Here is a 62,872-nt window from a genome sequence, read left to right as displayed (position 1 = left end):
AGGTAGAAGCTTGGCTATATATATTCTTCTTCTTCTTTTAAATTTTACTTATTTCAGTAATCTCTACACCCGACAAGGAGCTTGAACTCACGACCGTAAGATCAAGAGTCTCGTGCTCCAAAAACTGAGCCAGCTGGGCGGCCCAGTCTGTACATATTCTTAGAGCTGGGTGAAGAAGAAATCCGAGGCAAGTCTCAACATTCAGTATGTAAACTTTCATTTAGTTCCCATATTCAGTATCTATCCAACATTCATCTAGCAATCTATCCATCATTCTGTCTTCCTCCCAATCCCTATGTACTTAGAAGTCCAAAGACAAGCTGGGCCATTCTTTTGACACATCCTTCATCATCCAGCTAGAGTAATCTTACTAAAAGGCAGTTTGGCTGAAAGTCCTGTAATGGTTCCCACTTCTCTTAGTAGAAAGTCCAAACTTCTAAATATGTTCCAGCCCCTGCAAGCTTTGGCCCAACCCTTCCGGCCACGTGTTTCCCGTCCATGCTGGTTATAACCATGTTAGTTAGACTCTATACAGTCTAACCTCTGTACCTCAGAGGCACTGTACTCTCCCCTCTGGGCCTTGTGAATATGCCATCCCCCATCAGAAATGCTATTCTCCTTTTTCCCACTCCTGTCCTTTGCCTGAATGAACAATGACTACAGCCGGTGAACAAACGTTAACCCCGAAAGGACTGTTGGTGTCAGAGGCTCGGAAGTTGGTGACGGTGTCACTTCTAAAACAAAATTCAGCTACTGCTATTGCTTAAGAGCCCACATTCAAATTCTTCAGTCTGACGGCCCGTACTCTTTTTTTTAAAAAAATTTATTTTTTTTTAAGGGGGGGGGGAGGGAGAGAGAGCGCGCGCAAGCGAGCACGCACAAGTGGGGGAGGAGTACAGAGAGGGAAACACAGAATCCGAAGCAGGCTCCAGGCTCCCAACCCGGCAGCACAGAGCCCTACCTGGGGCTTGAACTCCTGCACCGCCTAAACCCAACCCGGGGCTCTATCTCGCGAACCGCGAAATCAAGAGTCAGATGCTTAACTGAGCCACCCAGGCGCCCCAAGGTTTATTTTTGTTTTATAGCTTTAACTACGACTCATGTGCTGATGATTCCAACATCCATCTCTCCAGCCGAGAGCTCTCCTGGAGCAAGAACATGTGTGTCCATTGACCTGCAGAGCATTGATCCCTTCATTTCGGTTAATATTTGCCAGGCCAGGAACCGGGCTAGGTACCGGGTATACAATGGTGGGCGCAGACAGACACGGAGCCCAGTCTCTGGCCTCACGGACCTCACAGATGGCAGAAGACAGACGCTGGACAAATTATTAATAGTACAACCACGATGAGCACCCCAAAGGAGTATAGGATGCTTAAGAACCAACCTAGTATAGGCACAGTGGAAGACTAAAAGAAATTATATATGTTGAACGAGACATTTGTTGAAGACAAGAGATGTCCCCCTGAAGGGTGGACCCTCAATCTCATCAACGTGTCTTCCAAAACTTTGCCTCCTGAGTTCGTTCTTCCATGTTTGGCATCACCATTCACTCAGTAACCCTGAGTACTTCTTCAGGGACTCCTGACCCCACCCCACTCCACCCTCATCACCAATTCTTGTTGATCCCGCTGCAAACGGAACAGGCTCAGACCAGCTTGTCTCTCTGTTGCTGGCAGCCCTCATCCAAGTTAGGTCCTCAGCCTCTCTCTTTCCTGCAATCAATAGCTCTTCACGGGGTCCCGCGCCTTGGGACCACCCTTACTCTTTATCCTCCATAGTTGTAGAATGAAAATCTTATCCGATTACACTGCTTAAAATCTTTCAGTGGCTCTTCAGTATTGATAAGGGAAAAGCCACTCTCCTTCATCTGATTTACAAGTCCCTCACAGCCTACCTTCCCGTGGCTCCTCAAGCCAAATGCTACTTGAACTGGTTGTGGTTCCCCAAAGGGCATGCTTTCGGCTTCTCTGCATCACTGTAATTCCTGATATCTCAAGAATCCTTTTACTGAACTTTTCCTCTAGCAAACGCCTACTCAGCCCCCACCTCTCCATTCACTTCCCCTCCTCAGTCTTTCCTGAAGACTTTCCTGAAGGTTACTCTGAAGAACAACTTTTCATTGTCTCATTGGGATTCCCTCTCTACCTAGTCCTTATCTCTATCAAAACGTCAGTGGAACCCGATGCACTTATTTGTTAATTTGTTTAAACTTGCCAGTCCCTTCTCCAATGTATTATAAAATCCTTATGGGGGAGGGGGGGGCACTACTACATCTCGTCTTTGTATCCCTGGCACTTATTAAGGCTGTTGGGACACAGTGAGGTCGATATAAACACTTGCTAACGGATCAAATGCACAACACGTGATCCTAATTTCTGTGCTACTTTATTTATTTCTGCAACTAAATTCCCTATCTCAGTTCAAGAATCCTGAGTTTTCCCTCTACTACCCCTTACTCCGTAACATTTTTTCCTATTTTGAACATCCTCAGCATTCGGATACCAAATCTTGTGCTAATCTAAGTTGCCTTTGCTTTTTGGTACTGCCTTGAAATTAACCTTTCATTATATGCATGATCGGAATCTTCTCCAGGCAAGAACGCGACTCTTCAATCTACAGCACAGAGTCACACATGCTCCCAGGAGTCGATACGTGCTTGTGGACGATTAAGCACAGCGCACGCGCACCAGGCCTTTTTTTTTTTTTTTTCCTTTGACTCCTCTTTTTATTTTTTCCTTTGGAGCGTGCGCACCGAGAAAGACAAAGGTGGGGAAAGTGACCAAGCAGTCATTCAGGCGCATGCCCATCCCTCACTTGCCCCAGCCCCGGGAAGCTCACAGCGGCGAAGTGGGTGTGGCCTGCCCAGGAGCAGCAGAAATCCAATCCGACTGAGTGGGCTCGGCCCCTCCCTCCGCACGATTGGTTAGTTATCAGTGTTGTGGGGCGGGGAAAGGAAGAGATGTGGGCGGTGGAGTGGGGCGGGGGGGGGGGTGGCGAAGAAAGAGAGCCGTCTGGCTCTGCGCAGGCGCAAGGAGGCGACCAGGAGAGGGCGTGAGAGAGCAGAAGGGAGTGTGGAAGCCCTGATGCGCTGGCGAGCGCGAGCTGGGTCGCCAGCTTTGACGCCTGCGCCGTGGCCCTCGGGGCCCCGCGCGCGGCGGGCGGGTGCCCGGTGCGCCTGCGCAGTAGGCGGCGGCGGCAGGGGGAGGTGGAGGCCGTGGAGCGGCAGCGGCAGCAGCGGGTCCCGGGACTGAGGCAGCAGCGGGGGCGGCGGCAGGCGGAAGCTGAGGTGACGAAGGCAGCGGCGGCGGCGGCCGTTTCCCTCACGGTGGCGGAGACCAAGGCGGCGGCGGCGGACGGGGAGCGGCCCGGCCCCGGCCCCCTGCTCGTTGGCTGTGGCAGGGCCGCCGTGGGGCCGGCCCGGCTCCCGCCCCCCGCGGCTCCCCCTCCGGCTCCTCCCCCGGGGAGACGCCGGGGGCCCGGCCCGGCCCGGACTCAGACCGCCGCTGCAGCCGCCGCCGGGGCAGTCGGAGGCGGCGGCGGCGCCATGGGCGGCCTGGCCTCCGGGGGGGACGTGGAGCCGGGACTGCCCGTCGAGGTGCGCGGCTCCAACGGGGCCTTCTACAAGGTGAGGCGGCGCGCCGGCCGGGGACACCGGTCTTCGGCGCCCTCCCCCCCAGCCAGGGAGGGGGAGAGTGGGGCGGGATCGCGCCTCTGGAGCGAAGTCCTGGCCCTTCGAACCTTAGACCCACGCTCCCACCCGCAGCCCTCCCGGGGAGACCTCTGGAAGTTCACCCCCTTCCTCCTATTTTTGGTCTCTCTATTAATTACACCTGCTCTTGACCCCGGTCTGGGAGAGAATGAACATCAGTGTTCATTATTGTGCTTGGATCGGCGTCCGGCCCCCCCCCCCCCCCCCCCCGCAACGGAGACCCCATTTTCCGCGCTTCTCATTGACTTTTCTTGTTTCCTAGTAGGAGAGACCTACCTTAGACCTGAATCACATCCCACCCCCCACCCCCCTCTTCCGCACGGTCCAAGCACATGGAGAATTCTCTTTCTTCTTCTTCCCTATTACCCCCTTGGGAAGGCCGTCCCATATTAGATCCTTTTATCTTGCTCACAGAGGCCTCTGCCTCCTGGCCCTGGAAGACTCCCCCCCACTTTCGTGTTACGTCTCTGCTCCCAACCCAAGGAGAAACGGTCGGAATCCATTTGTGACATTTGCTATCTTTGACCTCGGCAACTCTGGGTTGTGCCGGTCAAGTTCCCTCCTAGCCGTAAGGTGGCATCTTTTCACGAGCCTCTTACCCCACCCCTTTATCCCAGGGCTAGCCGCTCTCCGGTTCTATGGGGTTGGGGTTCTTTTTGTCATCTCATTTTGACCTCAGATGTCTTGAGATCGTTCTTGTAGGTTCTTCGCATCTCGGCGGGTGCAGGCTTCGTGTCCACCATCTGTAACCTCTGAAGGAGGGGGGGGGGGAATGTGTGGGGATTTTCCTTAAGGATCTTAAGGGTTTCCACTTCTGGAAGACTTCTTGGCCGACTCTCTCAATTTGGGAATCGGATCCGCCTTCTTTTGGACAAGGGGGTTGTAAAGGGTCCTTGTTTGGTTCCTTACAACTCCTTTACTACCTAACCTTCTTTATTCCGAATCCATTTTCTAGGACTTTTTTTTTTTTTTTTTTTTTCTCCTTCTTCCCCTCATTTAGATTAAGCCAGAGGGAGACTCCTCTTGCCGCCCAGGAATTTTTCTTTGTGTGACTGTTGTTATTTTGAGCCTCTTTTGGACTTTTGTGCCTGGAGTCGCCGCAGAGACTTTTCTGATTTCCCCGCCTTCTTTCATTTTGCCCTGAGGAGCAACAGCAGAGGTAGCTTCTTGTAACACCACAGGTCTGGAGAAGGGCCCCCTTTCTTTCACTTCTTTTCGTGCCTGCTCTCCCTTAGTAGATCGCTCCACCTTCGTGCCCTTGGACGTGACTTTCTCCGGCTCTTCTCCTGTGAAGGCGTGTAGGTGGAAAGGGTCTCGAATTTGCCCTTGGAGTGGAAGGTTTCTGCCCCAGCTTCAGGTGATCAGTTCAGTGCAGCCTTTGTTACCCACCCTAAATGCCTGTGCATTTCTGCCTGGCCTCCCTCCCCAGATTTCTTTATAGTCAGTGCCTCTGGCTACTCTTATCTGTCTTAACTTATCCTATCAAGTTCAGTCTTTGGCGTTTTATCCACCACTTCTGTGTTCCAGTGTATTCCCCCAGGAACCACCTTATTCCAAGTCTGAAGGAAACTCCCAGAAGATCTCTTCTGTCATCTTTTTGTGCATACTTTTCTAACATGGGACTTTTTCTTCTAGCCTGCCTCCACAGCATTTCTGTTTTCTTTGGCAAAAGTCTCTAATTCCTTTCCGATTCCGATCGAGTACATTTGTCTCTTGTCTCCTTCTTCTTCAAACTTGCGTTACCTTTGTTGAAAGGCCCTGCCTGCTAAGATTTTAGCCCCGTGTTCCCCACTGTTTTGTCCTTCGTCCTGGTCTGTCCCACTCCTAAACTCTGGGTTCCAAGAAGTGATGCTTAGTGTTTGAGATTGAGAGACGACGTTTGCTTTTGTTCTAGGAAGCATAGGAGCTGAGCATCGCTGGGAAAGATTGGTATCTAGTTCAGATTAACTGTGTGAGACGAATGGGAAGGGAGACGTTTCCCTCTCCACGTGTAAGCGTCAGACTGAAATCTCTCTCTGAGTTTTTCCTTTTTTCCGCTGTGGGCTGTGGCAGTGATGGGCTTGGGAGAATCAGGGAGAGGATATTTTGAAATCAGAGAGTAGAGTTTGCAGTTGAGCTGAAAGCCAGGTGATGTGGGTTTTCTGTTCGGGCCACGTTAGCATTTTGTGCCCTGTGGCACAGTTAAAAACAAACAGACCCGTAAATTCAGACTAATCTTTCTTCAACTTTTCAGTGCCATATAGATACTTAGCCATTCTGACCTTGCTACTGATTTAATATTCATGACTCAGCAAACTTTGGTGTGGGTCAAAGAGTGTTTACCATGTTTCTAGAATTCTGAATTTGGGAAGGCCCCTTTCTCCTGTCTTAGAATTGGGTCCTGCTGTTGATCCTCCAAGTTAGGACGGAGGTCGGGTCTGGGCCCTCGCTTCTCCTGTAGCTATCCCGCCAAGTCTTCTCTTCCAGCTCTTAAGTGTATTTTATTTTCTGAGCTGTACTCTCAGACGAAATGCCTGTTCACCTTTCAGGGCACGGTTTGCAAGTTCCCAGGCCTTGCCTGGGTACCCAAATTTCCATTCCTTTCTCAAGAAATTTAGCATCCTCAGCCTCAACCTGTGGTTTTTACCCAGGCCCTGCCTGCTTTTCTCCCAGAAGTCCCTCCTCTCAGAGCCCAGGACTAGGATGGAGGTGAGGGCTAATTGCATACTTTGTAATCTGAGGAAACAAGCATCTAGAAACCTGGGTCACTCTTCTGTCTGGTCCTAGGCCCTATAAGCCAAAGCCACGATACGCCATGGCCGCCGAATTGAGTCATCTTTGCATCTAGTTGGCCTTGTAGAGATTGACTCACCTGCTCCTGCCCTCACCTGCTTATCTTCTTAATGAGCATGGACTGAGCAGAACTGGGAGCTCACCTTCTTCCACTGGTATCTTTGGAGGAAAACAGACCGGTGATGCAGGTGAGAGTAAGGAGCAGAGAGACTGGGTTGGAATATGAAGTCGAGGAGCAAGCTCGTTTGGGAGAATATTTGAAGGAAAAAGGCCCTGGAAGTATAAGAGTGTGTGGCATTTGGTTGAACTGCTGAGTAATGTGGAGAGAAGCTCTACGTTTCTGCCTTGGGGACGATGGTAGCTGAAAACACAGGGATTGCTACTTCTGCCTGAGGGCCAACCCTGACATATTGGGGGAGAACTGGATCAGGGCTGTAGGCATATCTTTTGCGGGTGAGTATATCTAGGAGTGGGAACCTCTTCCCAAGGGAGAAGACAAGTGGTTCTCTTCCTCTGTCTCTTCCACTGCCTTGTATCTCATCCCTAAATGTTTTGAGAATAGATCTCGCTCTCGCACTATTTTTCAAGCTTGGAGATGGACGTTTTGGACAAAGAATTGGATAAAGTCAGCAGAAGAGGCCGGTTGAAATGTCTCTAGAAATCCAGACAGACCCTCATAAAGGGAGAAAAGAAGAGGGAGGCCAGAGATGCAGTGTGAGTGCTGATGGGAGGAGGACCCAAAAGGCAAGAAGGACTTGGGCAAATAACTGAGGGGCAAAACTGTGTCAGAAGACTTGGCATGGAGAATAGTAGGAGTGGGTATTGATGGAGCTGAATGAAGAGTGGAGAAAACCTGTCTGGGGAGGGGAATGACAGAAGAGTAAAGTACAGGTGAGGGAGAGGCCAGGCGGCCCCGGGAGTATGAAGTTCCCTGGACAGTAGGAGGGTGCAGTAAGATCTATGCCGAAAGAAGGGAAGGGTGGACAGTCAGCAGTACAGTAAGATGTGATTGACCAGTTCTTGGAGGTGCGAGGGAGACGGGTCTGCATTTTTGGTATTTTCTCTCCTGAGCTCAGCTTTTGTGCCTAGCTGCAAAGCTCGGGAATAGTTCTTGTGCATTAGCCTTTTGAAACCCCTAATTTTTAAATTTTTATTTAAAAAATTTTTTTGTTAATGTTTTATTTTATTTTTGAGAGACAGAGAGACAGCATGAGTGGGGGAGGAGCAGAGAGAGAGGGAGACACAGAATCCAAAGCAGGCTCCAGGCTCTGAGCTGTCAGCACAGAGCCCGATGCGGGGCTCGAACTTGCGGCCTGTGAGGTCATGACCTGAGCCGAAGTTGGACGCCTAACCGACTGAGCCACCCGGGTGCCCCTGAAACCCCTAATTTTTAAAAACAGCTTTATTGAGGTATAAACAGCGAAGTACCTGTATTCAAAATATAGTTTAAGTTTTGACATACATGTATCTGTCTAAATATCTGTATAGATCTGTGTCAGACTGTGACCACAATCAAGATATTTCCTTCACTGCCAAAAGTTCCCTGTCAATCATGGATCTGCTTTCTGTCATTAATACATTAATTTGCATTTCCTGATTTTTGAACTAAAGTGAAAAGGCAATTCAGTAGCGAAAGGGTAGTCTTTTCAACAAATAGTGTTCAAATAACTGGCTATTCATGGATAAAAAAATGGCTTTTGATCATATCTCGCACCAACAGAATTCAACTCAAAGTGGATCACAAACCTAAATGTAAAATAAAAACTATGAAACTTCATAGGAAGAAATAGAAGAAAACCTTGTCGCCTTAGATTAGGCAAAGGTTTCTTAGGAAACTAAAAGCTCAATTCTAAAAGAACAGATTGATCAGTTAGACTTTCAGAGTTAGTCCCTCATTTTGAGTATGTGAAAAATCGAGAGAGAAGGCAGAAAAATGGGGGAACACGCAGCCTTGGCCTCTTCAGTGAGGACACAGGCAGTAGGAAGTGGACCAGCTAGTCCGTCATCCCTGTGCCTCTCCCACGTCATGATCTCAAGATTGGGGTTTTCTACGAATTTTATCCTTTTCATATTCATAGCAGTGTATCATAGTCTAGGATGCCAGAATCTCATCACTTAAGTCACGATTTTTCCTTCTGTAAATTGTGTTCATCGTTTTGAACACCAGTGTTCTGATTATCCACTCAGGACCCAGCCGTGAAGGCACCAAGTTTGCTCAGGTCTCTTGCTGCATCGGGGCGCTAGACCCTTCTCTCTCTTGGCGGATCCTGATGTCCTCTAGGTGTTCCAGGACAGCCTCACACTGTCTCATGGGATATTCTTAGCCCTGCTGAGTGTTGTTGGTATTTTAATTGAACTCTGGCAAGTTGCTCAGCACAACAGGAGACAGACAGATAGGGAGGCCCCTGTGGGAGCCATGCTAGACCATCGGTTTCCAAACTGTTCTGATGGAGGTGGTTTGTCCCCCTTCTATTTAACTTCTGTCTCATCTTATTTGTGGATTTTGCCACTTTTCTTTCCATGCCGGTACCATGTCCTTTGTCTCTATCTCAACATTTCGTACTTTTTCCCCAGTACAGGTTTTTCCGGCCCTATCTTTAGATTGCTTCTGTCCCCATCTAATACTCTAGGTAACGGCCTCTAAATATCCGTTCCCTTGATGGCCACAGTGGTGGTAAATTGTCATTTTCTTTCTCTCTTTCTCTTTTCTTTCTTTCTTTCTTTCTTTCTTTCTTTCTTTCTTTCTTTCTTTCTTCCTTTCTTTTCTTTCTTTTCTTTTCTTTCTTTTCTTTCTTTTCTTTCTTTTCTTTCTTTCATCTAATTTGTCCTAAAATCCATTCTAGGGCTTTGTGAAGGATGTCCATGAAGACTCTGTCACCATCTTCTTTGAAAACAAGTAAGACCTTGGGAATAGAGAATGCAGCATACTGGGTCCTAGAAGGAGAGTGGAGAAGAAGGGGTGGCTGAGTCCTATGAGGCCTGTAATAGGTGGGAGAGAGCCAGGGCTTTGGGGGAGGGGCGGTCAACTTCTGTGGATCCCAGGTGAGGGTGGGGGACATTTGACCTAGTATTTAGGTGCTAGCGAGCGACAGAAGACACCAGTATGGAGGAGGACCTGGAATTTAGTCTCTGATCACCAGAGAAGGTGGCAATTGCCCAGAAGAGGCCATAACCACCTCCTGAAAAAACGGGCAAGCACATTGGCCCGCATGGCTTTCATGTCACGGTTTCCCTTGCAGCTGGCAGAGTGAGAGACAGATTCCCTTTGGGGACGTCCGGCTACCGCCTCCAGCTGACTATAATAAAGAGATCACAGAAGGGGATGAGGTTGAGGTAAGGGCCACGGGGCCCACCCTTTCTAGATGTCACTTTTCCCAGGATTCTGCCACCTTCCTTGCCCTGATACTAGTACCCTAGGCTCCTCACTGCTTGGTTCACTCTCCTTCCCTCTCCATGCTGAGCCGCTACACCCAGCCCGGTGGCCTGTGAAAAAGTGAAATGCACCGGTTCCCTGTCACTGTGTGTCCAACCAGACTCTCAGGGGCTTCCCAGTTTCGAGGAGTCACTTTTCCTCCATCTATGGTAACGGCACGTAAAATCACAGTCTGATTTTTAGTTTGCTCCTTCCTCTAGTTTCCTTTGTCTTGGCGTAGCGCGCCAGACAGGTGTCTGAATGCTTCTTCAACTCGTGATGTTTGGGGATGGTCCTCAGTAAGTCTTTTATTTTCAACTTTTCTTCAGGTTTATTCTCGAGCCAACGAACAGGAACCTTGCGGCTGGTGGCTGGCCAGGGTGCGGATGATGAAGGGAGATGTGAGTTGACTCGGAGGCCCTTGGAGAGCTGTTGAGGCAAAGACCGTGGTCACAGAAGGGTGGGAGGCAGGTGCTCAGGTCATCCCCAACTTCTCCATTCTTTCTCCCTTTCTGCCAGTTCTATGTCATCGAATATGCTGCCTGTGATGCCACTTACAATGAGATTGTCACCCTGGAGCGGCTCCGGCCAGTCAATCCCAATCCTCTTGCAACCAAAGGCAGCTTCTTCAAAGTGACCATGGCCGTGCCTGAGGATCTGAGAGAGGCGTGAGTTATTGGTGTCGGGAGGGGGCCCCTTGACATTCCTCCTCCGCCCTGATTTCTCCCAGCGCTCTCCATCCTGTCTTCTCCAGAGCCCCTTCTGCTCCCAGTTCCTCTCTTCATCCCTGTTCTCTACTTCAGTCCTTCGTCTTTTCTTGTTTTTGTCATCCCCCCCTCTTCCCTGAGCCTCTGACTGCGCTCTGCTCTGTGCCTCTGAGCGCTCTTCTCTTCCTCTGCAGCTGCTCAAATGAAAACGTCCATAAAGAGTTCAAGAAAGCGCTGGGAGCGAACTGCATCTTTCTCAACATCACAAATAGTGAGCTCTTCATTCTGGTGAGTTACTCCACCTGAATTTCACGTAAGCCCTTTTAGCAATTTTTCCTTCTACCTTTTTAACTCCTTTGCAGAAAGGAAGGGGCTCAGGGGTGCTTATGTTTACTTGTCAAAGGAGACTTTATTGTTCCTGACCCCCGAGGGCCCAGGTTGCCCCCGTTTCCCTAGTTTCCCTCGTGTAGGGACCATCATTTATTTTTCTAACCTATTGTATTGCCATCTGGGCTGGACCCTCCCTTGCATATTTGGACTCAAATAGACTGTACGGTTCTCAGCTCTGCTTGCTCCCTAAAATCACTTCCCCTAGGTCCTCAGATAGTAGGCCCTTGTGAGACGGACAATGATTTTTCTCTTCCTTAGCTTCGTTTCATACCACCTGTCCTTTTCTAGATATTCAGGCATCCAGATATCCCAGCTCTTGGCTCTCCCCCAGTGTGTATTCAGTCTTTTTTTAAATGACTTTTCCATTGGTTTCTTCCAGTCAACCACAGAGGCTCCCGTGAAGCGGGCGTCCCTGTTGGGTGATATGCATTTTCGAAGCCTGCGCACCAAACTGCTACTCATGTCCCGCAACGAAGAAGCTACCAAACACCTAGAGGTGAGTTCTGGCTCCACTTTTTCCTGCTGAATGGTATTGTCCTCCCCCTGTCCCACCTCCATCTTTCACTCATGCTCTTGTGTTTACAGAATAGAAAGACTAAGGTCTTTCTGGGTCATTAAACTTGCGTCTACTGTGTTATCCCAGACTCCTCCAGATGGCAGAGCTCCATCGTGTTATAATAGTACAGTTGTTCTCAAACTTTTTTCTTCACTGTGGGACCTTTTGATCAAGTGAAATTTTACTTGAAAACGCAGTGCATAAAACAGATCAATCAGAGCAGCTCTGTCTAAAAGTAGAAGAAGGGGTGTGGCGTGGACTTCCACCAGCCTCCCCCGTATCCCTTCTGGGAATCAAAATGCTTTGCAGGATATATGTGAGAACCATTTGTACGCTGGAAGGACCACTGGACTTGGAATCCCAAGTCTTGTTTTGTCAAATATTGACCTTTGGCAGATCATTTGATTTCTGTGGGCTTTATCTCCATCTGTGATAATGAGGTAGTTAGACTAGAATATTCCTACAAGGTCTTTTCCAGTTCTGATATCTTATGGTCAGATTCTCTTTCCTTAGGCACTATACTGTCCTAAACAAGCAGGGTGGGTGTGTGTTTCCATTTATCAAGAGAACTGAGCTTTTGGGGAGGCTTTTCTCTGAGCTTGAACAAATTCTGGATCATGCTAACCTTTCACTTTTGCAGGGATGCTACTCAGAGCACTGGCAGTTAAAAATTCACCTTTTCCCCCAGATGATACAAATTCTGTCTGCTCCAGGTCCCAGCGAGCAGATTCTCTGGTGACCGAAAGTAGACTGTTCGACTCTCCTAGGACCTGGGTGTATTGATCAGTGTGGCAAAGTGTGCCGGATACTAAGTTAGCCATATGTGCAAGGTCTTAAGAATGGGAACACGTCAGGGCGCCTGGCTAGCTCAGTAGAGTATCCGACTCGATCTCAGGATTGTGAGTTCAAGCCCCACGTTGGGTGTGGAGCTTACTCAAAAAAAAAAAAAAAAAAAATAGGGGGCACCTGGCTGACTCAGTTGGTTAAGCGTCCGACCTGGGCTCAGGTCATGATCTCATAGCTTGTGGATTTGGGCCCTGCATGGAGCTCTCTGCTGACAGCTCGGAGCCTGGAGCCTGCTTTGGATTCTGTGTCTCCCTCTCTATCTGTCCCTCCCCTGCTCACACTCTGTCTTGCTCTCTCTCAAAAATAAAAACATTAAAAGTTAAATTAAAAAAATAGGGGTGCTTGGGTGACTCGGTTAAGCGTCCGACTTTGGCTCAGGTCATGACCCCGAGGTTCGTGGGTTTGAGCCCCACATCGGGCTCTTTGCTCAGCACGGAGCCTGCTTCGAATCCTCTGTCTCCCTCCTTCTCTCTGCCTGTCCCTCATGTGTGCATGTGTGCTCTTCTCTCTCAAAAATGAACATTTAAAAAAAAGAATAGGAGCATGTCTTTGTTTTTGAGAGAATTGCTCTTATTTTTTGGCCTTTTTTTTTTTTTCTAATTGTTTTGAAACATTGCAAAGGAAAAAAATACAAGTGCCCATGTACTCATCAGGCCGTCTAAGAAATAAAACCCTTGGCAGACTTCTAGAGGACATTTGTAAATCATTGTAAATCCTCTTCTTCCCTCCCTAATTCTTTTGAGTGCCCAACGCAGTCCCTTTTATTCAGCTTTCTCTTTTTGCCTCAGTGTAAGTCGTTGCCGTAGCACAACCTCATCTGTCGTGGAAGTAGGAAGTAGAATGTCCCTTTTCAGAAATCTTTCTTGTTTGGGGCTTCCTACTTAGGACTCCCTCTTCTAGAACCTTCCCTGTCTTCCTGCCCTGGTACCCAGGTGTCTAAGAGCAGGTTGCGAAATGAGGTCGTGTGGTGGTCCACGGCTCCTTTCCTGCTTTTTCAACCCCTGCTTTCTACTCCACTTGTCGGGTTTTATTTTGGGGGTTGATAATAGTTTGGTTAAGGTAACAGTAGTTCCTTAGCCTTGCATTTACCTTGTGAAAGGTCCTTTCTCACTGACTTTACTTAATCCTCTTGCTAGTCTGGGAATGGGGTAAGTCAGGTGTAATCATTTAGCAGATGACAGAATAGAGACGCAGAGAGCGTGTTTTGTTTAGGATCACACAGCCAGATCACGTTAGAGCCAAATCCAGAACTTTGGCGGCTGCCAGCCAAACTCTGCCCTCATTTACCTCCTCTCCCCGCCAGGCCATTGGCGTCTGCAAGGTAGGAGTGGAATGAAAGATTCCCGAATTCTCTGTGCAGGTCCTGGGGTCAGTGGATCTGGGGTAGTTCTGACTTGTTTCCACACGTTTTTCTCTCATCGAAGTCATGCCGGGCGTCAGGTGCCTGGGTCGGGTGTGTGGGGTTCCACCACCAGGGATCCGGCAGCGCCTTCTCCTTTCAGACAAGTAAGCAGCTGGCGGCAGCCTTCCAGGAGGAGTTCACGGTGCGAGAGGACCTGATGGGACTGGCGATTGGGACTCACGGTGCCAACATCCAGCAGGCCCGAAAAGTACCTGGGGTGACCGCCATTGAGTTGGGTGAAGAGACCTGCACTTTCCGCATCTATGGGGAGGTCAGCAAAAGCCAGCTGTTGCTTGGGTGGCTTGGGGGTAGAGAGAAGAAAGGGTGAGGTGGCAAGGAAGCCTGAGTCCTGTCCACCTCCTTCTCTGACTTGGTGGCAGCACGCTTTCCCAAAGGCAGAGGGTGGCAGGAAGACGATTGAGATCCAGGGCCCCTGCGTGAGTAACTGCTCCCCGCTGCTCTCTGTAGACTCCTGAGGCGTGCCGACAGGCCCGAAGCTACCTGGAGTTTTCTGAGGACTCCGTGCAAGTGCCCAGGAACCTTGTTGGTGAGTTGAGGGTGTGTGCAGATAAAAGAATACAGGTGGGGCTCGGTGTGAGATTCCCTAAAGGGGTTCTAGGCTTGGCGCCTCCCTGCGGACTCCCAGTTTCACAAGGACAGAGCCAGCAGTCTTGTAGGATTGAGGGAGATGGAAGAACAGATTTCCAGGGATCGTAAACTTTTGTCCTGTGAAAACTCTGCAGAGACTTAGAAGCAGGAGAATACTTAAACCGAATCCATATATAGAAGCTGGAAAACTGTTGATCTGTTTTTACTTTTTTTCTTTTCTGTTAAAAAAAAAGAAAGGCCTAATTCCTCCTTTACCTACCCATTCAGGCAAAGTGATTGGGAAGAACGGGAAAGTGATCCAGGAGATTGTGGATAAATCTGGTGTGGTGAGGGTTCGCGTAGAAGGTGACAATGACAAGAAGAACCCCAGGGAGGAGGTACGGGGCGTCTGCATCTGGAGATTGGTTTCCAGGAGTAGGTGGGGTTGTTCGCAGAGCCCCTTCTCCGTGGGCCCGGATCTCTAGGGGTGGAGGATGGGGACTTGTGTCCTCCAGAAGATGCAGAGCCCAGAGTGGTCCCACTGGCTGAGCTTCCGGAGGGGCCAGGGTGGACTTACTACTCGCATCGACCCTCCTAACCCTCCCGTCCTCTCTGCCGCGCAGGGCATGGTTCCCTTCATATTTGTTGGCACCCGGGAGAACATCAGTAATGCCCAGGCTCTGCTGGAATATCATCTCTCCTACCTGCAGGTACCCGAGCCGGAAGCCTGGGACGGGAAAGATCTGGGTGTAGGAAGGAGACGAAGGCTACTGGTGGATAAAGTTAACAGTTGTGACGCCCAGTTTGTATCTTGAGTAGAACAGAAAGCACTGAATGGAGATCTGGGGCTGTAGGGTTGGACCGCAGAATCTTCCTTGCTTAGCCAGTGTCTTCCCTCTTGCATTCCCGAGAGAGTTTAGGTGTATGGGGACGGTCAGGGCGCAGAAGCCTGAGTGAGGATTGGTCGTCGCGCTCACGTCTGTTCCCCCTTCGGTATCTTTCTCCATCTCCCACCCAACCAGGAGGTGGAGCAGCTTCGCTTGGAGAGGCTGCAGATTGACGAACAGCTTCGCCAGATAGGGCTGGGCTTCCGCCCTCCCGGGAGCGGGCGCGGCAGTGGTGGCAGTGACAAGGCTGGCTATACCACGGATGAGAGCTCCTCCTCTTCCCTCCACACCACCCGAACCTACGGGGGCAGCTATGGGGGCCGGGGCCGCGGCCGGAGGACGGGCGGTCCCGCCTACGGTAAGACGGCTGCGGGAGGTGAACAGCGGTGGGCCTTGGAGAAGCAGGGGTCTGGGCGGAATCTCCAGGGAAGGGCGATGGACACATTGAAGATGCGGTTGGCTGGGGGACTTGTGAGTGGGAGGGGTGGGGTGAGTGACCCTGACTGAAGCCCGCTGTGTCCTTCAGGCCCCAGCTCAGACCCATCCACAGCTTCTGAGACTGAGTCCGAGAAGAGGGAGGAGCCCAACAGAGCTGGGCCTGGTGACCGGGACCCCCCAACCCGGGGGGAAGAAAGCCGGAGGCGGCCGATTGGGGGCCGGGGTAGGGGCCCCCCACCTGCCCCCCGGCCCACCACAAGATACAACGCTTCGTCTATTAGCTCAGGTACCAGTATCAGACATCTGGGTTCGAGAGCGTAGGCCGAAAGGGAAAATGATGGACACGTGATGACCAGGTCCTCCTCTTCCTGTAACCAGTGCTGAAAGATCCAGACAGTAACCCCTACAGCCTACTGGACACGTCTGAACCAGAGCCCCCGGTTGATTCAGAGCCCGGGGAACCCCCCCCAGCAAGCGCCAGGCGCCGCCGCTCCCGCCGCCGCCGCACGGACGACGACAGGACTGTCATGGACGGAGGCCTGGAATCGGACGGGCCCAGCATGACGGAGAATGGCCTGGGTAAGGGCTCTGCCTGGGGTCTCAAAGAGTTCGAGCTGGGCAGGAACGGAGGTGTGGGAGATGAGGTGCACGGCTTGGTTTTTCTCTGTCCCACAGAAGACGAGTCGAGACCCCAGCGTCGGAACCGGAGCCGCCGTCGCCGTAACCGTGGGAACAGGACCGATGGCTCCATCAGTGGAGACCGGCAGCCAGGTCAGCTCACACTGGGTGCCGGCGTCCTTCCTCGGAGCTGAGAGAACGGGCTGCCCCCCCCCCCCCCGGCCGTATGAAAGCGGGGGGTTGGGGTCTGGTGGGTGTCCGGGAGCTGGACACCTGGTTCCTTCTGAAACTCTTGGTCCTCTGCCTTTCCCAGTGACTGTGGCTGACTACATCTCCCGAGCAGAGTCTCAGAGCCGCCAGCGGCCGCCCCTGGAACGCACTAAACCCTCCGAGGACTCTCTTTCAGGACAGAAGGTAGGCGGGCGAGACGTCATTCAGCCCACCTCCTTTTCTCTGCTGGGCGGGCACAAGGAATTCGCAAAGGAACCTCTTGCTAAATCGCAGAGGAAGCGATGTCCGGAGTCTAGACCGCTGTCTAGAATAGTGGAAAGTTTGAGCAGGACAGAGGGAGGTTTGTTAAGGTGCTTCTGGACTCTTTTAAGAGTTATTAGAGCCTCCGCTCAGGGGACTAGCCGTTGGGGCGCCAGATGCCACAGCACTAGGATGGTGAGGGATGTCTTACCTGAATTTCTACTGACCATCCTCCCTCCTTTCCCACTTCCTCCCCAGGGCGACTCTGTCAGCAAGCTTCCTAAGGGCCCCTCAGAGAACGGGGAGCTCTCCGCCCCCCTGGAGTTGGGTAGTTTGGTGAATGGGGTTTCATAAAACCTCCAGCCCGCATCCCTCCCTTCTCCATCTCGCTTGCTGCCCAACACCATGGCCTCATAGGCCCGACTGACCTGCGCTGGAGCTGCTCTTATCTAGGGGGAGGGGGGTGGCACAGCAGCTTGGGTCCCCCCTCAACCTCCAGGAGCTCGTGGAGGGGTGTGTAACAGGGTCATACCCCCCTCCCTCTTGTCCACCCTTACCCCCAGGGTGAGGGGAGCCTCTCTCCTTCCCCATCAGACTGGATGTGCCTTTATCCTCCAATGCCCCGATCTCTCTGAACACCCCCATTCTCCGCCTGCTGGTGCGGGGTGCTCCTTGATCCACCCAGATTTGACAGTTCAGGGGGGCTCCCCTGCTATCCCTCCTCCCATCCTGTACCCCCCATTTCTGGGGCCTCATCACTGTGGAAGACGGGGATAGTAAGGGTATAAGTGGGTGGGAGGCATGGGGAAGGTTTTGGAGTAGAACCAGGGTGTGTATGAAGGGGGGTGACAAGGTCCCCCAGGGGAGGGGGGACCAACCTTGTCTGGTGGATGAGAAGGCGTATTTATTTTTCACTGTACAGTATTTAAAAAGAGAATAAAAAAATCCAAATGGCTCTGTGGTTCTCGCGCCTTCCTTGTGCCAAGTTTGGCACATCGGTTTCTCTAGGCTTGACTTGCCCGGGCCCTCATTTCCGTTTTCTCCGCACCTGGCCTCTCTAGGGTTCCAAAGATTGTCTACTTCTGGGAATTCCTGACATTCCTAGGTTCTCCAGGCCCTGGTCGCTTTCAAGTCCGGAGGACCGTGGCCTGTGGCTTCTGGCTGCTCCCCTCCCCCAGGGTTGCTGGTAGGAGAGCTGGGCCACTCCTTTACCCTGAGTCACAGCAGGCTAGGTAGGGCTGCTCCGCGCTCGGGCTCCAGCCCGTTTCTGCTGAGAGCCAAGGCTGGCTGTTTAATCCGATTACCTGAGGCCTAGGGCTTGGGCTGGGCCTGGGGCGGGATGGGGAGCAGGGTTCCCTCACGACAGCCTCTGCGACTTAGGTGGCCAGCTCTCTCGCTCCTGCTGGTTCTCTGCTCTGGATGCAGGCTTTTTCTCTGGCATCCACGCTGCTGACTGCTCAGTCCTGGGGGTGGGTTGTCTTGGGGTCCCTGGCTCCCTGCCTTCAGACTCCGGCTTGGAGATACAACAGGCAGTGGAGAAACCACGGTTTGGGGGCTGGAGTTGGGAGGATTGAAGTTTTCTCACCTGGAGAAAGGGGCTGAATCATCACTTGAGCACCTGCTGGGATGACTCAGGAAACAAAAATGGCCTGCCTCCCGACTGCCTTTCTTGCCCCAGGGCCAGGTCAGGGGTTTGGAGGAGCAGTAGGCACTAGAAAAGGGTTTGGGGTAGGGGGTGGGGTGTTCCCAACTTCCTCCAGGCTCAATTGTGACCCTGAGGGCTTTTGATTCTCCTGTGCTTGATCCCATTGTGCCAAAAAATTGACTTTAAATTGCCAAAGCTCAAGAAGGGAGGGGAAGCGGATCAGAGCTACCAGGGGCGGAAGGCTCCACATCTGGGTCTTGGGTGGGGAGGGGGCGTGGTGCCCCAGGGGGAGCGTTGGGGGCTGGGAGGCCCGGGACACCTGGGTTTGCCTAAGGGAGGGGGAACGTTGGCGCCCTTAAGGAGGCGCGGTCTGCTGGGAGGGAGTGGGGAGGAGTCTGGTTAAAAGCTGTTCCCGGCCTGGCCCACCCGCCAGCCACAGACGCTGAGGCCAGGTGAGAGGGGCTGCGGCGATCCGGCCGCGGGACTCCAGGGACCGGGAGCGCGACCGCGGGGCAGCGGGCTGGGTCCGGGACCCCGCGGCTTCAAGGGTCGGAGAGGGCATCCCCTCCCCTGCGGGGTACGGGGCAGCGGATTTAGCGCCTGGCTCTCCAGAGGGTGCCTGATTGGTTGGGAGCAGGCGCTCCATTCTAAAGACTCTGAACTTGGGGACGACGTATACTTCTTAAGGCCGTGAGTTTCTCTGGGACGACTCCAGACTAGGGAGACCCTTCCATCATCCGGACACCGGTCCTGGGCATCAGCGTTTCACTTTGGAGGGGAGGGCGTGTAGGACGCCCTCTAAAGCCTTCCCTGCACCCCACCGGCCCCCATGGCGCTTCCGGGCTCTTCACACGACCAGGCCTGGGGCTTGGAGCCGCCCGCTCCCGCTGCTCCTACCAACTCGTCCTCGGGCTGCCAGGAGCGGGAAGGCGCCGGCAGCCCGGTGGTGTCCGGGGGGCTTCCCTTGGAGAAGGTGAAGCGACCCATGAACGCGTTCATGGTGTGGAGCTCCGCACAGCGCCGCCAGATGGCGCAGCAGAACCCAAAGATGCACAACTCGGAGATCTCCAAGCGCCTGGGCGCGCAGTGGAAGCTGCTGGGCGAGGACGAGAAGCGGCCCTTCGTGGAAGAGGCCAAGCGGCTCCGGGCGCGGCACCTGCGCGACTACCCCGACTACAAGTACCGGCCTCGGCGCAAGACCAAGAGCGCGGCCGCCGGGCCGCCCCACTTTGGCCAGGGAGGCGGCGGCGTGGCTGGCGGCGGGCCGGTCTGGGGTCCCGGGTACGCGACCACGCAGGGGAGCAGAGGCTTTGGGTACCAGCCGCCCAACTACTCCACCGCTTACCTGCCTGCCGGTTACGGGTGAGTGCCTGGGACGCGCGGTGAGGGACGGGCAGGGGCCCCGAGTACGCCCCGTGCTGAGGTCGTTCCCAGGAGAGACCCGGGGCACACCCACCCACCCCACCCCCAGTGCCCCGTGAAGCCTGGGCCGGGAGCGCTCTGGTGGCCCAGGTTTCCCTGAAAGATGCTTCCATCCTGGCCCGATAGGGGCAGCCCCGCAGGACATCCCCCCTCCCCCGGACGTGATCACGTTCTAGTTACCTGAATTTCCCGTTTCCTCCCCGCTTCTGGCCCTCCCGTGACCCGGCTTCCTCTCCCAGCCCGCGGGGCAAGGAGAGGCCAGGCCCAACTCTGCCCCTTCCTGGCCTGCTGCCCCGAAAGAGGAAAACAGGCGCAGCACGCAAGCCGGCTCCGGAGCGTGCCCCGACACGGCCGCTGCACTGCTCTTAAGCCATCCTGGGCTCTGGTTCTGAACCCGCGGTACCCGGTGGGGCCCGGAGAGCCAGGGAGAGGGGTACGTGGGTGACAGGTTCTGCCTCCGTTGGCTACAGCTGAGGCGCCCCGCCCCCAATTGTGAGTTGGGGGGCCCTGCTGGCCCCTCCCAACCCAGGAACGCGCTCTCTAACCCCAGTGTCTCTCTCTTTGCAGCTCTTCCCACTGCAAACCAGAGGCCTCGTCGCCGTGCTCCCTCCCTCAGAGTAACCCGAGGCTCCAGGGTGAGCTGCTCCCCCACTACAGCCCCTACCTACCCCCAGGCTCCCCCACTGCGTACAACCCTCCCCTGTCAGGGACCCCCATGCCCCTGACCCACCTCTAACTCTCATGAACATGGACCTCCCAGGAACGCCTTCACTCTCCTTTTTCACCCAGAACCTCCCACCCCAGGCTGCAAACCCTTCTTTAGAACCGTTGGCCCGCAGTTCAGAAGCCTGTGCTGCGGTTCCCTCACCCTGCCCCCAAAATACAACACATGATTTTTTTTTAGGACAAACACAGTTTTTTATGATTAAACCAGGTCTCTGAGTCTTTATTGCCCCATTTCTGTTCCCCTTCACTGCAGCAGGAACCAGCAGCCTCCACTCCCTTCCGCCTGGACCTGCCAGAGCAGGAACCTCCTCACCCCACCCTGGGGCCCTGCCTGAGTCATTCTCGTCCCCCTTCCCCACCCCCTACCCAGCACTGGGGTCCTGGAGACCGTCCCAACCAGGTTCAGGGAGGGAGGTGGCCGCAAACCCCTAGTTCCTTCCACTGGCCAGACTCTGTCCTCTAGGCCATCAGGGAAGTAGGGAGATGGGGAGGACAGGGCAGACTTTGGCCCCAGAATACCTAAGTAGGAGGAATCTCAGCCAAAATAAATGAACAGGTAGTACATGCACGGGACAGCGGGCAGTAACTGCCAAACATCAGCCTGGAAATCCCTACCCCTTCTAAGGATCTGCAGTTCCACTAAAACTCTGGCTCAGAATTTTACAATTGCAGTGGAATGAATGATTAAAAGTCACACCAGCGGACTGGTTCGGATGAGAATGACCCTGAGGGTGGGTGGGTGGATGGAAACGTGGAGCGGACTCCAGTAGCTGGCTCATCCCTACTGCTTTTTCTTCTTGATGGGGGCCTTGACGTTCCAGTAATAGATGAGCTGGGAAGCAATGAGGCCGTTGCAGAGGGAAGAGACCACGAAGGTTCCAGCCATGAGGGGGTCTCCGGTCTCCTAGGTGAGAGACAGCCGGGGTCACTTGAGCAGTCCTCCCTGGAGAGCCAGGAGACCAGGTTTTAGTGCCCTCTAGAGGGCAGAAGGTGCACTCACCTGAACGGAGGTGAAGATTCTGGCCAAGGAGCCCCCAAAGAGCAGAAAGACCGTGACAGCGGAGAGCTGGCCTGTGTGCCCGTTCCGGTAGTTAGTGGCTGCCTGGAGCAGCTAGGGGGGAAATTGGGACTCGGTTCTGTCATCTGAACTCTTACCATGCTCACCCCATGCGATATCCTCTTGCTCCGGTACTCACCCTCCCCCCTACTACAGCAGGCACGTTGGAGGCCTGGAGCAGGGTGACCACGGACAGGGACGTCAGTGGTGACAGCAGGACCAGCAGGACCAGTGCATAGCACACTAGGAAAGTGACACCTGGGGGTCGGGGAGATAAGGAGTCCCGATCAACCTCTCCAGTGCTCTGGCTTCCTTCCCCAAGCGCGAGTTCCCGGCAGGGCCCCCAAGAGCCACACTCTGCTCTTGGGTAAATCCCCAGCACCTTTCGCAGTCTGTCCTCTGTAGTGCAGGACCAGGAAGCAGATGGTGACTGTCTGGAGCATCAGGAACAGGGCTTCACCCCAAGAGCTGCGGAGTCAAGAGTTGGGAAGAAGAAAGGCGGGCCTGGAAAGAGGCAGGGAGAGCCTCCATGGCCCGTCCATCTGGGGACACACTTCTTTTTTTTTTTTTTTTTTTTTAATTTTTTTTAAACTTTTACTTATTTTTGAGACAGAGCATGAACTGGGGAGGAGCAGAGAGAGAGGGAAACACAGAATCTGAAACAGGCTCCAGGCTCTGAGCTGTCAGCACAGAGCCCGACGCGGGGCTCGAACTCACAGACCGTGAGATCATGACCTGAGCCGAAGTCGGACGCCCAACCGACCGAGCCACCCAGCCGCCCCTGGGGACACACTTCTGATCGCTCCCTGTCCTCCACAGCCCTACTGGTTTCCAAACAGCCCCCACCCGACTGACTCAGTCTAGATCCCGGGCATTCTTGGGAGGCTCACCTCCCTCTCATCACGGCCACAAACAATGGCCAGATTTCCAGGAGGAAATCTTAAGGCTTCCTGCTCCTGCATCTGCCTCTCCCCAACGCCCCGCTAGAGTTGTCAGCATTCAGCCTGGGGGGTAAAGGGCAGCCCCCCTCACCTGAAGGGGAAGTTGTTGGTGATGCTGTAGACCATGGTGCCTGTCAACGCCACCAGTTCTAACATCACGGACTGAAGGCTCAACCCTTCGGCACTCTTGGCTCTCAGGATTTTGAACACCTGGGGCAGTTTTACTAAGAGAAAGGATGAGAAGGGCAGGGATGAGGAGACGACATCCCGTGGGAGTGCAACTCAACAGCTACAGAGCGGCCCGGGAAGCGTGTTAACCCCGGTTCCGGTCAAGGGACCCGCCCAGTTCACAGCCTCTCAGCCCTCCACCCTCATCCCCACAACTGGAAGAGAAGAGAAGATACATACCCAGCAGAGACCCAGCCACAATGCCCAGACCCAGGCCTTTGCTGAGGAGAATCTTGAGACAGGGAACTGAGAAGAGAAAAAGGGGTACATGGAAGGAGGTCCCTGGCACCCAGGCCAGGGGTAAATAAAGGATTTTCATGCTCCTATGCTTGTCGCTGCTCCTTTAGACCCTGACCTACCCACACAAGGAAGCCCTGGGCTGTATGGCCCTTCCTGCTTCAAATCCTATCACTGTCAGGCAGGTGACTTTCCAAAGCAGCTTATACCGTGCAGATTACAGCTAAACTTCTTGGTCTTCTGACTTCCAAGGCTCTCCATTGCTTCACTGGAAAGCTGAGCAATGCCCAAGGGTCCTCCAAGCCTTTATTCTCCTGAGCAACTAGGATCCATTCCAAAGACAGGTCTCCCTGTCCCTCATGCCTGAACCCTCTGTCCCCGGCCCGCATCTTCCCATCCTGGAAGCTCTACCCGCCCAAGGAGCTTGGTTAGCCAAGTGGGAGTCATGACTTCGACCAAATCGTGTCCCAGGAGCGCGGTGGCGGACCAGAAACTGACAAGAACAGACTGGGAAGGCCTCCTAAAGGGTCTGGTGCCTGAGGTGGGCTTTGTGTGCAACTGCCTGACAGACGGAGTAAGAAGGCGGGTTGCTCCAAAAGTAAACCAAGAGCAGAAGCGGAGGGTGGAAGGAGCCTTTGAAACAAGTGTAACTTGGCCCCTGAAAGAATAGTGTGACCTATTAAAGACTGGAACGATTTGGTCAGATTTTAACTTTGTTTTGTAAAATTTGAGTCCCTCGGTCCGGGACCATCGCTAAAGCGCAAGCCTCACAAAGGAGTGGTTCCGCCTTCCTCCCGCCCAAATATGGCGAGCTCCCTCTAAGGAGACCGAGGCACTTCCGGCCCGGTCTGGAGTGACTTCCGCCCAGCGCTGCGGGGCCGCAGTCGCGGCCACCTAACCCGCAGTCACGCCCCGCTTACGGCCGAGGGCGCTCGAGCAGAACTTTGATAGGATGCCGAATTAAACTCACCGTGAAGCAAGTCCCACTGGACGAAAATTTGGTCGTAGCATTTCTCAGGTAAGAGAAGCGGCACCAGCACTCGTTTGAGCGGGCCGTCCGCCTCGGCCGCCATGTTGCAAAACTAGCTTCCGCCAGTCTCTCCTGGCCGCCATTGACGTACGATGCGCATGCGCGCTCTGGACACTCCGCCCCCTACCTCCCCGCGACTCAGCTGTACCGCCCCCTGTTCCCCGCTTTTTCTTACTCCTCCCCACTTTCTGCAGCGTGAAATAGGTCTCGTCCAGAGACCACGTTTTGGACGCGCCCTCCCTGTTCGAGTTTTGCGGCGTGCTAAGGCTGTGCGCCTGCGCAGTTCCATCTTTCGCGCCTTTGTTTACGCTTCCAATTCGGAGGCCACATTTAGCCTCCTCTCGGCGCCTCCAGCGCGGCGCCATCTTGTTTTCGCCCGGCCGACCTCGCCTTGTTCGAAGTTGAGAGAGAAGGAGCAGGAGTCTGCGAAAGGACGTTGGGTGGGGGCGGCGTGGCTGCCCGTCTCCTGTGCTCTCGGCGTCTCCAGAAGGAACGGCGCCTGCGGGAACAGGACGGTCGGCGCCGAAGCTGCGCGCAGGGCCCGTGTCTCTGTCTCCCCTGGTTCGCCCGGGCCTCCGAGGCTGGGTGCTTGGGCAGCTGCCGGGCCGGGACCGCGAAGCAGAAGAGGAGGCGGCGGGGAAGGCGATCCCAGGCCCCGCGAGGCTCGGCACATGCCCGAGGGCTCTCTCCCACCCCGTCGGCCCGCGTGCTGGGCGGGAACAGCAGCGGGGCCGGCAGGCCCAGCAGCCCCTCTTGGGAAAGGGGCCCTCGGACCGCCGGGTGGGAACGATGCCCTCCGCCCCCCAGCGCTGGGACCCCAGCTCTCAGCCCTCCTGGTGGAGGTGGGCCTGGCCGTCACACCCTGGCGGCCGGGCACCGCCGCAGCCACCACGCTGTCGAGCGGCCGTTCTTGGCCATACTCAGCAGGGTCACACGGGACGTCAGGGACGCGGTGGTGGGGCTGCTGGGGAGACGCGCCGCGAGCAGGCCGCCCCCAGCGGGGTGGATGTGGGACCTTATACTAGGCTACGAGACCGGAACGGTCGCGTCCTGACCCCCAGCCATTGCCCCTTGACCCTCAGTCGTGGTGCAGGCTGTGGCTGTACGGGAGGCCCTTTCTCGATTCTGGACACTGGCTGTCCCGGGGTGCCACCCACTCCCACCAGGGAGACCGCCGCTGGGAGGACTTAAGGGTCGGCTTGGTGGGTGGCTCAGGCTGGAGGCATGTTGTTCCTAGGAGCACAGAGGAGAATTGCACGTGCAGGGCAGGTTACCTGCTGCTGCCAGGGCTGATGAAACCCTTTGCAGGTGAGAGAGGAGCACGGGCAAGGCAGAGCATTCCGTTGCTAAGGGGCCTTGGGAAAGGAAATGGCACAGGTGTGATCTATCTGCTTCACCTGTATTTGCCTAACAGGATTGGAGGGGTGGGGGAACCAGAGCAGCCAGCCAGGGGCCCCAGAGGAGGAGGAAGGGGTGGAGGCAGACCCTCCACCAGCCTCTGCCAGGTTGGCGGAGGGGGGGGCGAATCCATGAGGACATGTGGTCATACATAGTGTTTTCGTCCCTCACTAGCTGTCTGGCTCCCTGAGACTCAACCGCGGAAGGTGCAGAAAGGCACGGGACTCTTCAAGAAACTCACGGCTTTTCATCCCAGCCAGAAGGACGGGGGAAAGCAAGGACAGAGGTTGGAGCAAGTTTTATTTTTCTGGGGACGGGGGAGGAGCAACTCATCACATTCAATAAACCTCTTTCCTCTCGTCCCCCCCCCCCCCCGCCAGGTTGCATTATCTGTACTTTTGTTCTCAAAGACTGAGAGGGAAGGAAGGCCGCTTTGTTTCTGAGTCAGCTGAGTGGTGAGGAGTGAAGGCAGCCCCTGGGCCTCGAGCTCAGAGGGGCTGGTAGGTGGGCGGGCGTCTCCGGACGATGCAGAACGTAGCGAGCACCAGGGCGAGGAGGCCCAGGGAGACCAGGCCAATGACGAGGGGCAGCAGGAGGAACTGGTCAGTCGGACAAGGGAAACCTGGCCGAAGGGGAGGGCAGGGAGGCGTGGTGGTGGTGCTGGGGACAGGTGGGAAGAGGGTGGAGGGGAGGTGGCACTCGTAGGGAAGTAGGGGGACTGGGGAGGAGCTCTCCTAGCTGACTCTGAGCAGTAGATAAAAGGGGAGAAGGGGACAGAGTCTTCTGGAGGAAGAACATGTGCTCTATAGTTACGAGCAGCCTGAGAGAGGAAGGAAAGTTCCGGGTGGGAGCAGGGAGGCCTGGGGTGGGGCGGGGCGGACAGGGACACGGGGGGGGGGGGGGGGGGGGCTGGGGGGGTGGGTAAGGCAAGGAGTAGGTCTTACTTGGCCCAAAGGCCCCTGAGGGGGGCAGCTGGGCAGCCTGGAGCCTCAGGTGTAGCAGGTCAAGGCGCAGTGCTGGGGAGAGAGAGAGGCTTGCGTTCCCGCAGCTGAAGCTCTGGCCCAGGGGGGCTTGGAGAGCGTGAAGGGATGAGTTCTCAACGGAGAACATCCACTCTGGAAGAGTGAGGAAGGGTCAGCTCTGTGTCCGCGTCCCCACCCCTCCGCTCAGCCCCCCACCCCCTCGCAGGAGCGCAGGCAGCCAGTGCAAGGGACGACGGGAGGGGAGGTCACTCACGTGCCGCCTGTGGAAGGGACACGTTGTACTCCAGAGCCATGTAGCTCAGGTAGACAGTGCTCTGCTGTGGCTCCTGGGAAGGGGACCGGGAAGGCTCAGGGTGGCTGGGGAGAGTGGCGTCCGTGTCCGTGGGGTCGGGGGCACAGCGAGGGACAGGGAGGGAAAGGGCGCGTGGAGGGTGAGGGCTGAGGGCGAAGTACCTGCTTGAATCCAAAGCTGAGCTGTCCGTAGGGGAACGAGAGAAGCAGGTGGGTGTGGGCACCCTCACAGTCCCCCTGCGCCTTGGTTTTGTTGGGGTTCAGCACAGAGATGCCCCAGGCCTGCAGAAGTTCAGCAGTTTTGTAAGACAACGCAGCCGTGCCATCCAAGGTCTCCTTCATCCCCACCCCGCGCCCTCCTCCACTCTTCCTTCTGAGCCACGGCCTGTGGCCTCACTGGCTTCCCCTCATGTCCACGGTCCCCGAGCTTTACCTTTCCTCCGCCCTGGGTCGGGTACAGAATTCTGATCTGGATCTGGCCTTGGAGCCGGACACAGGGCTGGGAGCCATTAGTCCACGTGTAGTCCCCTACAGCGTCCTTGGAGCCTGGGCTCGGGCTTGGAGGGGGTGGAGGGGGTCCCGGGTGGGGGGCAGTGGTGGGGGCTCTCGGGCTGGTGGCCGTGCTGTTGTTTGTCGTCGGGTGAACCGTGGCGTTCCCGTGACTGGGGGTGGTGACCGTATGGTGGGTGGCCGTTGTGGGCTCGTGGCTGGTGGCGCCCGTGGTGGTGGTGGTTCTGTGGCTGGTGGTCGCGGGCCTTGCTGTGCTTTCTGTAGCTGTGGGTGTCACCGTGAAGGATGGCAGCAGAGTGGCCGATTTTTTGTGAGGACAGCTATTCACTGTCCCTTGGGCTTTGGGCAGAGGAACAGCCTGGTTAGCGGCCCAGGGGTGCGCTCCCCCCAGGGCCCCTCCCCTTTGGGCCTGTCTCCTTACCGACTAGAAGCCCCAACAAGGCCCCCGAGAAAACCACCACCAGCCTCATGGCAGGACAGCCTCACCCAGTCGGTCCAGGTAGGTTCAGTCAGTCCCAGCTGCTTGCTCAACCCTGTTCCCTCCGCTCTTTTGGAAAAGGAGGAATTAAGCTTATGACTTCCTGCAACTGAGACAGTGCCTGTCCCCAACCTGACTCAGGCACCTCAGCCCCAGCCACCGCTTAGTCATTGAACTGTCATCATCAAATGAGGGGATTGGCCTTGGCTGCACGAATGAGCCACAGGGAGTTAGGGGGCAGCTGTCCCATGGGGACTCGCTTGTCTGCTTTAGGAAAGCCCTGAGGGGGAGGGGTTCCAAGCTGTTAGGGAACCAGGGGGGGAGATGGCCTCTTCCCTCCCTGTTCTCTAGGAGGAAGGGGTGGGGGGGGCGGTTTACTCCCTCTTCCCTCCATCTGTTACTTCCTCTTGGAGACACGTGAGGCACTTGTGATGGTGCCCGTGCCCAACCACGTACAGAGGGTCATGTTACCCAGTCATCGTGACCATTTCCCGGTCACATAGTTGGGAAGCAGCGACACAAGGGAAATCTAGAGGGGTAGTAGCTGGGGACCCCAGCCAGAGATGTACCCAGTAACGGGTGGGAGGGAAGGGGAGGCAAGAAATGAGAAGCCCAACAGGCAGTTTCCAAGTCATTTTATTCAGAATTTTGTTGTTTGTTTCCTGAATCAATAAATACTATACAAAACAATGTAAAAATGGCTACCATTTTCTCTCCCCTGCTCCCCCCACCTGGGGACAACCCCATGGGCCACCTAGCTCAAGGGTTCTCCAGATTTGGTCCAGCAAATGAGGTTGGGTGACACTATCGCCCCTTGAATCCTCTTTAGAGGCGGGCAGCTGGGTGGGGGAGAGCCTCTGGGGTTTGGAGGCTGAGTGGGTTACGGACACGGATTAGTGTTTTTGGGAGAAGAGACGGCGCCTGGGGCAGGAATCTGCCCCAAAGAAAAGGGTGTCTAAAATGTTCACGGTTCCTCCTTTTGCCTCAAAAAGTGACATTTATTCAAAGAAAAAAAAAAAAAGAAAAAAAAATGACAAGATGTCCATCCCTTGGCTCCCTTCCCTCCCCCCTCCTGCTCCTCTTCAGCCCCCCAAGGACTGAAGCCTGGGTAGGGCCAGGGCGCAGGACAGCCCCTCAGATGAGGTCAGCAACATTGAGGGGCATCTCCTCAATGGAAGTGTTGTAGAACGTCTCGATGTCTCGAAGTGTCCTCTTGTCTTCTTCTGTCACCATGTTGATAGCCACACCCTTACGGCCAAATCGACCACCGCGACCAATTCTGGCGGAAAACAGGGCGCCTCGGTAGGTAGGATGAAGGGAAGGGGGCCGGGGGAGGGTGGAGCCGCAGCACAGGGAGAGGGGAGGCCACGTTCCAGAGCCACACTTACCTGTGGATGTAGTTTTCCCTGTTGGTGGGAAGGTCGTAGTTGATGACTAAGGAAACCTGCTGGACGTCAATGCCTCTGGCCTGGGGCAAAGGAGAGGACGGGTCAGCGTGTGAACGAGAGGTGAGCAAGGGAAAAGAGAGGAGCACAGTATCGGTGCAGGAGGGGCCGGAGCGCGGTGTAGGCAGCCGAAGGCAGGCAAAGGAAACAAACCTCCCCTCCCCCAACGGCCTGAGGCTTGCCAGGTTCTGTTCCAAGCTGCTACTTTCCTGAAGAGGGGCACGAGCAGGCCCCTTGGAGAGGGAATCACCTTGGATTTTCCCTTCTTCCTTCCCAGTCTTCTCCCGAGCCCGCCCTACTCACCAGCAGGTCAGTGGTGATCAATACTCTGCTAGAGCCAGAGCGGAACTCCCTCATGATGACGTCTCGCTCCTTTTGGTCCATGTCTCCGTGCTGGAACAGGAAATGGAGGGTGCGTCCTGAGGACCGGCGGTGAGCAGGGCGCGGAGGCACGCGCTGCCGGTAGCCAGGTGGAGAGAACTCACCATGGCGGACACGGTGAAGTCTCGGGCGTGCATCTTCTCGGTGAGCCAATCGACCTTCCTTCGGGTGTTGATGAAGATGACTGCCTGCGTGATGGTCAGGGTCTCGTACAAGTCGCACAGTGTGTCCAGCTTCCACTCCTGGAGGGGGGCGGGGCAGGGGCGGGGAGATCAGTCAGGGGCTGTACCAACGAGGCACCACCAGGCCCGCCCCCTGCCCCGGGGCCCCACCTCTCGTTCCACATTGATGTAGAACTGGCGGATACCCTCCAGGGTCAACTCCTCCTTCTTGACCAGAATTCGAATGGGGTCCCTCATGAACTTCTTGGTCACCTCGAGCACATCGGAAGGCATCGTAGCAGACAGCAAGACCACCTAAGGGAAGAAAGAGGGAAGCCTCGGGGTAGGGGCTCCTCCACGATGCCTGCCCCCTCAAACAGAAGCCGGCGTGTAAAGAGGCCCGAGACGAGACACGCGGAATTCCTGTGGTTTCTCTGGCACTTGCCATCGCTGTCCTATCCCCCCCCCCCCCAACCACACCAGTCTCTAACGGCTTGCTCACCTGGGTGTTACTGTTGAGCTTCTGGAATATGTCATAGATCTGGTCCTTGAACCCGCGGCTTAACATTTCGTCAGCTTCATCCAGCACAAACATCTTGATGTATTTGGGAGCTACGACAGGAAAAACAACAGGTAACAAAACTAGAGAACTATGAAGTCAGGCTTCAACCTCCAGAGAAAGAACGGACGAGAGGTCTGCTCTCAGAATACAAAGGCTGATCCTTTGCCTGGGACCCCCGTGCCAGGCCAGGCGACAGGCCTGGGAAGTAGAACACTCCCCGGGCTGAGAAGACAGGGGAGCCAAGCCAGGCTCAGATGACACGCATGGGTTCATCACAGAGCAACTCTTCCACTGGCGAAAACAGACGGCCTAGGGGACGAGGTTGTAGTCAGGGGAGGACAGGGAAGACGGGGAAGCAGAAGGCTGACACTCACATAGGTATCTCCGGTTAAGCATGTCGAACACACGTCCTGGGGTCCCCACAATGATATGGGGTGCTTCCATCTGAAGCTTCTGCACCTCGGCACGTACATTGGTCCCTCCGATGCAGGCATGGCAGGAGGCACCCATGTAATCTCCCAACGCCATGACCACCTTCTGTATCTGAACCCAGAGAAACAGAAGGACCCGTAGATTAGCTACAACCGTGTCAGACCCCACCGGAAAGGCTTCTCGTGTCATTCTCCAGATCACACAGGTGCCGTTAAACTCACTTCCCGGACAAGAAACAAGCAGACGACTTCATTTAAGACCACGCTGCCAAGGGGCAGGCACAGGATCTGAACTCGGTCTGGTCCCGAAGAATACAAGGATTCACAGTAACAGCCCTTTCTAAAAGCCAAGAGCGACCCATTCATTAGATCTCAAGGCGACCAGTTTAGTGGACAGAATGACCTCTACCTGCGTCCTTCTGCCACTGAACCGATCGATGCTAGATGCCATGTTCGCTCTTGAAAAAGGTGTGTTCTGCCCATTAATGCCCTAAGGAATCCTTCCCGAACTTCTTTACTCACTTCACCTGTATCTACAAGTTAGCAGAGAATCGGAACTTCCCCACCGAGGGTTTAAAAAGAACTAGGAAACGAACGTTTCTCATTCTCTCTCCTCCGAGACCCAAGAAAAGTCTATCATTAGGATTTCATGTGCCCCAGGCATGAAACAGCTCTGGCCACCAACCCAGGCATCAAGCTAGGATGAACAAAGGACTGCGTCTGCTCTGCCCCAGGCTGATATAAGAGCAGCACCATCACCGAGGTGTCTCTTTGCCCATCACCAGGGGGTTTGTTCACACAACAGCCACCAAACTTGCTCAGCCAGCCGGACTCCACCTAGCTGCCTTTTCCCTGGACTCAGGAAATGGGCGGAGGAAACGATGCTTATTGTTCGGTAGGAAAGGGCATATAATTAACCCCAGCCAGCCTTCAGAGACCCAGCAGGCCTTGGCTCATTTTCTTTAGATCTCTTCCCCAACGCTTCAGATCTTGAGGTGGTGGCCCTTAGGGAGCACACCTCGGACTTTTTGATTATGCTCCTTCCCAGAGCACCCTCCTGGGGAGGGAAGCCACACGCTCACCTGCTGAGCCAGCTCTCTAGTGGGCGCCAGGACCAAGGCCTGTGTGGCCTTGAGATCCAATTCAATCTGTTGCAGAATCGATATGGCAAAAGTGGCTGTTTTCCCAGTCCCAGACTGGGCTTGAGCGATCACATCATAACCTAAACAGAGTAGAAGAAACTTGACGTGAGAGTACGTACACGTTGCTATCAGGAGACAGACGTTCAAGGCTCTGCTCAGTCAACAAGCAATTGATAAGAGCTAAGTGCCAAGCATTTAGTGCCTCCCAGACTTTACCGCGCCACAACCTACTGCCCAAATGGGAACATCTGGAAACCAAGTTAGATTATTCATTCATTTAGGACTGCCCAGAATTGACCTTTGACCTAAAATACCAATAGCAGTGAGAAACTGGCTAAAATACCACCTTACTGAAATCCACCAGCCATCCATGTGTCCAGGGCATGAACCAGGCACCGGCACAAACCAAAAGCCAAGCTGGGATAAACAAGGAATTGCTTTGCCCCAGACTGATATGAGGCTGGCACCACTGACCAGGTGCCACTCCACCCAGGTCAGGGACCATGCAGAACTCATTCTGGGGCAGAGGGATCTTGTCTTACCCTTGATACAAGGAAGAATGGCTCGCTGCTGGATGGCAGAAGGCTTCTCGAAACCATAGGCATAGATGCCCCGGAGAAGGGACTCGGAGAGGTTCATGTCGTCAAAGCTGTCAACGATCTCGTTCCAGTTACTCTGTGGGGCACAAAACAATTCAAATGGTAAAAGAGGCGACGCGGTGTCCCAGAAGCGGAGCAAACAGGACCAAAGCTCCAGAGCCCACAGCCTCTCCTCCCACCTGGGAAGCTGGTTGGCTCTACGCGGTCTGGGAAGTCACTCTAAGGGGCCGGTCCGCTTGTAAAAGGAGAGGCTGGACAGTATAGGAGAGAGGAGACTCAACACCCAGGACGTGCTTCACACACACTCAGGGACCTACCGATTTGGAACAGACCACTGGAAAGGACTTAGGATGGGTAGGAGAAGTCACCTACTTGGGAGTTAGGCAAGCAGCTCTCCGGAAACCAGGAGACACTGCCTTTCCCAGGGACTAAAGACAGTGGCTCAGGAGTGCAATCTCACCTCGATGACGCCTTCGGGCTCCATCCCATCGGGGCCATTGTCTCTGGATCTGTTGGTTGAAAGTAGAAGTAGGCCGACTGAGACGCCAGAAATCCCGACGGCCAGGCTCTTCCTACCAGCAACCGGCCTCGCACGATGCCATCAGCCCACGCTCCCCGACCCGACCCCATCCTGGTCCCCACGAGACACAGTGCTCAATTTACAACCGAGTCAGGCCTCTGGCCCCCGCCACCGAGGGGACGACCCAACCCCCGAAGGCCCGGAGGCTGGAAGGAACGGCGTCGGCGCTTCCGGGGGACCGGAGGTGGTCCCCGCGGCCGGGCCCACGTGTCCGGGGCCGGGCCGCTCCGAGTCCGAGCGCGTGCACCTCCCACCGCGGCCCCGGCGCGCCGGAAGTCCCGCCCCGCACCTCCCCGATGCGAGGGTAGGACATCCCCTTCCCCCCACGTCACTCCGCCCGCGCCCTCCCCCACCCCCTCCAGCCCGTCTCCCCCCCTCGCGGTGCCCGGATGTGGGAGGCCGCGGGCGGTGGCGGCCTCGCGCACAATGAGCCCCAGCCGAGCTAGCGAAGGGGCAGATTGCACAACACTGAGAAGCGAAGCGGGCTGGGGGAGGGGAGCCCCTCGGGCCGCCATGTGCTCGCTCCCTCGACCACCCAGCGGCGTCTCCCCCCGCCCCCCGCCACGGCACAATCCACATCCCGCCCGCCCCCGTCGCGAAATGGCGTCGCCCTCCCATACCTCAGGCCGCTCACCCCCGAAGGAAAGTGGACCTGCCCATCCGCAGTTTGCCAATTGCCCGGCTCGTGCGGCAAAATGGACCCGCCCGCCCGGCGCCGGGTGGGCTCCCGGTGCCTCACGCGGCCGCTCCTCGGGGTCAGGCTCGGTCCTGGCCGTCAAGAAAACCAGCACACTGAACGGCCGGCTTCTTCCGCCCCGACCCATCGCTCCGCGCGACGACGCGCCCGGCTCGCAGGACCCGGGCGTCCCCGCTCCGGCGAGTGGTCCCGTCGGAACCCTCCGGAATCCCGAGCGCGCGCGAGCCCTCCCTCAGGCAGAGAGGCGCCCGGACCCGCCGGCTCGGGCCACACGCGGCGGCGGCCGCCTCCGCCTCCCACGCCCGGCCGCGGCCTCGCCTGGCGCTCGGCGCCGGCCTCCCGGCGGGCCGCGCCTACTCGCTCCCCAGGACCGGGCCTCCCGGCGTGGCTGCCCCGCAACCCCGGGTTGGGGGGAGGGGTGCCCAGGGCGGTGGGCCTCAGCTCCCCCCGCGGGGCCCTCGGGAGGGAGCGGCTGGGTAAGTAGCCTCGACCTCTTGCAAAAGGGTTTCTTACCGGGAATCCTGACTCGCAGACATGATCCTTAGAAACTAGGGCGGAGTGCCCGCCTATCGACAACTTATAGAGCGCCCGACCCCGCCCCAGCCATCGCATTGGCTTGGCCACCTCGGCCCCGCCTGCCGGCGTTCAGCGACTCGGCGTGACGTCAGCTCGCAGGAGCTCCGGCACGCGGCCACCATTGGACCGCCTGGACATCTGTCAAGCGGAAGACCCGCCCCGCGGCCCCATTGGCTCTGGGGCCCGCCTTTCTCGCCGGTACGGAAGTGACATATGGGAGTCGGGCCTCGAGGCCTGGCAGCCATCTTGGGGCCCAGCGCCCCTACACGTGCGGAGGCGAGAGCGCCTTGGTCATGTGGCCCAGCGCGCCCTATCACGCGAGAGGGGCGAGGTTTCAGCCTCCAGGGACTTCCGGGCTCCAGAGACCGCCGCTTCCCTTCGCCTCTGCTCTGAGTCTGCCCTGGACCTACATTCTGTTCCGTTCTCTCCTGGAGCAAAGGTAGATCGGACACCGTCCCGCCCCGTTCCGGGGGTGCCGGGGATGATGGGATCAGGCGGTACGCCCCCGCGACAGGGCTCCCCCCCTCCCCACCCCCCGGCCACAGGGAGGGACAGGGATGGAACAGCCGACTTCCTGGCTTCCCCAGCATTTGGGGTCGCTGTCATGAACTTTGGCTGGCTCTCTGAAGTGTCCTGTTGCCCAGCTCCAGCACCTCTCAAGCTCCCTTACGGGACTCTTTAGGGATGATGAAGACAGGGTGCTGGCCAGCGAGCCAGGGGTGGAAGGCTGAGGTCTCCATGCCCACGAAAAGGGGAGCTAACAGGGGCTGCCGAATCAAAGCCTGAGAGCAAGCATATCCACTAGTTTGATGCCCCTTAAGGACGACCACCACTGTGTATCTCCAAAGGATCCTTTATTGACCAGAGCAGGACCGTGGCATTTATATATATATATAAAAAAAAGTTTGAAGATCTGGCAGGCCGGAATCCCCTTGCCCGCCCTCCACCCCCAGCACAGATTTTCCTGCCCCCGCCCCTGCACACAGAAGGGGGATGGATGGCTGCCCCACCCAGGCCGCAAGGCCACGCTCCCCCAGGGCACAGAGGAAAAAGGCTTTTTCATGGCCACCCCCTGAACATCAGAAATCAACAAGTATTCTCTCAAAAGGAAAAAAAAAATACAGAAATCAATTAAAACATTTAAATATGAAAAACCAAAAGGGAACTGGGTGCGGAGAGGCAAGAGAGGAAAGGAATGGGAGTTTCTTGGGAAGGAAGGGTCCCCCATGTCCCCACGCCCATTCATAAACGGGCTTGAGGCCTGGGATCCGAGGCTCACACAGTGAGTTTGCAGTGACACAGCTCCTTGTAGATCTGCCGACGAAGTTTGGGCATGTCCTGCTGGGTGAAGCTGAACGGCTGGGCCAGCGCCAGGTGCTTGCAGTACTGGGTGTTAACAAAGCAGGCCGTGAGCACCCCCCACCCCCACCCCCAAGTCAGGACCTGTGCTACCCCCTTCGCGTGAGTGAGATCCACCTCCCTGGAACTTTCAGAGAACATCCACATTTCACAAAGGGAGCCAAGGTGCCCCAGCCTGGGGCTCAAAGTCTAAAATCACTGCTCTTAGTACCTGAAATACCCGGTGTTAAAATACTGTGCATTGGCGGTTAGGAGGCCACTCTTCTTAGGGCCAGAGACCAAGGAGCAAGAGACCCAGTCCCCATGTGGGACGGGGAAGCCAGGAGAGCCGACGAAATCCATGTTTGCGCTTTCTGACACCTAAGGTTACTCTCTGCTCCACAAGGGGCTGGGAGCAACGGGGCGGGGGCGGGTTGCAGAACAGCCTCCCTCCTCTTGCCCAGCCCTTTAACCCAACTGCCATCTGCTTACCTGTAACACAAAGGCACCGCAGTCACTGTCATTATTCTGCCTGGCCACATTCTAGAAAAGGAGAAGAAGGCAGGCCCTTCGTTTGGAGGCTCCTAGGGGTGTGGCCTCAACTTCTGCCTCCTGCCTTACCTCTGTCACCACCCCGTACTCCTCCCTCTAGAAACTTACCATTTTGAAGTAACCTTTCCAGCCCTGGTGGAAATCCAGCCGGTCTTTCTTCACGGCCTCTGCCTGTAGGTACTTGGCAATATGCTGTGCAGACGGAGAAAAGGAGGGAGCGATGCCCGGTGTCTCCCACAGGAGCCCGGGGTATGGTGGTCACAGGCACCAAGCCCAGGTCTGCTCCTCAGAGGCCCCAGGCCCACCCTTCCGCCGCCAGTGCCGCCACTGGATTTCCTCCCCACTCTTCCCGCCTCCCTCCTTCCCACTCAGACCTTAGGGCAGCGGCGGTTCAGGGTGCGCTGCGAGTCAAAGTAGGTGATGGTGCGTCGCCTCACGTCAACCGAGATGAGGGACCAATGCACCTCCAGGTGGATGGGGATCAGCAGTAGCTCCTTATTGAAGATGTCCACCTAAGGGGGGCAGTGCCAGGGGTCTGGTCAGAGGGCACGGGAGTCCTGCCTACCGTCATGAGGGGTCTAGAGACCAGTGGAGGCGCTGGCAGGAAGCCGCATGGGAGGGCACAAGGCCCAGCCCTCCACCGGAAGGGGCGGTGTCAGAGCACACACCTGAGAGCCCAGGATGGCCCGGGTACTTCCCACACATTAAAGTTACCAGCGCTCAGGAGCGAAGAACCGAGGCTCGGCACTCTGGAGCCAGACTGCGGGGGTTTAGATCTAGCTCCTGCCTTTCCTAGCTCGTGGCCATGGGCGAGCCACTCTATACGCCTCCGTTCTCTTCACTGTAAAAGGCTGGAAACGACAGCCGCTACCTCCTCTGTTTGTTCTGAGAATTAAGTCACACCGAGGACAACGCTGGGTCCCCGGCAAGTGGTCGGTCAGTTACCACGACAATCCTCCGAGGAAGTTCTCTCCCTCGATCTAACGGAGGAAACGGCAGCTGAGACGACTAGGCAACTCGCTGAAGGTCACGGAAGGGGCAGAGGTGGGACTCAGATGCAGTATGCAGAGGCCAAGTTCTTTCACTGTAGGTCCCCCCACCTCTATCGGGAGCAGTAGGCCTGCCAGGTCGGGGAGGGTGTGAGCTCCTGAGCCTGGGGACAGAAACTAAGAAATGCTGCAGCCCACGGTCCTACCTCACTGTAGAAATTTCCTGGCCTTGGAATTGCAGGGCAGGGAAACTAACGAGAGCTATCTTTTCCCCCTCGCCAAACGTGCTCTCTCCTGTCCTCCCCAGTAACGCCTGCTACAAACCCAGGCATCACCCTGATTCCGAGCTTTTCTTCGTTCCCTCGTCCGACCCGCCAGAAAGTACTTCGGTTCTACCTGCAAAGCCCATCCTAGAGAGCGCTCCTGCTCCTCCCTCAGCATCCTGGTCGAGCGTCTGTCTCGCCTTCTTTGCTCGCCTCCTAGTTAGTCCGCCTGCTCCCACTCTTGCCCCACTTCCAATCTCCGTCAAAACAGGAGGCTCTTCCCAGCCCGCTTAAGGCTCGTCAACGGCGCCTCAGCGCACACGGTGACAGCGGCCTCCACGCCCCACGCGATCAGCCCTGGCCAAGCTTCTGATCATATTCCCCCCGCTCACCCTGCCCCAACCACACCAGACACTCCTGTGGGCCTTCTGGGCCCCCCACAGTCTCACCTTGTGTCCCACGTACTCGCCGTCCCCTTCGCCTAAACCACTCTTGCCCCCGAGCCACACGTGACCGGGCCCTCGTCATTCCGGGCTCAGAGAAGAGTGGCCTTCCCGGAGCCACCCACATTCCACGCTACTACATCTCCCTTTTAATTTGTTCACGGCGCCTAACACTAGCTGAAATTTAACTTACTTATTCACACTCCACGAAGGCGAGAAGTCTTCCTTACTTAACACCGAGTCCTTGCTGCCCACGACAGTACCGAACACACAGAAGACCCGTGTTACTTGAAAGACTGAGTGAGCAGCCTCGGGGAAGGGACTCCTAGAAAGCGGAACTCTAATCCTTTACAGGCAAGGCGTTACCCACATACACGTGAACTGGCAACTCACGTTTTTGGTCCACCTTTTCACCCCATCATAACCCTTGGTACGGAGTTTATCGTAGAAGAAACTGTTGAAGAAATGCACCTGTGCCAATGACACAAAAGAGCTGGATGGAGTTAAAAGAGCTTCAGGCCTCCCTGCCAAGTCTCCTCCGCCCCGTCCGCTCCATGTCACTGGGGCTCCGAGGGCCAGTTTCAACAACCTCCACTGCAATCCACTGGGGGCAGAAACCCAATTCTCTTCCTGCTGCCCCTCCCAACTGGTGGGGTGAGCCACAGGGAGAACCACTGCCGACTGGGGGGAAAGGAACAGAGAAGTTCAGGACCTAGGTTACAGGTTTGAATTTAACAGACCGCCTTTTACCACCTCTCCCCCAAACAAAGATCCTCCCTCCGTGAAAAGGGAAGAGATCAAAGGGAGTGCAAAAGCTGCTGGGATCTGCAGAGGTTCTCCTGGGGACTGAAGTACCCTGTCAGGCCTACCTTTTCAGGGACCGTGTCCATGACCAGATCTCCATACATGTTCATCACCTGGGGAGAAGACGGGCGGCAACTTGCCATGGAGGGTGCAGCATGGGCACAGGGCTCCCCCGAGCAGAGGGCCCCAGACACCCTGCTCCCCAAATCCCCTTCGGGGCCCGTTTCTCCCTCCTCCTCACCTGGTCATTGAGCCAGTTCTGTCCGTACAGAGTCCCCAGGTCGTCCATCGTCAGCACGTGCCGCTTATAGGCCACTCGGAAGCCCCTCACCATGGCGTTGCCTGGCATGCGCTGGTACGACTGGATGAGCTGCAGCACCAGGCCCTTCCTGAGTAGGCCAAGGGTGGAGTCACACAAGAGACGAGGGGGCTAGGGCATACAGAAGGACCTTCTACTGCCCAGAATCAGGATCTGTCTCAACTAGTCCCCGTCGGGGCTCGCGTAGCCTTCCGAGGGCCTGCTGAAGGGCCCGCTCCTCGGAAGGAGGCACGTAAGCACGGCGCATGTTTCAGGGGCCCGGGGAAGGACCGCCCCCATCTGCTTACAGGGGGCTTCGCGCTTCACCTGCAGATTCCTCCCCCTCGGTCCCTGCTCCCTCCTCCTCCCCTGAGTCGGTCCCTCTGGGCAGCATTCTCTCCCGACCCCTGACCCCTAGGGCCCCTCAGGCCCCGGCCCTCTTCTGAGGACCCCCCTGTCCTGCCTCACCTGGAAGGTGTAGAGAACTCCTGCTGAAAGATGTCCTCCAGTTTCTCCACCACCTCATCAGTGCTGAGGGGAATGAGGCTGCCGTAAGTCTGAAGGAATTCATCCAAGATGCCTGAGCGGAGAGGAAGAGGAGCGTGTGAGGCCTCCACACTCCAACTTAGGAGCTGGCTGAGAGAAGAGAAGGCCCGGCCGTCTGGGCTCCCTTACTCTGCACGCAGGTCACATGCTCCTCTCGCAGGGGGCTGTGCTGGCCGGCCTTCTCCCCGGGCCGCTCCGCCTCTTCTGCGGCGCCCAGGTCTGAGCCCTGAAAAAGCTCCTGGGCCACGTGGTCCCCGATGCTGCACACATTGCTGATGAGGATGCTGGCGTCAGGGGGTGCCAGGCCTCGCTCCCCTTCTGGCCCAGGCGGTCCCCCAAAGCCATTGGGAAGAGTACAGGAGAGGAGGCCTACAGCGCAGGGGAAACAGGATGGGGATGAGAAATTGGCTAAGATCAAGGAACAATGGTGAGATCAAACGATACAAATTCTAAGACCACGGGGAGGAACCGAAACGGAATCTGCCGATAGGAACTCTAGGGGATGGAAACCGTAAAGCGTGAGAGAAGCATGTCTAACAGGTTACAGAGGAACTGAAGAGAAGAGGTGCTCGTCACAGAAGCAAAAAAAGACTAAGACTCGGAGAGAGGCACACGTCCGAGACATTTACCACCACCATATATACCTGGCACCGAGTACGGCACCCGGTGCACACCGAAGGCTCGATAAATACTCCAGGGACTGATAAAAACACAGCCCGACATGGTCTGCTTGCGTCCCCGAAAGAAACATTCCGAGTGCGAATGCCACACACGGCTATACAGGTGGTAACTGCAGAGAAATCCCATCCCAGCACCAGAGCGGCACCCTTTGCAGATGCACAGAAAAGGGCCCCTTTATTCGGAGAGGCCAAACGAAAAGGGAGCTTGCGTGGATAATAAGACTGACTTTTCTAAACCTCATCTCCCGTTCTCGTCTGTACACAGGACGCCTACTCGGCTCGGGGACTCTGTCACCCGGCCTTGACCGTCTCCCCAGACTTAGATCTTGCTCAAAGTGGGGCTTAAGACATTTCACAGCTATTCTGGACCCCCTCCCTCGCTCTGCCGTCCCACCTGCCTTAGGCCCGGCTCTCACCACAGCAAGAGGCTCCCAATCCTCCTGGATCTGAACCCTGCCCCCACCCTTCCCACACCCCATTCCCACCTTACCGGAGTCAGGGTCCAGAGGAGACTTTGGAGTCCACCTTAATCCATCTTCCTCCACTGGGGGCCCAGAGGACATTGGTGGAGACCCTCTCACCCCGTCCTCAGCCATGAGAGCACCTAGCAGACCGAGCCGGGGCGGAGGTGGCCCCCGAGGGGAGTCAAAACGACAGCAGGGGGATGGCAGCTGTGGTGTCGCACCCCCTTCCTGGGGTGAAAGATGGTTCTTGGGGTGTGCGAGGCTCCGCCGCCGGCCCCGGTGGCGCCCCCAAAGCTTCCAGTGGAATGTCAACGAGGTGCTTTTTGAGTACAGCAGCATCCGGAAGGCTCGCATGGCTCTGCGGCGGCGCTGGGAGCAGGTTTTCCGATGAGTGGGGCGAGGAGGGCGAGGCCGCTGGGAGGTTCCCAGCTGACCCCATCTGGGGGGCAGCCTCCAAGCTGCCCCTTCCTCTTCCTCATCTTCATCCTCATCGTCCTCTTCTTCCTCCTCCTCTTCACTAGCTGACGCATCAAAAGAGGGCCGAGGGACAGGGAGGCGTCTGGCTGGCACTGTGGTCCCTGACCCAGGATCTGGCCCAAACCCTCCACCCGATTTAAGTCGGGGTTTAGGGGGTGGGGGCCAACGAAGACGCTCCCGCCTGGGACTTGAGTAAGCCGGGGCCACGCCAGGTCCAGGAGGCTCAGGCCCCCAAGACCCGGTCCCTTGTATAGTCTCTTTCATCTTCCGGTAGCCTGTAAAACAACGGTTAGAGTGTCAGAATGCAAACACCCCGCACCCCAGATCCTGCCTCTCTTCCTCAGCACGCCGCCTCTGGAATCAGATACAAATAACCTAAGAAAAGAGGAAAAAGCGCAAAACCCCTACGAATTTCCGATCTTTTCGGTTAACAAGATCCACAGGGGCCCTTCGGAGTCCATGCCCCCATCTCTCCCCCGATCGCAGAGGAGCAAGGGAGAATGGCTAAGCAGCAGGATCTTATTTCTCGGACCCCCAGGTTAAAGCCACTGTTGTCAGTATTTAATGCCACCAGGAGTTTCCTAATTGGGAACCTAGTAAGGGCAATGGCTCAGCAGGAGACTCCTGACAGGATACAGAGATACCTGAGGACACAGCTTCCACCGGGAAACCGGGGTCTAGAGTGGGGAGAGAGTGAGTGCTCTACCACCTCGGAATGAATGGGGTGGGGTGGGGAGGGTACGGGCATGCTCAGGTCGTCTCAGGAGGGAATGGGGATCCCAGGGCTACGGTTCAGGTAGTAAAATCTAACGAAAACGGAAGAATGTTAAGGGAAACTGAAAGAGAACCCAACCGGTGCTCAGGCAGCCGGATCAAGCCGCTGGGACAGAACTGAGCCGCGTGAGCCAGGTTGGCCCAGCCCCCTCTCCTGCTCCGCTCCCGGGGGCCAGAATGCGTCCCACACCGGTTTGGTCCTGGACAGTTCGGCGCCCGAGGGCCTGAAGAAGCCCCTTCGAGGGCCTCCTGGGCCCCGGTTTGGTGGGAATGAGATCCAGGAATGGGAGAGGCCGCGGCAGGGCTGGGGGAAGGGTAGGGGGCGTCCTCACCGGGAGCGGGGAAGCCGGGCGGACGGGCCCGAGGGCGGGCGTCTCCGGCCTCAAGCTTCCCGGCTCATCTCTCCGGCGACGGCGGCGGCCCCGCCACTCCTGCTGTCTTCAGGCGCAGCCCTCTCAATTCAGGATTCCAACGCTTCTGGGCCGCGCGCCGCGCCGCCGAGCCGCCCCGCCGCGGCCGCCGCTTGCTCTGCTCCAGCCTCCACCTCCACCACCTCCCCCTCCTCCTCCTCCTTCTCCTCCTTCCCCTCCCGCGAGCCCCAGGCCCACCGGCGCTGGCGGCGCACGATTAGTACGTCACAGCCGGCGAACAGCGCCGGCGCGGCCAGCGCGCGCCTAGTCCCGCCTACCCCCGAACGTAGACGCCACGGGACCGTCCCGCCCCCGAGCCCCGTGCAGGGCTGCGCCTGCGCACGCTGGCTGCTCCCGGCCGCGCGCGACTAGCCCATCGCGTTCCCTTTTGCGCCTGCGCGTCCCCCACCGCTGCGTGTCCCGCTGCGTAGCGCTTCTCGGCGCTGGCGGGGCCCGAACCCCGGGGCCTTGGTACCTCGGTCCCCGGCGGCGCGCCGGAGGACAGCCGGGAGGGCCGGGAGATCCCGGTACAGGGACGGGGCTGAGGCAAGGCAGCGGGGGAAGTGGAAGTCGTTTACTCTCCTATTTAAGTTTAAGCGGGTCTTGAGCAGAAAGAAAGCTCGAGGAGTGAAGGAAGACCAGCATTCGGGCCAAGATTTACCCGAGGCTGCCCGGCGACCCGTCCCAGCCCCGAGAGGCTTGGAGGGCCCGTCACGCTAGGGGAGCGGAGGGCAGGAAAGGCGGAACTTGGCACCCGTAGGGTGGTGTGTCTGCAAAGGGACTGTCGTCGTCGTCGTCGGGCACCCCTTCCCCCCCCCCCCCAGACGGACGCACAAGAAACACACCCCTGGAGATAGTGATGGGAGCCGAGTCAGGGCCCCGTTGGTGGAGAGGGAGGTGAGGGCGGGGCTTCTTGTGGAGGGAGGAGGCAGCGGGTACCTGGAGAGAGGTGTGGCGTGGGGAACCAGGAGTTTCCCGAGTGGAGGGAGGCTTCGTGGACTTCTGCCAACAGGCAGGCTGCTTCTCTCAAGCTGCCGCTAGATGGTGGTGCTGTTCTGGAAGCAATCCAGTGGGACTTAAAGTAGGTCTCCACCAAGGCCTGGCACTGCCCCCCTTTTCTCCCCCCCACCCCCCAAGAATGTGGGGCTGGATGGGGGACGAGAGCAAGAGATTACACTTCTTTAATATCCGTGAAGTCGAAGTCCAGGGGATGGGGGCGGAAAGGGAAAAGGGAGGCACGGAGATTCGTGAGTCGTCAAACCCAGGGTTGCAGTCAACCCTAGAAGAGGCCTCTGTTCCTGTTAGCTCTTGGCTGCCTCCACTATGTCCCCACCCCAGTCTTCCGAGCTTGAGACCACCTCAAAATCACAGTTTCACAAAGCCCAGGAAGGTTCCAGATGGCGAGAGGCTAAGCTTCGCCCTTCCCCGGGGGATTGTGACACTCAGAATATCCCCTTGGTGTAGGTGGAAGACACCTGAGAGGAGAGAAGAGATGCTCAGTGAGGTCACGGTCACGCAGACTGACGTCGCCCCTCCCTTCTCCAGCTCAACCTCTTTTGCGCTTTCTGTCCTTCATTCCAGAGCCACCTCTCCACCCAGGCTTCCAACCCCCTGCCGGAGCTTCCTCGTCACCACCCCCCCCCCCCCGGGGTCAGAGAGACCCTGCTCTTCTCACGACCCCCACCCCCTCCACCGCCCACAGGGCTCCCACCTGCACTGTAGCAACTATTGTAGGCCCAGTCCGGATTGGAAGGCATACTTCGTATACAACGGAATAGCGTCTCCTGCCTTCCCCGGCCCTCCCGGGACACCACCTGACCCATGGTGAAAGTCACATCGTGGAACAGGACCTGGCAGGGAACGGAGGAGAAACGAGATGGCTCAGTGCTGGGAGGCCTCGGGAGCCTGGACAAGAGAGCCAAGGAAGGAAGGAGGGTCTTCTAAGTTTGGTATGAACAGAAGGGTCAGGAATTCTCAGTAGCAGGACTTACGGGCCCTGGGAGAACGGACCTCCGGCCCCCCACATGAGGCGTAGGGTATGTTTGGGATTACCTGGCTATACAGCAGATAAACTCCAGTGTCCCAGACTCGAACAACGTATCCTTGAGCCTCCAGGCTTCTCCCACGCTTAAGAGCTGGTTGCCAGATCACCTCTGTCACATCAGAGTCCTCTGGGGGTGAGGGGTGGGGCAGTCAGGATCTCCCTGCATTCTCAGACACTCTTCGCCCCCAGGAGTCTCTTGGGCCCAGGTGCCAGCCCCCCAGTTCCCCAATCCGGCCCTTCCCCAAAAGCCGTTATCGAAGAAAACTGCTCACCCTTAGAGGTGATGTTGATGGGGACAAGGTGCAGAACGGAGTGCTTCTCTGAGGAGAGAGGGGAATCTGAGCAGTGCCCACCTGCCCCGGCCGCCCTGTGCTCAGCCCCTCCGCCCTCACCCTGGCTGCGGATAACCGTCCCCAGATCCCCATGCGGCTGGATCACCTCCCACCCCGGCTGCACCCCGGAGGCCTCACTCTTCTGTTTATGGGTGAGCACTGCTCTCTTTCTCCGGGACCTCTCCCCATTCTCCCAGGCTTCCAGGGCGTCAGGGCTCTGCTCACGGAAAGAGGGTCGGGGTTAGGCTGAGATGCAAGGGTCCCAGGCAGCCTCTCTTCCCAGCCCGCCCCCTCCCTCCGCCCCAGGAGTGCCTCACATCTCTCATGCACTTTTCCCCAGCAACCTGAGTCTCGGTGCTGGCTCTCCTCCAGGATCTGTTAGGTACGAGAAGCATTAATCTTTAACAATTTCCTTTCCCGGAATGGCTGCTCCCTTGACCTCCAAACCTGGGACCCTCTCTCGCACCTACTCAAAACTTTACAGACCGAGAGGCTAGAACCAAGAGGTCTGGAGATGGCCCCGCCATCCATCCCTTTCTCCCCCACGCCCTTCTCCCCTCACTCACCTGCTCCCGGAGGCTCGGCCACGGATGCCCTTCTTCCTCCTTGCAGGGCCCTCCAGTCCTCTGCAGCCGAGTCACCTCTCTCCTTAGATTTTGCAGCTCTGTTTGCTGGGTCAGCAGGGCCATGGCACACGCCACAGCCCCTAGAGCCGCCCCCCAACTCAACCAGAGGGCGACTGAGAGCGCCGGCTCTCGGGCCGGGCCCCCCATGTCTCCCGGTGGCCCTCTGGGGGCTGGCAAGGAAGGAGACGAGGCTGGCATGAGCCGGGGACCCTGCAGAGAGCAGTGGCCTCAGGAGTGGGGTGGCGAGGAGGTGGTGGGGAGGGTGGGGGTGCAGAAGGGAAGAAGAAGAGTGTTACGCAAGGGAGAAATAAAAAGGAACTTGAGAATAAAAAGGAAGGAGGAGGAAAACTGGCTAGGGGCACTGCTGGAGCTCCTGGCACCCCACTGCGGGGCCGGTGGCGCCTTGAGACACGCTCCCCCGCCCCCCTCCCCCCCACACCCTTCTCCAGCCTCAGGAGAATTTGGTGACAATCTGTCTAGGAAGGACGGGACTGCCAGTGACACCCAGGAAGCAGCCTGAGCACGGGAACCCTGGGAGGGCCCCAGGAGTGGGGGAGGGAAGGTCGGCTGCCCCGGGGCACAGTGCCAAGAGCAGGGATGGAGGGACAAGCTGGGCAGCTTGGGGGTCAAGGGGTGAGGGTGGGAGACCCTCTGGCTGAGCCTCGGGAGAGGTCTCTGGGCAAGTTGGCTGGGAATGACTGAACGTGCAAAAGGAGGGGAGGGGGCGGATGGGGAGGAGAGCCAGGGTCGCGGAAGCCAGAAACTGGCCGAGTTCTGGGGTTAGGGCCAGGCCGGGTGTGTTGGAATAAGGCCTGCGCTACTCCCTGTGCTGAACTTGGCAAGCAGGACTTCCTGTTTCCCGAGAAAAGCTCTTACATAAGGCTCTGGTCAAAGAGAGAAAGAGACAGCCCCAAGCACCCTACCGCTGGAAGGTTCCTCCCCTGGACCCAGGCGCCCCCTCTCCCCCCCGGGGCCGCGTCCTGCTTCCTGACCCCGAGCTCCCCTGCGAGCCTGCTCCCACCCCACATCCAGGCCAGGGCTTGGGCCCGCACCTGCTGAATGTCCAGAGGCTCCCGCTCCTCCCAGCCAGGGATCACCCTCGGGAGGAAGCCCGCCTCCTAGGTAAATGAGGCGGCTTCTGCTGGACCTTGGGCAGAGGATTGATTTTTTTTTCCTGGCAGTTTGCCTTTTGACTCTCTGCTCATGCCTCAGGGGTCAGAAGCATGTGGGTCCCCATTCCCGAGCCTGTACATTGCCCTGGAGTCCCAGCCGTCCCGCACCCCACCCTTCGATGCCCAGCCCCCCTTGCCATGGCCCTCGGCTACCCTGAGAACTGTTCCCTAAGTCCCAATAGAGAGACCGTGGGGGCGCCTGGGGGGCTCAGTCAGTTAAGCTTCCGACTTCGGCTCAGGTCACGATCTCACGGTTCATGGGTTCGGGCCCCGCGTGCGGCTCCGTGCTGACAGCTCGGAGCCTGCAGCCTGCTTCACATTCTGTGTCTCTCTCTCTCTCTCTCTGCCCCTCCCCTACTCGTGCATTGTCTCTCTCTCTCTCCCTCTCTCTCAAAAACATTAAAAAAAAAAAAAGAGAGAGAGAGACCGTGGCTTATTCTCTTTAATATTCACTTATCAACATTTTGTCACAATAATAATAAAAATAATATCTGTTTTAAAAATCCACAGGGAATTATCGGGAAGGATCTCGTCTTGCTCTTAGCCCTCACGTTTGGGAACTCCTGGCCCCATCTCAGTCTCCCTGGCGTCCAGCCCCTCTTAGTGCCTGAACAGGCGGTGGGGACCCACCCTCACCCAGAGTAGAGTAGACACAGTGTCCGGGGGCAGGGTGGGGAGGTTGTGGCCAGGGCGGGGAGTCAGGAGATAAATGGGGGGGGGGGGGGGCGTCGAAAGACCAGGGGTTCAGGAGCTAGTGAGGTGCAGGGGGGAGTGGGTGTCAGAGGAGAAGGGGGTTATCTATGTGGCGTGGCAACACGTGAACAGCCCAAGCAGCCTGCAGAGGGGGGGCAGGTCTGGGGCGAGGAGCAGCGGAGGGTGGGGCCCGGGGCGCCACCGGGGCCCCTCAGTGAACCTGGAAGAGTCCGAAGTAGGTGAGGAAGGGGGCGGCCTTGAGATGGGCCCAGGGGAGGGTGCGGATCCGCAGGGAGGACCCTGGCCGGAGGGGCAACAGCCCAGACACGTGGCAGAGGCGGACCTGGGACCCCGGGGAGCTGGCGGCCGTGGCGGAGAATTCTTCCAGGCAGCGCAGGGCCAGCGCGTCGTCCACCAGCAAATCGAGCTTCAGGTAGACGGCCTTCCCCTCGTCAAAGTGCACCTACGGGGAGGCGGGAGGCGACACGGTCTCCGTGTCCCCTGTCCTCGGTGACCCAGGGATCCACCCCCCCCCAACCCCAGCCCAAAGCCCGAGCTCCCCGCCCACCTGGAGCTGCCCCCGCCCCGTGCCCCGGACCCTTGTCCCCCGGTTCCCGCTTCCCCCCCGGAGCCAGGTGGGGTTACCTGACTGTACAGGTAGTAGAGCCCAGCCCGAGTGACTGTAAATTCCCCGCTCTGGCGGTCATAGCGCAGTGGGTTGGAGCTGTTGATCTTGGCCTCCTCCCAGCCACTCACCGTCCCGTCCACACCTGAATGTGGGTGTTCAGAGATCGGGGAGAGTCCCTTCCCAGGACTTCCTCACACTCCCCAAAGACCCATCGGGTACAGAAGACTCGGGGGCCCGCTGGGCCCGGAAGACAGACACGTGGCCCCGGGCCCCGGGTGGAGTCACGGCCCACGGAGCCTGTAGTGTAATAGGAAGTTCCGTGCAGAAATGCAACGTATGTGTGACCAGAGGGGTCGGGAGCAACCCGTCACCAGCCACTTCTGGGGAGAAGAGCCAGATGGAAGGAGAGGTGGGGGGGGGGGGTTTGATATTTTGTGTCTCTAGTTTTTTAAATACTTATTTGGGGGGGGGAGTGACCATGAGTGGGGGGAAAGCAGAGGGGGAGAGAGAGAGAGAGAGAGAGAGAGAGAGAATCCCAAGCAAGCTCCATGTTCAGCACAGTCTGTCGAGGGGCTTGATCCCACGAACCCTGAGATCATGACCTGAGCTGAAAGCAAGGGTCAGATGCTTGACCAACTGAGCCACCCGGAAGCCCCTGTCTCTACTGTTTGTCTGTTTTACTTTGAGACCATATATGGTACTTGAATCGTATACTACTGGGGTTATTAAAATTGAAAATAACAAGGGGCGCCTGGGTGGCTCAGACGGTTGGGCATCCGGCTTCAGCTCAGGTCACGATCTCGCGGTCCGTGAGTTCGAGCCCCGCGTCGGGCTCTGGGCTGATGGCTCGGAGCCTGGAGCCTGCTTCGGATTCTGGGTCTCCCTCTCTCTCTGCCCCTCCCCTGCTTGTGCTCTCTCTCTCTCTCAAAAATAAACATTAAAAAAAAAAGTGGTACCCAAGTGTCCATCAGACGATGAATGGGTAAGGAAAATTGTGGTACAGCCATACAATGAGAAATTATTCAACCACAAAAAGAAATGCTATGGGGGCGCCTGGCTGGCTCAGCCAATTGAGCGTCCAACTCTTGATTTTGCCTCAGGTCGTGATCCCAGGGTCGTGGGATTGAGCCCTTTGTCGGGCTCCTCTGGGATCGTGGAGCCTGCTTGGGATTCTCTCTCTTGCCCTCTCTCTCTGCCCCCCCCACCCCAAAATAAGTAAATAAACTTTTAAAAATAGAGTTTAAATGGGCGAATTGTATGGACCCTGAAGCACAGCTCCATAAAGATGTACCGGAAAAACAAAACAAACAAACAAACAAAAAAACACCACTCTAGAGCTGGACCAGTTACAAATTGCAAAGAAGGTGAATACTAAAATGACAGCGCACAACTCAAGTGGCTTCCCGGGTCCTCCCAGGCCCGCCCCAGTCCACCTCTCCAATGTCACCTCTCTCTCGCTGCGCCAGCTCACAGGACTCCCGCCTCCTTCCTGTTCCCGCCGCACACCTGGCACCTTCCCTAGGCCAGATCCCGACTCCGCTGGGAACCCTTCCCCGGCCACCCTGGCGTGGCCAGTCCGGCCTGTCTTTCACCTGCTCGCCACGGCCCCCCGCCTTCGGAGCAGCCGCCGTCGCAGGAAGTCATCCGGTTTAGTTACACAGGAGGAAGTGTGGGGTCCCACCCGGCCTTACTGTCTACTGTGCCGTGGCCCCCGGGGCTGGGCCTGCTCGGAGTGGGCGCCCAGGGGACACTGGTGGGAGGAAGGAGGGGGGTGGCCCACGTGGCCCCCCGGCTGTGGCTTCGTGTGGCTCTGGCGGCTGCTGTCCCGGGCCTCGCTGGCGGCCTTCCCCCTCTGCCAGCCCCGGGGCGCTGTCCTTGCTACTTTCGCAAGGACGTGGTAACGCTTGGCGGGCGTTCTCCTGCCCACCTCCGAGATACCCGTCACCCTGCAGACTCCCATGTGGGCCCCCAGCCCCGCTCTTTCCTGCGTCCTCCCCACCCCGCTCACTGTGCCGTCACCATCATCCGGACCCAAACTGAGCGCGGCCCCTCCACCCCGGCCTCGCCTTCTGTCTCTGTTCCCGCATCTGGCTCCGGGTTCTTGCCCCCACGGGGTACCCAGGCCCCTCTCGGCCCCCCCCAGTGTGGTCTCCGCCACTCTCACCGGGATTCTTCCCAGCCTCCTTCCTCCTCGGGCCCCCCCTCAGTCTCCCCGGTCCCCGGCTCCAGTATATTCCCTACACACAGCCACGGGGAGTGAGGTTTCAAAAACGCAGATGTGAGCCTGCCTCTACTTGCTTTGACCTTGGAATGACTTCCAGAACGCCTGTGTGGCCCGGCTCCATATTCTTGTCCAACCTCGAGTCTCATGCTGTTCCGCCAGCAATTCCCTCCGACCACGCTAGGCTTCTCCTGGTCGCCCGGCCTCATCATCCCCTTGCCAGACTCGGGGCTTTGGCACAAGCGGCTCCTTCCACCTGGCACGCCCTTGACCCCTGGTCCATCTTACATTCGCGCTTCAGGGTCCACGCCTTTCTGAGACAGGAATCCCGACTCCACTGTAAAGTTGGGTGTCTTCCTCTTCGCCACCGCCTACCTCTGGCTACTTTCATTCTTGTTCCTGTCCCAGCCTACCGTAACTTGCAAATCCCTATGCCTGTCTCCTCTCCTAGGCAGTGACTTTTTCTCGCGAACAGGTCTGGGTATCATCCCCCGTGGGCGCCCGGCCCGGTCCTTACCAACAGCAGGCGCTCAGTGCGTGTGTGTTCCGTCAGGGGACGAATGAATGTCTGGGTAGCTGCTAAAATAAATGGCCCATCTGGAGGGGAGGAAGGCCGGCCTGGGGCCTGAAGAGGAGGGGGAGAGAAGGAGGGAGGGCGCGCCCCGCTATGGGACCAGCCTGGGCGAAGGCTGGTTGTGGCCAGGGGGCACGGGGTCCCTGGGACCACGATGTCCGCCAATGTCACCACCACAAACCTCAAATGGACATTCTTTATAGCCTGGCAGCCTTCCTGCTCCTCCCCACGAAGCTCGCTCTTGTAGTCCTCAAGATAAGCGTTTTGTACCACCGCTGCTCACCCCCCGCCCACCCTCCTCACTCTCCCGAGGACCTAGAAGTCATCACGCAAGGGCTCCCTCACGTCCCCCCACCAGCACTAAAAACTGACCTGTCGTCACATTCTCCAGGGGATGATGTGTTCCTCTCTCGGTTCTGGAACCCACCCCTGGCCCCCTTCCTGGACGCTGCCCTGCAGGCTCCCCCCCACCCCCGCACCAGGCATGTCTGGGACACAAGCCCGCGCTGGCTGGGTTCAAACCCGGGCTCCACCCCTGGGTATCCTCGAGGCCTCACACAGGTTAAGTGGCCTCTATCTACCGGGCCGCCTGGGTGGCTCAGTCGGTTAAGCGCCCACCTCTCGGTTTTGGCTTAGGTCATGATCTCGCAGTTCGTGAGATCGAGCCCCGCATCGGGCTCCGTGCTGACAGCTTCCTTTTAGGGCTATTGCAGAGACTGGATGAATGTTCCATTCAGTAGCCGTTGGCTAAGACCCCTGTGGGGTTGCTCATCACCAGAAGGACTGCACCCTTCCTCCATACACAGCTCCCTCCAGCTACTGGCCTGTTGCTCCGCTCGTCACAGAGAAACTTCTAGAAAGGGTTGTCACCGTCTCCAATTCCTAGTTCCCATTTTCTTTTAACCCAATCCACACTGGCGTCCCTCCTAACGGGGCCACTGAAACCGCCCACGTCCAGGTCACCAGCTGACTTTTAAGGTTACCAAACCCAGCAGTCATCTCATGTGACCACTCAGCTGCATGGGGCACAGATGGCCACACCCTCCTGGGTGAGACCGAGGCTTCTCCCAGATCACAGGACACTCCCCTCCCCGGTTTCTTCCCTTCTGTCCGGCTGCTTTTCTCAGCGTCCATTGGGCTGTCTTTGGCCTCCCCTCTGGATGTCCCGAGAGCCTCAGGAACTCACTCTGGGGGTGCTTCTTCCTCGCGGTGTTTCATCCAATCCTACAGCTCTCAATACCACGTCTGTGGCTGTGACGCCTGACTATGCACGTCCTGACCTAGCCTGAGCCGGCCCACGATGTCCGGCCAGCTATTTGTGGAAGCCGCTGGCTGATTATTAAACACTTAATGATTACTTTACGTATCTCCCAACCCATTTCTCCCCTGGTTAACGCCACCTCAATAAATGGCATCATTAGGGGCGCCTGGGTGGCTCCGTCGGTGAAGCGTCCGACTTCAGCTCGGGTCATGATCTCGCGGTTCGTGGGTTCGAGCCCCGCGTCGGGCCCTGCGCTGACAGCTCGGAGCCTGGAGCCTGCTTCGGATTCTGTGTCTCCCTCTCTCTCTGCCTCTCCCCTGCTCATGCTCTCTCTCTCTCTCTCAATAATAAATAAACGTTAAAAAAAAACAAATGGCATCACGATTCCCAAAGATGCCCAAGTTCAAAACCTAGAAGTCATTTGTGATTCCTTCCTTCCCCTTCCCCCGCACAGCCGACTCATAAGCAAGCCGCTAGCTTCAAGCCGCATACCGAATCTATCTACTTCACTTAGAGGCCTTGGCAACGCAGGTGGGATGGAGTAGTTGGGGGGGGGGGGGAGGAGAGTCTGGGAGGGGAAGGGGCCAGAGACCGGGTTTGAGGTTCTGAGGTCATAGTGCTGAGTTGGAAGGTCGGGTAAAGGTGGAAAAGAAGAGCCCAGTAGAAACATCTTGAGAAAAGTGATCAGAGTGGTGAAGATTCATAGAATACGGGAGGGGGGTGGCGGGGGGAGAGGAGGGAAGAATCCAATGTGCTTGCACAAGAGCGAGGCCTAATGCTTGGGTGGGGGCAGACTGCCTGGGTTCCCACGCCTGGGTCACAGACAAAGTCCACGTGTGGGGGGCTGAGAGAACCGAGCCCCTGAAGATTTTCTTGAACTGGCTTCTGGGGTTCCCCAGCTGAAGGCAGGGAGGATGGTGGGAAGGGAAAGGTTTTGAGGGGCTCCTTCTCCAGGAGGTCAGTGCTGTGGGGGGCAGGGGAGAGCAGGGGCAGGTGGGAATGGGGTCTCACCGGCCTGCGCTCCGTCCTGTCCCGGTCGTGGGTGAACTGTAAGACACAGGAAAGGGTGGGTGAGACCTGGCCTGCCCCTCCACCACCCGCCCTCCCTGGGCATAGCTCCCCCATCACCCACCTTCATAGTGAGCTGCGATCACTCTGCGAGCCCTTGCTTTCCGGCCTTTGGGTGCTGAGAATCAAGGAAAGACAGATGGGCAAAATAGTGCCCAGAAGCCACTCTCCAGCCCCTTCTCCCTCTCAGAAGCCCAGCATCCCCCTTCTGGTCCAGGCTCCTGTCCTCAGAACCTCGGGCCTTATCTCCCTCCACAGGTAGAATGACTATATCATTTCTCATCCAAACTGGGTTGTTTCTGAGAGCAAAAGTCTTGCTATTAATAATCGCACTGACAAAACACTTGTCAGCTGGGACAGTCCTGTGCAAACCTGGGCCTGTAGTCATACGATCATCCCATTCAGAAGTTTCTTAGCTTATTTGGGCCCGGGGCCCCTGACTCCCCAACGCCGCTCTGTGTCTCCATCAGGACCCCAGGGGCTGTCCTAACCCCAGACCATCCCTCCTTCCCATTTGGCTTAGGGTTTGAAATGAGAAGCAGGTCCAAGTGATGGAACAGGCTTCAGAGAGAGGGCCAGAATTCTAGGTTTGAGCGTGCCTCAACTGCTTAGTTGCATGACTGTGAACCGCCCCCCCCCCGCCCCGCCCCAACACTGTCTGTGCCTCAGTTTCTCCATCCCGCCTGTCAGTGAGGTTCGTGGTTTCGGCTCTGCCCGCTTTGTGGGGCTATTAGGGCAAACAAACGCAATAATGACTGCAGAAGCCACGGCAGCCCCGTCCATGTTCCTGTTCCCGAAGGTGGGATAAGGGGTGCTCACCGCTCCTGCGAGGCCGCGCCAGCCGCTTCAGGAAAGGCCCGGCATCTCGGCTTTCCTCTAGCTGGAGATTCAGTTCCTAAGGGAATTAAGGGCAGGGCTAAACCAGGGTCTTGCCTGGGGACCAGCAGAGACGTAAACTGAGACCGACAGGGGGCCCCGTCAGGAGAGGCACCAGCCAGCAGCAGGCACAGAAGCCTTAGGGGGGGTCCAAGGGGAGGCAAGGTCCCCCCCCCCCCGTCTCATACCCCCCCTTCACCCGCGGCCAATAAACACTCCGTACTCAGGTGACCCAGACCCCTCGCACGCAGCCGTCACCCTCTCTCCCCGTCGCTTACCCGTGCACGGCGGTGCACACCCCCGCGCACACGCGCGGCCGGCGCCGCCAGGGCACACCCCGCACCCTCCGCTCGCACACGCTCCCCACGCCCAGGCGCGCGCGCCCGCCGCCCACGGCCACTCACCGGCGGGTCCGGGTCCTCCTCTGCCACCAGCTCCCCCTGGGAAGGCTCCTGCTGGGAAGGACGCAGCGTCACCCAGCCCTCCTCCACCTGACATCTCACCCTCCACCCATCTTCCTGGCCCCGAGCCCTCGGCCCACCCGGCCGCGCCCGCCGCTCCGCAGACGCGGCTCCGGGCCGGCCCCGGGAGGGCTGCGCCGCGGGGGCCTCACCTGGGCGGGCGGCGGGGGCCGGCGCCCCAGGCTGACCGCGGCCAGCAGGAGGCCGAGGCAGGCGAGCGCCAGGCCCAGGCCCAGCGCGAGCGGGGCCAGCAGGGCGGTGCCCGGCTCCCCCAGGAGCCCCCTCCGCCTCTGGCTCCGACGGCCGGCCATGGGGGCGGGGGGCTGTGCCTGCCGCGCCGCCCCCCCCTCCCGGGACCCGCGGGGGCGAGGGAGGGGGAGCGGGCGGAGCGGGCGGCGGAGAGGGAGGGGCGACGGACGCGCCCGGGGAGGGGAGCGCTCAGGAAGCCGGACGCTGCTCGTGCGCCGGGGCGCGGGCGGCCGGGCGCGTGCACCGCGCAGACCCCGGGAGGAGGCCCGCGCCGTCGGCCCCGTGCGCCCGCGGGGCCGGGGTTGGCGGGAGGGGCCCCGGCCTGGGGGGGGGGAGGGGGGGCGGCGCGGGCGGCGGGGGCGCGGCGCGCGGGGCCTCCACCCGGCCCGGGGGCGGCGGCGGCGGCGGCGCTGGCGGCGGCGGCGGGACTCCCGCGCCTCCGACGGGTCTAGTTGATTTCAGGCTCCTGCCCGAGGTCACCGCGCGGTGTGGTTGGGGCCAGAGCAAGTTTGGACTTTATCGGCTGCACCGCAGGCCGGTACTTCCGTGCAAGTGATGAGAGAGCCTAAGGCCCATTGAGGGCCAAGCGCAAGCCAGCACCATCCCCCCCCCTCCCCGCCCTCCCCTGCCCCCACCCCCGAGATGGGATGTGTGTGCTATTCCTCAGGCACTCCCGGCCGCCCGAGAACAAAGGAGAGGAAAGAAAAACGAATGGTTAACTGATAGAGATCACAGTCGTGCAGGACCTGAGTCTCCCATCAGCCTGTAAATATTTTAGTAAAATACAAGAAAAAGGCAATCTTATCGATAGCCTCATCTCCAGACACCTGTAGACTCAGTTTCCTGGAGCCCCAGCATCACCCTCCCCTCCCTAGTGATGTGGGGAACACAGGCGAGAAGGAAATAGGTATGGGGCGCCTGGGTGGCTCCGTGGATTAAGCCTCCGACTTGGGGTCAGGTCATGAACTCACTGTGAGTTCAAGCCTTGCTTGGAACTCTGTGCTGACAGCTCCGAGCCTTGGAGCCTGCTTCAGATTCTGTCTGCGTCTCTCTGCCCCTCCCCTCCCCTGCTCTCTCTCTCTCTGTCTCAAGTGTAAAATAAAACATTAAAAATTAAAAAAAAAAAAAAATGGCAGGTGACATTAAATGTCCTGATAATCGGCAGCCCATTAAGGCAAATCCAGAGAACATTTCTCCAGGAGGCCCCTACCGTCCTCCTGTCGATGCCTCACTGGAGGGGAAAACAGCCTTAGCCTGACAATGGCTGGGCCTTGGGTATCTTAGGAGTCCTCTTTGGCGTATCAAAGTCCTTCTGGAAACCTCCCTTTGGTCTTCACCTCCCCAACGCCTTAGTATATAAGCAGCCTTCACAACCCCCGGGGCAGCTCTTTCTTTTTAAAAAAATTTTTTTTTCAACGTTTATTTATTTTTGGGACAGAGAGAGACAGAGCATGAACGGGGGAGGGGCAGAGAGAGAGGGAAACACAGAATCGGAAACAGGCTCCAGGCTCCGAGCCATCAGCCCAGAGCCTGACGCGGGGCTCGAACTCACGGACCGCGAGATCGTGACCTGGCTGAAGTCGGACGCTTAACCGACTGCGCCACCCAGGCACCCCTCGGGGCAGCTCTTTCTACCCAGGGGTCCTGTCCCCGTGCTTTAATAAAATCATCTTGTTTTGCACCAATGATGTCTCAAGAATTCTTTCTTGGCTGTCAGCTCAGCTCTGAACCCCCTTCCCTCTTCAAAACCCCATCATGAGGAACTGGAAAAGAACCCGAGGACATGGTTAACGTGGGTCCTGTTTTCGCTACTCTGGGCAGATCAGTTGGTGGTCAGTTAAAAAACGTGAGCATCTGGCGGTGGGTTGCGTCATCCTCCGCCCCGTTAGTGTTCCCCAAATGCATGTGTCTGGAAACACAAGGGCTGCTTCCGGTAATCACAGGGCCTAGATGAGCTCAAGGAGAGCTATGAGAGCCCCATAAATGAATTTGGTAAAAGCCGGACCCTCAAGAATGCATTTAACACATGGGGCGCCTGGGTGGCTCCTCGGATTCTTGGTTTCAGCTCCTGTCATGATCTCACGGTTTCCTGCGTTCGAGCCCCTCGCCGGGCTCCTCGGTGAGCGTGCAAAGCCTGCTTGGGATTCTCTCTCTTCCTCTCTCTGCCCTCCCCTCACTAGGACTGTCTCTCTCCCTCGCTCTCAAAAAAAAAAAAAAAAAAAAACAAAGAAAACACTAAAAAGAATGCATTTCACCTGTTAACATTCACTTGAGCACATTTGCAGTGAAAAGGGATTAGCAAACAATTCTGTTGCAAGAGGAATAATTAAATAGGGTAAAGCAGTGATTCTAAGGGAAGTGTATGGAGAACCTTCTGCCTTGAGGCTCTGTGTCGTCCTGCCCTTTTGTTCTGGAACCTGCTGACCTACCTTCCTCCTTCAGGGTCTCATCACTTTTATTCCCCATACTTGGGACACTCAGACCACCCCAGCTCCAAGTCATTTTGGAGGGTTTTCCAGATCATCTTTTCTAAACAGGATCCAAACTTCCCTCATTCTCTGTTCTGGTACCCCTTATCGGTTTCTCAGCTCTCACAATTTATAATGATAGATTGGCTACTATCTCCCCATCTACATTGTAAAGTATAAAATTATATATTTTCTGGCTTCTGCTTCTAGAAGAAGCGTCTATTTCTAGAAGGTAAATTCTATGAGGACTTTATTCACTATGTTCCCAGCACCTCGTCAAATGCTGGTTCCCCAAACGTCACTAGAACAAACTGTTGAGAAGACAAATTAGACTTTATTGCTTGCCCCTCAAAGGTCTGACACCTCATAGGGAAATGGGCAAGCCCATGACATTTATTGAGACCTTGAAGTCTGGTTTCAAGCAGGTGTTCCCATGCAGGGGCAGGAACAGGGGTTGTTGATAAAGGTAGGTAAGGGTTAGGGTGGAATCATGGAGAATTTACACAACAAGGTGAGAGGCTCAGTCTTAAAGTGTAAACGGTCAGTTGATATTTCTATTGATAATCAGCTGATTTGTTTTAGCCTTTTTTTTTTTTTTTAAGGTAATCTCTACACCCAAAACGGGGCTCAAACTCATGTCCTTAAGGTCAGGAGTTACATGCTCTACCCGACGAGCCAGCCAGGTGCCCCTGATTGTTTTTTGTTGTTGTTTTTAATGTTTTTATTATTTTTTTTTTAAATTTATTTTTGAGAGAGAGAGAGAGACAGAGCACGAGCAGGGGAGGGGCAGAGAGAGAGAGAGCCAGAGCGGAAGTTAGATGCTTAACCGACTGAGCCCCCCAGGCGTCCCTTAAAGAGATTGAAGAAGACAAAACATTCATAACATCAGAGGTAGATACTACATGAAAAAGGAACAATCAGAAAGCAATATTTCCCAGTGGCTAAAAATATGGTTGCAAAATAAAATAAAATAATTTTAAGTAGGTTTCATGCCAGTGCAGAGCCCAATGCAGGGCTTGAACTCACAACCCTGAAATCAAGACCTGAGCTGAGCCCAAGAGTTGGACTCAACCGACTGAGCCACCAGGTGCCTCTTTTTAATTGTTTACAATTTTTATTTTTTTTTAGTAATCTCTACACTCAACCTGGGGCTCAAACCCACACCCCAAGATCAAGAGTTGCACACTCTTCCAACTAAGCGAGCCAGGCGGCACCATAAAAATAAAATGTTTCACAGAAAGATTAAAAACAGAGATCTGGCTGGCTCAGTTAGTGGAGCACGTGACTCTTGATCTCGTGGTTGTAAGGGTTTGTTTTTTGTTTTTTGTTTTGTTTTTGCTGTTGTAAGTTTGAGCCCCACATTGGGCATAGAGATCACTTAAAATTAAAATCTTAAAAAAGCAAAAAAGATGAAAAGCGGGAAATCAGGGAGAGAAAAAAACACAGACGACCAATCCAGGAGGACTATACGGTTATTAGGAATCCTAGAAAATGAATTTGAATAAAAGGGAGGGAAGAAAAATATCTTAGGAAACGATCAGAGATAATTTCCAGAACTGAAAGGCTTGTCTTCATTCTGGACGGGTCTGTTGGGTGCTCAAGCTAATGAATGAAAAATTATCCATGTGTAGATACTTCCTCGTGAAATTTCACAACATCAGGAATAAAGGGAAGATGTTAAAAGTTTCTCTTTTTTTTTAATGTTTATTTATTTTTGAGACAGAGAGAGACAGAGCATGAACGGGGGAGGGTCAGAGAGAGAGGGAGACACAGAATCAGAAGCAGGCTCCAGGCTCTGAGCCGTCAGCACAGAGCCCGACGCGGGGCTCAAACTCACGGACCGTGAGATCATGACCTGAGCCGAAGTCGGACGCTTAACCGACTGTGCCACCCAGGCGCCCCGCTTTATTTATTTTTTAAAAATGTTTATTTTTATTTAGAGAGAGAGCATGCACACATGTGCAGGGGAGGGACAGAGAAAGAGGGAGAGAGAGAATCTCAAACAGCTCAGCACTGTCAGTGCAAAGCCCAGTGTGGGGCTCGAACTCATGAACTGTGAGATCATGACCTGAGCCGAGATCAAGAGTTCCATGCCCAACCAACTGGTCACCCAGGTGCCCTGAGGTTTTAAATAAACTTTATCTTTATTTTGTTTTAATTTTTTAAAAATATTTATTCATTTTTGAGAGACAGAGCATGAGTGGTGGAGGGGCAGAGAGAGGGAGACACAGAATCCGAAGCAGGCTTCGGGCTTCGAGCTGTCAGCACAGAGCCCGACACGGGGCTTGAACCCACAAACTGTGAGATCACGACCCAAGCCAAAGTCAGACACTTAACCAACTGAGCCACCCAGGCACCCCATAAACTTTAAAAAAACAAACAAAAAAAGATATTATATAGGTAAAGAGTACAAGAAGAAAGAAAACAATTAGAATCTCTACTAGAAAAATTCCAAAACTGAAGAAGAAACTCTTTCTTAATTTATTTTTTTAGTAATCTCCACACCCAGCATGGGACTCGAACTCAACGACTCCAAGATCAAGAATTGTTCTTCTGACTGAGCCAGCTGAGTGCTGCTAAGATTTTATTTTTAAGTAATCTCTACTCCCAATGTGAGGTTTGAACTCACCACCCAGAGATCAAGAGTCACATGCTCCATTGACTGAGCCAGCTGGGTGCCCCAAGAAACTCTTCATTTAAATGAAAAATAAGATAGGGATCCACGTGGGGTGTGGAGCCAACCTGAAAAGAAAAGAAAAGAAAAGAAAATCCTTACGTAATATTGACATGCTTTTTTTTTTTTTTAAAGTAGGCTTTATGCCCAGCACAGAGCCGAATGCAGGGCCTGAACTCAGGATGCTGGGATCAAGAGTTAGGAGCTTAACTGACTGAGCCACTCAGGTGCCCCTAACTGATACACTTTTAATGAATGACCTTGAATGCTTGAAACGTTCTCCTGGACTGTAGGATTGCATGCAGGAAGTAGGACACGCACGGCTTGTGTTTTAGAGTCAACCTGTAGAAAATTCCAGAACACTTGGTTATGGTTGCAGGAAAGACTGTTGATACTCAAAATCTTAACTTTGTTGTTTTTTTTTTTTTTAATTTTTTTTTCAACGTTTATTTATTTTTGGGACAGAGAGAGACAGAGCATGAACGGGGGAGGGGCAGAGAGAGAGGGAGACACAGAATCGGAAACAGGCTCCAGGCTCCGAGCCATCAGCCCAGAGCCCGACGCGGGGCTCGAACTCTCGCACCGCCAGATCGTGACCTGGCTGAAGTCGGACGCTTAACTGACTGCGCCACCCAGGCGCCCCTCAAAATCTTAACTTTGTGACTGTGAGGCAAGAAAAGGTTGCCTGTGGAAGTGGAGAAAGAGGAGTTACGAGCTGGCTTCTCTCGCCAAAGACACTGAGAAAATTAGAACAGAGGCTCACCTCTTTAAGAGAAATGAGTAATACAAAAACAAAAATATTTATACAAGTAGTGATCACTGGAAAAAGGGGACAAAGAAGTAGGGGTGAGTTAAAGGCCTCACGTTGTGTGTCGGAAAGTCAATATTCGCTAAAGGCAGTATAGAAAACAAATCCAAGTACGCTCGTTTTAGCTAGGGTTTCGGAAATAACTTCCAGAAGAAGCAGGAACAGGAACCTTTAACGGTGCTTGTGTCTAGGTCGGAGGGGTGGGGCGGGGTGAGACTGGATGGGAAGGCGTGAGGCAGTGTTGTTTTCCATGGAAATCTCTGTTCTGCTGGATTTGCTATCAAGTGAACGCAGCATTTCAGTTTGTAGAAAGAAAAAAAAAATCGCAAAAGAAAGCAGGAATCTTGCTGAGCGGGGGAGAGCCATGTGGCCTCCACCAGGCCTGGGGTCACACCTGCTAATGGAAAAAACCAGGGATTGGACCCTTGGAGACCGCACATCACCCTCTGAGCCTTTAACTTTGGCTTGAAAAATTCATTCAGTACGTTTAACCTTTTTGCTCTTGGGTTGTGGCCAATGCGAGAATTAACTTGCATTTTTTTGGACACCAAGTGGAAACGACTGGGGAAAAGAGGGAATCGTAGGAAAAATACCGAAAGGAAGTCCGTCACTGTGATTTGTTTTCCTCTGGCTTTTTACGCTTTTCTTCTCAAATTTTCTACCATTATCACGAGGGAAAATAAGGCTTTGGGGGTTTTTGTTGTTGCTGTTTGTTTTGCTTTTTTGTTTTGTTTTGTTTTGTTTTGTTTTTAGAGGCCCAGTTTGATTGATATCGCTTATGTGCAGAGAAGGAATTTCCCACGGTCTGTAAGGGTGGGGGCTGGGAACGTTCCGCTGGCCTCGTATTTTCCGTGCCAGCAAAAGTTTGTTGAACCTGTTGAAAAAGACATCGCAGGCCCCAAATGGTATCACTCAGAGTCCCCAAAGCAGGGTTCTGTACGCCATTTCTTTTAAGCTCCCCCAGAAATGTAGTCCTAACGTCATCCAGGGATTTGGGGTGTGGCGGGAGAGGGCCACCACCCCCCTTCCTCATCCCTGTCGTTCAGGGAAGGATGAGGCCCTGTGCACAGTGAGACACCTTGCTCCCCACTCCCCCGCCATCCGAGAAAGCAGGCCTGCCTGGAACAATCCCTTCTTTTGCCAATAACTTTCTGGCCCCACCCTCCTCCTATAAAAGCCTCCTATTTTGTACTACCCTTCCCCGTGTCTCTCTCCTTGCTGGATCCCGTCCTGCTGCCCCATTCGTGAATGGTTTCTCTTTAATGAAACCAGTGAGAGGGACCCCTGGCTGTGACTCTTGATCTCTGAGTCCTGGGTTCGAGCCCCACGTGGAGCTAAGAGATTACATAAAAAGAAAAAAAAAAGTGGGGGTGCCTGGTTGGCTCAGTCGGTTAAGCATCTGACTTTGGCTCAGGTCACGATCTCATAGTTTGCAGGTTCGAGCCCTGCATCAGGCTCTGTGCTGATGGCTCCGAGCCTGGAGCCTGCTTCAGATTCTGTGTCCCTCGCTCTCTGCCCCTCCCCCGCTTGCACTCTGTCTCTGTCTCTCTCTCTCTCTCAAAAATAAATAAAACATTATTTAAATAAATAGATAAATAAATAAAAAGTAATAATGCCAACGAGCTCTTCAAATTTACTTGGTTGAAATTTGTTTTTTAACAACAGTTTACATACACATTCCATAATTGATCGCTGAATTCACCCTAGAGTATTTTACACTGGCAATGCTTTAAAAGAAAAAATTTTTAATTTATTTATTTTAAGAGAGAGAGGGAGGGAGTGCTCGCAGGCACACAAGTAGGGGAGGGGCAGAGAGAGAGAGAGAGAGAGGGAGGGAGCACAAGCAGGGGAGGGGCAAAGAGAGTGAGAGAGAGAATCCCAAGCAGGCTCACGCTCTCAGCCCAGAGCCTGACGTGCGCCTCGATCTCACGAACCGCGAGATCATGTCCTGAACTGAAACCGAGAGTTGGATGCTTAACCGACTGAGTCAGCCGGCCCCTGTGACATTGACACTTTTGAATACAGGTCTGTTGTTTTCTAGACTGTGTAAAGGACCCACTCACTTCTGCGTGTGTCTCCTCTACTCTCCGTGCTACACGGCTTTACTTCCGACGGCAGGTACGTGGGTTTCCCACCCAGCGACCAATTCTGCGACACCGACTGAGCGACTCATGTGATGTGTTTTTGGAGAGATGGGGGTTCCGAGCTGAGCTGACCCAAGGAAGAATTCTTGAGACGTCTTTGGTGCAAAAACGGTGATTTTATTAAAGCACCCCCGGGGAGAAAGAGCTGCCCTGGGGCTGTGAAGGCTGCTTATATACTAAGGAGTCGGGGAGGTTTCCAGAAGGACTTTGATACGC

At 56.1% G+C, this 62,872-nt stretch overlaps 9 protein-coding genes, 1 long non-coding RNA gene and 4 other non-coding genes across 21 annotated transcripts; 3 read left to right on the top strand and 11 right to left on the bottom strand.

The window, feature by feature from the left end:
- The first annotated feature begins 3,447 nt into the window (after positions 1–3,447).
- FXR2 (FMR1 autosomal homolog 2) lies at positions 3,448–17,754 on the top strand. Of its 2 annotated transcripts, XM_043582951.1 has the most exons (17): positions 3,448–3,628; positions 9,328–9,380; positions 9,724–9,817; positions 10,226–10,297; positions 10,416–10,564; positions 10,798–10,891; positions 11,373–11,489; positions 13,898–14,068; positions 14,266–14,344; positions 14,674–14,783; positions 15,009–15,095; positions 15,408–15,630; positions 15,799–15,996; positions 16,089–16,289; positions 16,386–16,481; positions 16,642–16,742; positions 17,058–17,754. In XM_043582951.1, the coding sequence occupies exons 1-17, from the start codon at positions 3,548–3,550 to the stop codon at positions 17,151–17,153; spliced, it is 2,022 nt and encodes a 673-aa protein (XP_043438886.1). In that variant the 5' UTR covers positions 3,448–3,547; the 3' UTR covers positions 17,154–17,754. The 2 variants fall into 2 exon arrangements, with proteins under 2 accessions (XP_043438886.1, XP_043438887.1); XM_043582952.1 differs by lacking the exons at positions 3,448–3,628; positions 9,328–9,380; positions 9,724–9,817 and adding an exon at positions 9,850–10,066.
- LOC122484897 lies at positions 17,682–20,294 on the bottom strand. Its single transcript, XR_006297735.1, has 2 exons — positions 20,047–20,294; positions 17,682–18,384 (listed from the first exon to the last, which is right to left on the bottom strand). It is a non-coding gene; the product is annotated as an uncharacterized LOC122484897 (long non-coding RNA).
- On the top strand, positions 18,816–20,796 carry SOX15 (SRY-box transcription factor 15). The gene is made up of 2 exons (XM_043582965.1): positions 18,816–19,806; positions 20,434–20,796. Exons 1-2 carry the CDS (start codon positions 19,274–19,276, stop codon positions 20,600–20,602), a joined length of 702 nt encoding a protein of 233 aa, XP_043438900.1. The 5' UTR covers positions 18,816–19,273; the 3' UTR covers positions 20,603–20,796.
- Positions 20,782–24,209, bottom strand: MPDU1 (mannose-P-dolichol utilization defect 1). Its single transcript, XM_043582964.1, has 7 exons — positions 24,026–24,209; positions 22,999–23,064; positions 22,682–22,814; positions 22,032–22,117; positions 21,789–21,907; positions 21,593–21,703; positions 20,782–21,496 (listed from the first exon to the last, which is right to left on the bottom strand). Exons 1-7 carry the CDS (start codon positions 24,126–24,128, stop codon positions 21,374–21,376), a joined length of 741 nt encoding a protein of 246 aa, XP_043438899.1. The 5' UTR covers positions 24,129–24,209; the 3' UTR covers positions 20,782–21,373.
- LOC122484891 (collagen alpha-2(I) chain-like) lies at positions 24,174–30,145 on the top strand. 3 transcript variants are annotated; one of them, XM_043582960.1, is made up of 3 exons: positions 24,174–25,462; positions 25,658–25,769; positions 29,593–30,145. In XM_043582960.1, exon 1 carries the CDS (start codon positions 24,178–24,180, stop codon positions 25,108–25,110), a length of 933 nt encoding a protein of 310 aa, XP_043438895.1. In that variant the 5' UTR covers positions 24,174–24,177; the 3' UTR covers positions 25,111–25,462; positions 25,658–25,769; positions 29,593–30,145. The 3 variants fall into 3 exon arrangements, with proteins under 3 accessions (XP_043438895.1, XP_043438894.1, XP_043438893.1); XM_043582959.1 differs by lacking the exon at positions 29,593–30,145 and having other exon boundaries at positions 24,174–25,393; positions 25,658–25,852; XM_043582958.1 differs by lacking the exon at positions 29,593–30,145 and having other exon boundaries at positions 25,658–25,852.
- CD68 (CD68 molecule) lies at positions 25,767–28,372 on the bottom strand. The gene is made up of 7 exons (XM_043582957.1): positions 28,006–28,372; positions 27,689–27,814; positions 27,191–27,606; positions 26,920–27,039; positions 26,720–26,792; positions 26,428–26,598; positions 25,767–26,105 (listed from the first exon to the last, which is right to left on the bottom strand). Exons 2-7 carry the CDS (start codon positions 27,735–27,737, stop codon positions 25,972–25,974), a joined length of 963 nt encoding a protein of 320 aa, XP_043438892.1. The 5' UTR covers positions 27,738–27,814; positions 28,006–28,372; the 3' UTR covers positions 25,767–25,971.
- On the bottom strand, positions 28,709–34,356 carry EIF4A1 (eukaryotic translation initiation factor 4A1). The gene is made up of 11 exons (XM_043582956.1): positions 34,257–34,356; positions 32,927–32,975; positions 32,410–32,542; positions 31,808–31,947; positions 30,669–30,837; positions 30,235–30,344; positions 29,904–30,047; positions 29,676–29,813; positions 29,494–29,583; positions 29,134–29,213; positions 28,709–29,024 (listed from the first exon to the last, which is right to left on the bottom strand). Exons 1-11 carry the CDS (start codon positions 34,277–34,279, stop codon positions 28,880–28,882), a joined length of 1,221 nt encoding a protein of 406 aa, XP_043438891.1. The 5' UTR covers positions 34,280–34,356; the 3' UTR covers positions 28,709–28,879.
- LOC122486219 lies at positions 29,307–29,447 on the bottom strand. Its single transcript, XR_006298069.1, has one exon. It is a non-coding gene; the product is annotated as a small nucleolar RNA SNORA67 (small nucleolar RNA).
- LOC122486248 lies at positions 30,431–30,575 on the bottom strand. The gene has a single exon (XR_006298097.1). It is a non-coding gene; the product is annotated as a small nucleolar RNA SNORD10 (small nucleolar RNA).
- Positions 31,373–31,514, bottom strand: LOC122486240. Its single transcript, XR_006298089.1, has one exon. It is a non-coding gene; the product is annotated as a small nucleolar RNA SNORA48 (small nucleolar RNA).
- LOC122486239 lies at positions 32,236–32,370 on the bottom strand. The gene has a single exon (XR_006298088.1). It is a non-coding gene; the product is annotated as a small nucleolar RNA SNORA48 (small nucleolar RNA).
- Positions 34,357–35,156: 800 nt separating the features above from the next.
- Positions 35,157–42,392, bottom strand: SENP3 (SUMO specific peptidase 3). 2 transcript variants are annotated; one of them, XM_043582954.1, is made up of 11 exons: positions 42,280–42,392; positions 40,723–41,448; positions 39,682–39,921; positions 39,475–39,586; positions 38,950–39,097; positions 38,774–38,821; positions 38,298–38,375; positions 36,584–36,721; positions 36,318–36,401; positions 36,150–36,200; positions 35,157–35,705 (listed from the first exon to the last, which is right to left on the bottom strand). In XM_043582954.1, the coding sequence occupies exons 2-11, from the start codon at positions 41,435–41,437 to the stop codon at positions 35,595–35,597; spliced, it is 1,725 nt and encodes a 574-aa protein (XP_043438889.1). In that variant the 5' UTR covers positions 41,438–41,448; positions 42,280–42,392; the 3' UTR covers positions 35,157–35,594. The 2 variants fall into 2 exon arrangements, with proteins under 2 accessions (XP_043438889.1, XP_043438890.1); XM_043582955.1 differs by lacking the exon at positions 42,280–42,392 and having other exon boundaries at positions 40,723–41,462.
- A 1,128-nt stretch (positions 42,393–43,520) lies between these two features.
- TNFSF13 (TNF superfamily member 13) lies at positions 43,521–46,513 on the bottom strand. Of its 3 annotated transcripts, none has more exons than XM_043582963.1 (7): positions 46,412–46,513; positions 45,300–45,529; positions 44,872–44,950; positions 44,674–44,721; positions 44,410–44,528; positions 44,069–44,207; positions 43,521–43,832 (listed from the first exon to the last, which is right to left on the bottom strand). In XM_043582963.1, exons 2-7 carry the CDS (start codon positions 45,504–45,506, stop codon positions 43,723–43,725), a joined length of 702 nt encoding a protein of 233 aa, XP_043438898.1. In that variant the 5' UTR covers positions 45,507–45,529; positions 46,412–46,513; the 3' UTR covers positions 43,521–43,722. The 3 variants fall into 3 exon arrangements, with proteins under 3 accessions (XP_043438898.1, XP_043438897.1, XP_043438896.1); XM_043582962.1 differs by having other exon boundaries at positions 45,300–45,569; positions 46,412–46,506; XM_043582961.1 differs by lacking the exon at positions 46,412–46,513 and having other exon boundaries at positions 45,300–46,361.
- A 442-nt stretch (positions 46,514–46,955) lies between these two features.
- On the bottom strand, positions 46,956–54,805 carry LOC122484896 (tumor necrosis factor ligand superfamily member 12-like). Of its 2 annotated transcripts, none has more exons than XM_043582966.1 (7): positions 54,466–54,805; positions 54,257–54,307; positions 53,796–53,871; positions 53,041–53,094; positions 52,920–52,955; positions 47,870–47,994; positions 46,956–47,687 (listed from the first exon to the last, which is right to left on the bottom strand). In XM_043582966.1, the coding sequence occupies exons 1-7, from the start codon at positions 54,622–54,624 to the stop codon at positions 47,436–47,438; spliced, it is 753 nt and encodes a 250-aa protein (XP_043438901.1). In that variant the 5' UTR covers positions 54,625–54,805; the 3' UTR covers positions 46,956–47,435. The 2 variants fall into 2 exon arrangements, with proteins under 2 accessions (XP_043438901.1, XP_043438902.1); XM_043582967.1 differs by having other exon boundaries at positions 54,257–54,304; positions 54,466–54,804.
- Positions 54,806–62,872: the final 8,067 nt, after the last annotated feature.

Source organism: Prionailurus bengalensis, chromosome E1, assembly GCF_016509475.1.
Source record: "Prionailurus bengalensis isolate Pbe53 chromosome E1, Fcat_Pben_1.1_paternal_pri, whole genome shotgun sequence".
NCBI classification, from domain to species: domain Eukaryota; kingdom Metazoa; phylum Chordata; class Mammalia; order Carnivora; family Felidae; genus Prionailurus; species Prionailurus bengalensis.
This window is presented reverse-complemented; position numbering and strand designations above follow the sequence as displayed.

Bases quoted from the DNA above. Each gene is read 5' to 3' on its own strand.
- SOX15 (XM_043582965.1), top strand. From the start codon at position 19,274: ATGGCGCTTCCGGGCTCTTCACACGACCAGGCCTGGGGCTTGGAGCCG. The intron at 19,807-20,433 runs GTGAGTGCCTGG...CTCTCTTTGCAG, and splicing joins TACCTGCCTGCCGGTTACGG to CTCTTCCCACTGCAAACCAG.
- SENP3 (XM_043582954.1), bottom strand. From the start codon at position 41,437: ATGAAAGAGACTATACAAGGGACCGGGTCTTGGGGGCCTGAGCCTCCT. The intron at 39,098-39,474 runs GTGAGGCAGGAC...TGGCCTACTCAG, and splicing joins GAGTTCTCTACACCTTCCAG to GAAGGGCCTGGTGCTGCAGC. The intron at 36,402-36,583 runs GTCTGAGTGGGA...CCGTCTGCACAG, and splicing joins TGAACCGCCGCTGCCCTAAG to CATATTGCCAAGTACCTACA.
- EIF4A1 (XM_043582956.1), bottom strand. From the start codon at position 34,279: ATGTCTGCGAGTCAGGATTCCCG. The intron at 29,214-29,493 runs GTGAGTAGGGCG...CCTTTGCCCCAG, and splicing joins TGATCACCACTGACCTGCTG to GCCAGAGGCATTGACGTCCA. The intron at 29,025-29,133 runs GTAAGTGTGGCT...GTTTTCCGCCAG, and splicing joins AGGGAAAACTACATCCACAG to AATTGGTCGCGGTGGTCGAT.
- LOC122484891 (XM_043582960.1), top strand. From the start codon at position 24,178: ATGCGCATGCGCGCTCTGGACACTCCGCCCCCTACCTCCCCGCGACTC.
- MPDU1 (XM_043582964.1), bottom strand. From the start codon at position 24,128: ATGGCGGCCGAGGCGGACGGCCCGCTCAAACGAGTGCTGGTGCCGCTT. The intron at 21,908-22,031 runs GTGCTGGGGATT...CCCGACCCCCAG, and splicing joins CAGAGGACAGACTGCGAAAG to GTGTCACTTTCCTAGTGTGC. The intron at 21,704-21,788 runs GTGAGTACCGGA...TTTCCCCCCTAG, and splicing joins CTGCTGTAGTAGGGGGGAGG to CTGCTCCAGGCAGCCACTAA.
- FXR2 (XM_043582951.1), top strand. From the start codon at position 3,548: ATGGGCGGCCTGGCCTCCGGGGGGGACGTGGAGCCGGGACTGCCCGTC. The intron at 9,381-9,723 runs GTAAGACCTTGG...TTTCCCTTGCAG, and splicing joins ACCATCTTCTTTGAAAACAA to CTGGCAGAGTGAGAGACAGA. The intron at 11,490-13,897 runs GTGAGTTCTGGC...TTCTCCTTTCAG, and splicing joins AAGCTACCAAACACCTAGAG to ACAAGTAAGCAGCTGGCGGC.
- CD68 (XM_043582957.1), bottom strand. From the start codon at position 27,737: ATGAGGCTGGTGGTGGTTTTCTCGGGGGCCTTGTTGGGGCTTCTAGTC. The intron at 26,599-26,719 runs GTGAGTGACCTC...TCACTCTTCCAG, and splicing joins GTCCCTTCCACAGGCGGCAC to AGTGGATGTTCTCCGTTGAG. The intron at 26,106-26,427 runs GTAAGACCTACT...CCCTTCGGCCAG, and splicing joins CTCAGGGGCCTTTGGGCCAA to GTTTCCCTTGTCCGACTGAC.
- LOC122484896 (XM_043582966.1), bottom strand. From the start codon at position 54,624: ATGGCCGGCCGTCGGAGCCAGAGGCGGAGGGGGCTCCTGGGGGAGCCG. The intron at 53,872-54,256 runs GTGAGTGGCCGT...TAATTCCCTTAG, and splicing joins AGGAGGACCCGGACCCGCCG to GAACTGAATCTCCAGCTAGA. The intron at 52,956-53,040 runs GTGGGTGATGGG...TGTGTCTTACAG, and splicing joins GATCGCAGCTCACTATGAAG to TTCACCCACGACCGGGACAG.
- TNFSF13 (XM_043582962.1), bottom strand. From the start codon at position 45,557: ATGCCAGCCTCGTCTCCTTCCTTGCCAGCCCCCAGAGGGCCACCGGGA. The intron at 44,722-44,871 runs GTGAGGCCTCCG...CTCTCTCCTCAG, and splicing joins GCTCACCCATAAACAGAAGA to AGAAGCACTCCGTTCTGCAC. The intron at 44,529-44,673 runs GTGAGCAGTTTT...CCTCACCCCCAG, and splicing joins CATCAACATCACCTCTAAGG to AGGACTCTGATGTGACAGAG.